This window comes from Salvia splendens, chromosome 5, assembly GCF_004379255.2.
Source record: "Salvia splendens isolate huo1 chromosome 5, SspV2, whole genome shotgun sequence".
NCBI lineage: Eukaryota > Viridiplantae > Streptophyta > Magnoliopsida > Lamiales > Lamiaceae > Salvia > Salvia splendens.
Window position 1 is genome coordinate 15,314,732 of NC_056036.1, and position 72,089 is coordinate 15,386,820.

Here is a 72,089-nt window from a genome sequence, read left to right on the forward strand (position 1 = left end):
GCCACTTCGGGTAGATGCCATCGGCGAGATAGTACCCCATTTTATAAAGCCGGTTGTTGGCGACGAAGTTGATGGCCGGCGTTTTACCATCCAAAACTTTGGTCAAGAGGTCGGACTGGTGGAGCACGTTTACATCGTTGTTTGCCCCGGGAACCTCGAAGTACGCGTGCCAGATCCAAAGGCGGTAGTCGGCAACGGCCTCGAGTATAACGGTTGGGTGGGTGCCTTTGTGGCCGCTCGTGTAGGACCCCTTCCATGCCACCGGGCAATTCTTCCATTGCCAGTGCATGCAATCGACGCTGTCGAGCATCCCGGGGAATCCGTGCACTGTTTCGTGAAGGTCGAGCAGGAACTGACAATCGGTCGTGCTTGGCCTCCGGAGAAATTCGTCGGTGAAGGCTGCCCGGACGCCTTTGCAGAATTTGAGCAAGCACATTCGCCCAGTGCTGTCTCCGATGTGGAGGTATTCGTCGAACATGTCGGCCGTTTGTCCAGTCGCAAGCTGGCGGATTGCTGCAGTACATTTCTGCAGCGTCGTGTGGCTGGGACGGCCGACCGCGTCAAACCCTTCCTGGAAGAACTCTTCCCGGGCTGCCAAAGTATTGGCGATGTGGAGAAATAACGGTTTCCCCATGAGGAAACGGCGACGGAAGTACGTATCTCCCCAAACCGGGTTATCGCAGAAGTAGACGCGTACTAACCTTGCGGCGGCTTCCTCCCGGTTACGATGGATGTACGTACGGGAGCGTCGTTGGGGCGGCGCGGCTTCTTCCGCCTCCCGTCGTCGATCTTCTTCAAGTGATTGTTCCAATATTTAACGCATTTGTTCAAAAGGATCCATTAGTTTGATTAAATTTGGGAGAAGAAAAACAGAGTTGATTTGAGATGAAAATTGGGGTGGAAATAGAGAGGATTTGAGAGGAATAGATGTGTGTTTGTGAGTGAAATGAGTATGAAATAGGAGTATTTATAGAGTAAATAAATTAAAAAAAATAAAAAATAAATAAAAAATGGCAAAAAAAAACGGTAACAATACCGTTGATTTTTTTTTTATTAAATTCGATTTATTTTTTTAAAAAATCGAATTATTGCGTCACCGTGACGACGCCCACTCGCGGGGCAGCGAGTGGGCGTCACGCGTCGAATGGGAGGCCGCCACGTCGCCTTGGCGCGTGGCGGAACGTGTCGTGCCGCGTCTCGCGGGAACGGCACCCGGCACGGCACCGGCACGGAATGGCGATGACACGAGCGGCTGCAACGCGTGCCGCCGCGGTTCCGTTCCTCCGGAACGAAATAAGGCACCGCAACGGCACGCGTTGCGGGTGCTCTCATAGTTCATACGAGTTGCTTGGGCATTATTTTAAATAAAAAATCGAATTTTTGGGATCTCTATTCTAGATTTCTCGTAATATTAGGAGGAAAATATTGTATAGGTCAATACCAATTATTGTACTCGATGAGTTGACTGCATGAGATAATATATCCTCTATATTAGCATAGGTGAAAATATTGAATATCAGCCAAAATGATAAAGCGAATGCCTTGATTATTTGCACTCATATTTTTCTAATAATCTTCAAGAAATATATCGTAATACCCTTACTTTTCAATAAAGTTTAAAAAAAAGAATATTTCTTCTCTTTTGGGGGTAAAGCATAATACCTTCCTTTTTTAGTGCCACTATAAACAACTATCCCAAACAACTAATCCAATCATACGATGATATTCTTGTGAACGTTGTTTCATCTTTAAATCCAAACGTATTGTATTTCTGATTTATGGTTTCTACAATAATATTATTTCGTTTAGTATCACATATATTAGATTAATATCTTAATCATGTTCAATTATGTTCACAAGAACACAACCATGTCCATTGTTGTATCCCGGAATGTAATCAAATGCAAACTCTAAATATTGTACAGACTCCAAATTATGATCTGGACCATTAAAAAATATCAACAGATAACAAAATAGTAGCAACAGAAAATGTCAAATACAATGTCAACGGTTGATGTTGTGTTGATATTGTGTTGACATTTTCCGTTGCTACTATTTTATCATCTATTGATATTTTTAACGGTCCAGATCATATTTTGAAGTCTGTACAATATATGTGAGGATTTATGCATATAGTAGTCAGGCCCAATTCGTAAGCCCAATGTATAGAAATAATAAGATGGCCCAGTTCAAATATCTTGATCTAGCCATTGGAATAGTTAGCTGTTGTAACTGTTTTGCTTTCTTGCTTTTCCTTCTTCTTCACTTTCGGTTAAGCTGAGTAGCAGCAATCTGTGGAAGATATATAGTGTAGGCTTCAAGTTGTAACTCTGATAAGCTTGAATAAGATTTCAATATTCTCTCACAAACTTTTTCTTCTCAAGATTCAATTAGAAGAGTTCAATCGATTCACTCTTAACTCTCTCAATACTCTCTGTTCAGTAACAATTGGCGCCGTCTGTGGGAAGGCGATTTGAGAGAGATCAGTTGCGAGATGGCTGCACGATTGGAGGCTGAAAAATTCACCGGCAAGAACGACTTCGGGTTGTGGCGTTTGAAGATAAAGGCGCTACTGATTCAGCAGGGTCTTTCTGCGGCATTGGAGAAGAAGGCTGCAGATGTGGGGGCTGGAGAAGTGCTGGATGAAAAGGCGAAGGCCAAGTTCGCTGAAATTAACGCTAAGGCACATAACGTGGTTATACTCTGCCTTGGAGATAAGGTATTGAGGGAAGTCTCTAAGGAGACCACATCAGCTGGAATCTTGGAGAAGTTAGAGAGCTTGTATATGACCAAGTCTCTTGCCAATCGCTTGTGTATGAAGCAGAGGCTGTACTCATACAGGTTCTTGGAAGACAGAGGCATCTGTGAGCAATTGGAAGAGTTCAACAAGGCGGTGGATGATTTGGAGAACATTGATGTTCAAATCAATGATGAAGATAAAGCGATCATGCTTCTGAATGCCTTGCCGAGGAGTTATGATCATCTCAGAGATGCAATGGTGTATGGGAGGGAAAAAACTATAACCCTCTCTGAGGTGCAATCTCCTTTGCGGTCTAGAGAACTCCAAGCTGGCTCAACTAAGCCCTCAGAGGCCGTATCTGAGAGTCTTCTTGTGAAAAAGTTCAAAAAACCAAAGTTCACCAAGAAACCAGATGATGGAAAGGCTCCTGCACCAGGTCAGAAAGAAACCAGAGCTTGTTACTGGTGCAAGAAGCCTGGGCATATCAAGAAAGACTGCCATGCTTGGAAAAAGAAGCAATCTGAATCAGGTAAATCTCACCCAACCTCTGATTGTATTGAAGATTGTGATACTCCAGAAATTCTTAATGTGATGGAGAGTGGTTTGAGTGGGGTTTGGATAATGGATTCTGGCTGTAGTTTTCATATGTGCCCAAATAAGTCATGGTTTCATGAGTTGAAGAATGCTGGTGGTTCAGTCTTGTTAGGCAACAATTATGTCTGTAGTAATGGTTGATGACCTAAGGATGTGGCATGAGAGGCTAGGACATCCAGCTGAAGGAAGCATCAAGGAGCTGGTGAAGTCAGGCCTAATTTCTGGAGATGTCAGTTCCAAACTTGATCCATGTGAGCAGTGTGTGCTTGGTAAGGCTAAGAGGACTCCCTTTCCCACTGGTGCTCATTATTCTACTTCCTCTCTTGAGTATGCTCACTCAGATTTGTGGGGCCCAGCTCCAGTGAACACTCTCGGTGGTGGGAGGTACTATATGACCTTGATAGATGATTATAGCAGGAAGGTGTGGATTTACATCTTGAAAGAAAAATCTGAAGCATTCCAGAAGTTCAAGCACTGGTGTAAGGAAGTTGAAGTTGAGAAGGGTAGTAAACTGAGGTGCTTGAGGACTGACAACGGACTGGAGTATCTATCAAGAGAATTTGATGAATATTGCAAGGAAAATGGGATCAAACGGCATAGAACAGTTCCAGGCACTCCACAACAAAATGGAGTTGTAGAACGCATGAATAGGACACTCTTGGAGAGGGTGAGATGCATGTTATTTGGCTCTGGTATGAACAAGAAATTCTGGGGGGAAGCTGTTGCTACTGCTGCCTACTTGATCAATAAATGCCCCTCTACTAGCTTGGGTGGAGATACACCAGATTTTAGGTGGTATGGAGTGCATCCAGATTATTCAAATATCAGAATATTTGGCTGCAAGTGCTTTGCTCATATCAAGCAAGGCAAACTAGATGCTAGAGCCTTGAAGTGTGTCATGCTTGGCTATCAGAGAGGAGTCAAGGGGTATAGATTGTGGCATATTGAAGAGGGAAAGCAGAAGGTTATTGTCAGCAGAGATGTGACATTTGTTGAGCATGTCATGCCCTATCTTGAAAAACTAGATGGGGAAAACAGAAAGGAGTCAGCTCAGGTGGAGGTGGAGTACACTGATGAGTTTCTGGAACCTGTTGATAACTCTAATAACCAATCTGAGCCAATGACAGTGGAGGGTGGTTCTGATGCAGAGGAAGTTGCAGATCAAGAACATGATCTGAGTAATTACCAGCTAACAAGAGATCGAGTCAGAAGAGTACCAAAGCCACCATCCAGATATGCAGAGGCTGATATAATTTCATATGCCTTGTGTACAGCTGAGAAGATGGAGTGTTCTGAACCTGCTTCTTATACTCAAGCTATGGCTAGCAGTGATATAGAGAAATGGATCAAAGTTATGAATGATGAAATAGATTCTCTAATCAGAAATAAGACCTGGATTTTGGTAGAAAGAACTGAGTTCATGAAGCTAGTAAGCTGCAGATGGCTTTACAAGAAGAAGGTGGAGTCAGTGGGCACCGAGAGCATCAGATTTAAGGCTCGACTTGTAGCTAGGGGATTTACTCAGGAGGAAGGAGTAGACTACAATGAAGTATTTGCTCCAGTAGTCAAACACACATCTATAAGAATCCTACTGTCAGTGGTGAATCAGAGGGATTGGGAAATGCAGCAACTTGATGTGAAGACTGCATTTCTGCATGGAGATCTTGAGGAGTCTATATATATGTACCAGCCAGAAGGGTATGTGAAGAAAGGAGATGAGAACAAGGTCTGCTTGTTGAAAAAGAGCCTCTATGGACTCAAGCAAAGCCCAAGACAGTGGAATAAGAAATTTGATGCACACATGTCTGCCAGTGGGTTCACTAAATCAAGATATGATGATTGTGTGTTTATTAAGAAGAAGAGGGGAGTTCCTGTGGTGTATCTACTGATTTATGTAGATGATATTCTGATAGCAGGACCCTCCAAAGAAGAAGTGCAGTTGGTGAAAGATGGCCTGAACAGCAGCTTTGAAATGAAAGATCTTGGAGATGCAAAGAGGATATTAGGCATGGACATATGCAGAAACAGAAAGGAAAGGACTTTGTGGTTATCTCAAGAAGAATATATTAGCAAAGTGTTGAAGAGATTCAATCTGAGCAATGTGAAGCCTACTTCAACACCTATGGCTCAACATTTTAAGCTGTGTAAAGCTCAGGCATCTAGCAATCAACAAGAAGCTAAAGAATTGGAAAGCATCCCTTATGCAAGCATCATTGGAAGCTTGATGTACGCAATGCTATGTACAAGACCAGACATCTCACATGCTGTGAGTGTCACAAGCAGGTACATGTCTGCATTTGGAAAAGAGCATTGGAATGCTCTGAAATGGACACTTAGGTACCTGAAAGGAGCAGGAAAGTTTGGAATTATGTTTAAAAGGTGGGATCAGGCAGAGGGGGAAGCATTGCAAGGTTTTTGTGATGCTGATTATGCAACCAATTTAGACAACAGAAAATCTCAAACCGGGTATGTCTTTACATTGTTTGGTTCAGCAGTTAGTTGGAAGTCTTCTCTACAAAGTGTGGTGGCTCTCTCAACTACGGAGGCTGAATATATAGCATTGACGTCAGCCGTTAAGGAAAGTTTCTGGATCAGATGGATGGCTGCTGAGTTTGAGGTTCATCAAAAAGCAATAACAATGCACTGTGACAGCAGTAGTGCATTGTGTTTAGCTCGTCATCAAGTGTTCCACGAACGCAGCAAACACATAGACGTTCGGTTACACTTTATCAGAGACGAGGTGGAGAAAGGTAATGCAAAGGTTGTGAAGATAAGCACACTACACAACCCGACTAACATGCTTACAAAAGCTATACCAAAGGAGAAGTTGGAGCATTGTAAGGAGTTAATCAATGTCAGTGTTCTTGGCTGAACTACTAAATGCAAGGTGGAGAATTGTGAGGATTTATGCATATAGTAGTCAGGCCCAATTCGTAAGCCCAATGTATAGAAATAATAAGATGGCCCAGTTCAAATATCTTGATCTAGCCATTGGAATAGTTAGCTGTTGTAACTGTTTTGCTTTCTTGCTTTTCCTTCTTCTTCACTTTCGGTTAAGCTGAGTAGCAGCAATCTGTGGAAGATATATAGTGTAGGCTTCAAGTTGTAACTCTGATATGCTTGAATAAGATTTCAATATTCTCTCACAAACTTTTTCTTCTCAAGATTCAATTAGAAGAGTTCAATCGATTCACTCTCAACTCTCTCAATACTCTCTGTTCAGTAACAATATATGAGTTTGCATTTATCACTACCCGTTGTATCCCAACGACTGCATAACAGCACTACCACTACCATTTCCACATGAACACTAGTCTATTTTTTTTAAGGACGGAGGGAGTATTAATTTAATGTGCGGTAATCAATTTATTGATTATTTAGCATAACAATAACAATAATAATAATAATAATAATAATAATAATAATAATAATAATAATAATAATAATAATAATAATAATAATAATTTGTACATTATTTAGGTCGTATTGTCAATTTATTGATTATTTAGCATAACAATAACAATAATAATAATATATGAAGTACCCGACAATTCAATCTCCATCTATCTCTGTGGAATTCATTCATCCGAGGGCAATTCCACTATCACATAAATTTGAGCATCATATATGAAGTACCAGACAATTCAATCTCTTTCTATATATGTGGATTTCATTCATCCGAGGGCAATTCCACTATCACATAAATTTGATTGGAGTTAAGAGTTGAGCATCATATATGAAGTACCAGACAATTCAATCTCTCTCTATCTCTGTGGAATTCATTCATCCGAGGGCAATTCCATTGTCACATAAATTTGAGCATCATGTACGAAGTACCAGACAATTCAATCTCTCTCTATCTCTGTGGAATTCATTCATCCGAGGGCAATTCCATTGTCACATAAATTTGAGCATCATATACGAAGTACCAGACAATTCAATCTCTCTCTATCTCTGTGGAATTCATTCATCCGAGGGCAATTCCACTATCACATAAATTTAATTGGTGTTAAGAGTTGAGAGTTGAGCATCATATATGTAGTACTAGACAATTCAATCTCTCTCTATCTCTGTGGAATTCATTCATCCGAGGGCAATTCCACTATCATATAAATTTAATTGGTGTTAAGAGTTGAGAGTTGAGCATCATATATGTAGTACTAGACAATTCAATCTCTCTCTATCTCTGTGGAATTCATTCATCCGAGGGCAATTCCACTATCACATAAATTTGAGCATCATATATGTAGTACTAGACAATTCAATCTCTCTCTATCTCTGTGGAATTCATTCATCCGAGGACAATTCCACTATCACATAAATTTAATTGGAGATAAGAGTTGAGCACCATATATGGAGTACCGGTCAATTCAATCTCTCTCTATGTCTGTGGAATTCATTCATTCATTCATATCTAGTGGGCAACTCCACCTCTCAAAATATCAAAAGGATCACTCTATAAATAGATATATTCTGTAGCAATTAGCATAGAGATCCATACAGGCAGGGGCAGCCAGAGAAGATATAATACAAGGATGGAATTGGGTGGTGGATTTGTTTTGTGCGTGGTGCTGCTGGCCGCGGTCGTCGGAAGAGCTAACGCCGCCATTTATAATGTCGGAGATAATCTAGGATGGAATGTTCCCAGTAGCGTCGATGAGTACTCCAGTTGGGCTAGTCGCCATGTTTTTACACGTGGAGATGTTCTCAGTAATCTCTCTCTCTCTCTCTACTAAATTATTGTATCAAATCATGTACGAGAACTTAATGACAAACTGCTAAAGTAGGTGGACTCGATTAACTGACTTAAATTTTTTTTATTTTCTTCTAACTAACCGAGAAGAAATAGTTGTGGGAAGACTAACAAATTGGTATGGCAGCGTTCAATTTCGAGACAGAGAAACATGATGTGGCAGAAGTGAGAAAGGAAGAGTACGATGAGTGCAGCTCCAACGACCCCATTGAGAAGTCTAACTCTGCGCCGTGGAACACGACTCTCAACTCCACCGGAGAACACTACTACATTTGTACCGTTGGCAGTGACTGCTCCTCCGGCCAGAAGTTGGCTATCAACGTCGCTGCCCCTTCTCCGACAACTCCTCCTTCCCCCCCTATGCTCCCAACCCCGCGTCTAGGAAACTCCGCTACGCTTCCAACTCTCAGTGCTACCTTGGCGGTGCTAGTCTCAGTTGCCTTTGCGGTCATCATGTAGATTTGTTTGTCGTTTACATGATTTGTTTGGCAGCTGTACAACTGTTAGTTTTGGCATTTATAATGTTGTTATCCATGATTTGTGATACTAGCCCATGTCCACAGGACCACTCTCTTGATTTCATTACTCTTGCATTTGGGAGATATGTTCGTGTATGTCGTTGTGTACTTAATAAAATTCGTTGGCTTTACTGTGTAAACTTGAGGTTTCAACACTTGTCATTCAACTGCCTTTTCTTTTAGTAAATTGTCATCACATACCATCACCATTTTAAGTTGTACTTATTAGTATTTGATTCATGGGCATACTTATTAAAAGGACAAATACACATTAGTATACTACAAAATACTCAGTTCCCCTTTAGGAGTCCCAGTTGTGTTCAACACGAATTTTAAGAAATGTAAAAGAAAGTTGGTGAAAAAAGATAGTGGAATGTGGAAAATGTGAGTAGAAAAAAGTTAGTGGAATGTGAGGCCTAATACCATTTATAGAATATTCCAATCGGGACTCCTAAAGTGGGACACTCAAAAGTGATAAACCGGAACTTCTAAAATGTTACGGAGGGAGTAATACATATGTTAGGAACTCAACATTCCAAAAAATGTTGTAATAGGGGAGAAAGAAGAGATATTTCAGCGCAGCCAGCTGCATTTCATCATTACAAAAAAAAGATGTATATACAGTTTCGGAGTTTTCATAATGATACAAAAAAAAGATGTAGAAACAACAGTAGACACCATGATGAATCAACGCAGGACAATCTTAGCCTCTGACAGACTATTATAATAAGCTACCATATAACTTTGCACGTACATCATGCATTTCAAAACAGCAGTAGACACCATGATGAATCAGCAAATTGGTAGCCTCTGTATGTCTTCCGTGATCAACATACAGGAGAAATAGGGATGCTGGATTTGATTCATTTCCAGTCATGCCATAACCACTTTCACTGCGATCACCCTGTTCAATTTCAATCAATGACAAATTAGGAAAGAATGATGCATGCCAGAACAGTTGGATTAAGACACAATCGCAAACTTATCCAACGATCCCAACATTACGAAGTTAGCTCTGAGAAAGTAGAAGCACAACTCAAAAGCCATAATTTCTTAAACATACTTGTTATTAGAATGCAGATCACAAAGAAATTGTTCAAAATGCAGGAAGTTTGTACAATATTAACCTTAAAATGTGGGACCAACCATAGTGGTAAGTCAATTTGGGAATCAGCTGAAAGTAGAGTTCCAGCAACAATTAATGGCAATCTGGGATGAGATGCCCTGTACTTATCCTGCAATAAAGGACCCAAGTAAGTTATCTAGAACTTCAAACCAACAGAGATAGCTGGACAGGAGCAAGCTAATTTATAAATTTAGATAGAACACAACCCCCACTTTAAGATATATCAACAAAATTTGAAGAACAATGAATAAGTGAACTGAGATTTGCAAGCAAGGAACAAACAAAATACATAAGAGATATAAGAAGTACAGTAAGCTTTTGTTAGACATTCTCACAGGAGATTGCAGGAAACCATAAATCAAAACTACCTTTAACCTCTTTCGCCATTGCATGATTGCATTAGGAAACTACTCTCATCTTGAAAAGTTTGATATACTAAAATGCGGGTTCATTTTTACATATTAGTTTAATAATAAAATGTGAGTGAAATAATGTTAGTGGAATGTGGGGTTTATTATTATTTATGGAATATTCAAACCGGAATTCCTAATGTGGGACGGACTAAAATGATAAACCGGGACTCCTAAAGTGGGACGGAGGAGGGAGCAACAAAATTCTTTAGTTTTGCTGAAATCACTGGAAGCCCACAAATATGACCCAAAAATACAATGAATGCGTTAACAAACCACCCCAACAGGACGCAGTAAAAAAACATGGCAGATCATGTAATATTGTCTGGAGAAGTATATATAAAATAAGAATGTACTCCCTCCGTTCCATGTTAATAGAGTCATTTTTCTATTTTGGGAAGTTCCAAGGTAATTGAGTCATTTCTATTTTTAGCAAAAAGTAATTCTTCTTTTTACTTTATTCTTTCTTCATCTCTCTTACTTTACTCTCTCTTACTTTTTTCATCATCCATTTAACACACTATTCTTAAACTCCGTGCCGAAAAGAAATGCCTCTATTAACAAGGAACGGAGGGAGTATCAATTAGGAGTAAACCATTGATATGACAACATAATATATAGCACAACGACAAAAAATAGGCAGTACGGACAAGATAGTGTTCCCCAGTGCTCTCACTAATTTCAATTGAGGTTTTATAGATTTAATCATCTTTTGTTGTGTGATTGCTGAAGAGTCAAAAACAGAATCGACGCGAGATTCACGAACAAATGTGAGACGATATTATTACGAATACAAAACAAACGAAGGTGATTACAACACACTATCACTTAGCTCGCTACTCAATCGGAGAATACAACTCGATTGTGGATCACTCACCTAGCTAGCTCAAGAATCACAAAGTGTATTCACTTCTCTATCTAGTTTCTTGAATCACACGAATATGGAGAAAAACAAGATGTGAAACTGAAAACTGAAGAAACTTATTGTTGTAACTGAACGAGCTGTTCAAATACAATGGTTGTTAGCCGAGCTTAATCGAGCTCGGTGTTGGAGAAGCTTAATCGAGTTCGGTGTTAGCCGAGCTTAATCGAGTTCGGTGTTAGCCGAGCTTAATCGAGCTCGGTGTTAGCTGATGAAGCGGCGAATTTTCGATGGTAATTAATGCACGTAAAAATAAATTACGACACAGAGGTTTTACGTGGTTCGATTTACTGAGGTAAATCTACGTCCACGGGGAGAAATGGGGGCAGGTTTGTATTGCTTGATCTGCGAATTACAGCTTACAACACTGGCCTGCTTTATGATATTCTCTCTAGAGAGCTTTTTTAGAGTTTAAAAGAAGAAGCAGAAGACCTTATCTATCTGACCTAGGTTCTATTTATACAGTGAACTAAGATCGTGGCATGCAGCATTTATTAGGTAGTGGATGTCGTGGAGATCGTGGCGACCTTGCATGGGTCCACTATCCTGCATGAGTTAATGACTGCTTGACACCACTAAATAGATCGTCGGTGTAGTGGAGGTGGAAATCTTGTATGAGTCCACTATCTCCTAGTTCGGTCGAATACTGAGACCGAACTGCTGAATTATTGCCGAGCAGCTTTTGCCGATCTGAGAGTAGAGCTTGATGCCGACCTGAGAGCAGAGCTTGATGAGTTGGCTTTCACCGAGCTGTAGGCTGGGGCCGAACTCTTTGGTTGTACCGAACTGAACTCTTTAGTCACGCCGGACTGATACTCTTTAGTCATGCCGAACTGATACTCTGTCTTGGGCTTTACTGCTGTTGGGCTTGTTTAGTACGTACTCCATCACTACCCCCCCCGAAAAGCGAAGTGAATCACTTCGGCATTCTGGAAAAAAGTATGGGGTAAGTTGATGTTTGTCCACGGTCTCATGAAGTGAACTCTTCTTTGACCGGACTTGGTTTGTGTCCTAATTTGGCGAGTTTTATCGCTCGGATCGGACTTTCCGTTGTCCTAATTTGGGGATCGGACTTTCCCTTGTCCTAATTTGGGGATCGGACTTTCCCTTGTCCTAATTCGGCGAGTTTTATCGCGTGGATCGGACTTTCCCTAGTCCTAATTCAGGCAAGTTTTATCGCGAGAATTGGACTTTTGTTGCAGTTCGTTTCAGACGAAGTGCTTGTTTAAGCTGAATTGTGGTCTTGTATCCTCTTTAGAAGCTTTGACGCACAATCGTGGGCTTGTTGCAGCTCGTTTCAGACGAACTGCTTGTTTAAGCTGAATTGTGGTCTTGTATCCTCTTTAGAAGCTTTGACGCACAATTGTTTAGCTTGTATATGTTCTAAGAAGGGGATCAGTCTTCGAAGAACAAGATACCTCAGTAACATTTGTAAGAGACGACACGCACAGAGACAGACAAAACACATAAACAAAACGCACAGAGACAAATAAAGACCAAGTAAACCAAATAAAGCACATTGAGCAAACAGGACTCAAGACTGACTGACCGGACTGTCTCTTACAAATGGAACTTTTTGAGGTTGGAAATGTGCCATGTTCGGGGTACCTGTTCTCCTGACATGTGAGCCAATTTGTAAGACCCTTTGCCGAGGACTTCTGATACCCGATACGGACCTTCCCATGTGGGTTCGAGTTTGCCCAGCTTTTCTGCTCGGCTTACTTCGTTGTTTCTCAGGACGAGATCTCCCACTTGAAATTGCAGCTTCTTCACCCTTTGGTTGTAATACCGGGCTACTTGCTCCTTGTACTTGGCTGCTTTTATGCATGCCAATTCTCTTCTTTCTTCGGCAAGATCTAGCTCGGCTCTCAGTCCGTCGTCATTCATTTCTGAGGAGAAATTTAGAGTTCGGGGACTGGGTACGCCGATCTCCACCGGAATTACGGCTTCAGTGCCGTACACCAGACTGTATGGAGTTTCACCATTGGAGGTTGTGGGTGTAGTTCGGTAGGACCATAGGACTTGAGGGAGATTTTCTACCCATTGTCCTTTGGCTTGTTCTAACCGAGCTTTTAACCCTTTCACCAGGATACGATTTGTTACCTCCGTTTGTCCGTTTGCTTGTGGATGAGAGACCGAAGTGAACCGCTGTTGAATATTCAGCTCTTGGCACCAATTCTTGAACGTCTTGTCGGTGAACTGAGTCCCGTTATCCGAGATGAGGATGTGGGGTATGCCAAATCGGCACACTATGTTCTTCCAGACGAAATCCAATGCCTTCGAGCTCGTTATCGTAGCTAATGGTTCAGCTTCTACCCACTTCGTAAAGTAATCCACGGCAACGACTAGGAACTTCATTTGCCGAGGAGCTTGAGGAAGTGGTCCCACTATGTCTATGCCCCATTGCATGAAAGGCCAAGGGCTTTGCATAGTGGATAGATCGGTCTGCGGCATTCTTGGGATATTTGCATGGATTTGGCACTTCGGGCATGTCTTGGCGAGCTGCACTGCTTCTTGTACCAAGGTTGGCCAATAATATCCCCATCTTAGAACTTTTTTAGCTAAAGCTCTAGCTCCGATGTGGCTACCGCACGACCCTTCATGAACTTCTCTGAGGATGTAGTCCGTCTCTTCTGGTCCTACGCACCGCAATAACGGCTGGAGGTAAGACTTTCTAAAGAGGACTCCTTCATGAAGTTCGTACCGAAGTGCTCGGCACGTGATCTTCCGAGCTTCTCTCTTATCTTCGGGCAATTGTCCTTGATCCAGATATTGCAAGATCGGCGTCATCCAGTTCGGCGAGCTGGATATCGAATGTACCTCGGCTTCATCAATGCTTCGATGCATTAATTCTTCCGCCTTTGAGCTCGGATCTGAGGCCAACTTACTTAAGGTATCTGCTCGGCTATTTTCCGCTCTGGGAACGCGGATTATCCGAAAATAGGAGAAACTTCGGCTGATGCTTTGCGCTTTGTCCAAATACTTCTTCATTCTCTCGTCACGGGCTTCACTGGTACCCAACATGTGATTTACTATGACTTGTGAATCACAATGGACTTTGAGAGATTTGACGAGCAGACTTTGCGCTAACTGAAGTCCGGCCAGGAGGGCTTCGTACTCGGCTTCATTATTAGTAGTGGGGAATAGGAACCGAAGTGAGTAGGTTACCTCGTGTCCGTCGGGAGCGACGAGTAAAATACCAGCTCCACTTCCCATCTTGTTTGAAGCTCCATCTACGAATCCGCTCCAGCAGTCTGGCGGCTCTACTTCGGATTCCAAGGGCTGTGCAAGTTCGGCATTGGCAGACTTTTTCTGTTCGGCAATGACAGGGATTGCTTGATCGAACTTGGCCTCTGTAAGAAAATCTGCCAAGGCTTGTCCCTTGATGGCTTTCCGAGGTAGGTACTCGATCGAGTGTTCTCCCAGCTCTATGGCCCATTTGGCGATTCTGCCTGATGCTTCTGGCTTGGTCAAAACTTGCCGAAGAGGCAGATCGGTTAAGACACATACCTTGTGAGCATAGAAGTATGGCCGCAGTCTCCTTGCTGCATTTACTAACGCCAGAGCAATTTTTTCCAGAGGTTGATACCTTGTTTCTGGACCTCTTAATGCTCGGCTTGTAAAGTAGATGGGAAACTGCTTTAGGCCTTCTTCTCGTACAAGCACCGCGCTGATGGTTTGATCTGATGCCGCTAAGTATAAGAATATTACTTCGGCTTCGGTTGGAGCAGAGAGAATAGGAAGCTCGGCTAGATAACTTTTGAGCTCGTCAAAGGCCTTTTTCTGCTCGGCTCCCCACTCGAACTTTGGTGCTTTTTTCAACACTTTGAAGAACGGCAGTTGCTTTTCGGCTGCTTGGGAAAGGAATCGATTCAGTGCGGCTAGACATCCGGTTAGCCTTTGCACGTCATGTATGGACTTCGGCATTGCCATGTTTTGAATGACTTGGACTTTTGAAGGGTTTGCCTTGAGTCCGTCCTTTGAAACCCAACAACCCAGAAATTTTCCTGAATCTACCAAAAAGGTACATTTTTGGGGGTTGAGTTTGAGGTTGGCTTTCCGGAGCACGTCGAGAGTGGATTTGAGGTTGTCTTCGTACTCCGAAGTGCTTTTGCTTTTGACAACTATGTCGTCGACATACACTTCAACCTGTTTCCCGATTAGGTGCCGAAAAAGCTTGTCTACCATCCTTTGATAAGTGGCTCCGGCATTCTTTAAACCGAATGGCATCTTTTTATAAGCGAAAATGCCGAAATCGGTGATGAAAGCTGTTTTCGGAGCATCACTCTCATCCATCAACACTTGGTGATATCCTTTGTATAAATCAAGAAAACAGAAAATTTCGAAGCCGATCAAAGCTTCTACTTTTTTATCTATATTCGGAAGGGGATAGCAATCTTTTGGACAGTGCTTGTTTAGATCGGTAAAATCTATGCACATCCGCCATCCTCCTCCTTTTTTCTTGATCATCACAGGATTGGCCACCCAAGAAGGATATTTCACCTCGAATAGTACATCCGCTTTTAGTAATTGGCGGACTTCGTCATGGATGACTTGGCTTCTTTCTGCCGCAAAGAGTCTTTGCTTCTGTTTTACTGGCCGGATTGAAGGATCAATATTTAACCGATGAGTGATTACCTCGGGGGGCACTCCGGTCATGTCCAACGGAGACCATGCAAAGACATCTTTGTACTCCTTGAGGAGCTGAATGGTCTTTTCCCGGAGTAGAGGCGTTCCTGCGAAGCCGACGTTGACCGTTCTGGATGGATCATCTTCGTATAACTGAACGGTCATTGAGTTCGGCTCTGAAGTGACTTCGGTCATCTCGCTTGCCTCCGACTCCGGTTGCTGTGATTGCTATGCTTGATGGTGCCGAACTGATTGTTCGGCACTTTTTAGCGCAATCTGCAGACATTCTTTTGCTCTCTTTTGATCACCTCGGATGACCGCTATCCCATTTTTAGTGGGAATCTTGATGGTGAGGTGATAAGTAGAGCAAACGGCCCGAACTGTGTTGAGCCAGTCCCTCCCCAGGATGATGTTGTACGGAGACCGAGCTTTCACCACAAAGAACTCGATCATCGTATTGGAGCTTGTAGGCGCTTTTCCCACCGTGATCGGAAGGCTGATAATACCTTCAGGGCGGGTGTCCTCCTGGGCGAAACTTTTCAGAGGAAGTGGAGCCGGACTGAGCCGAGCTGGATCCACTTCCATTTTATCGAAACATTCTTTAAAAAGAATGCTGACTGACGCTCCTGTATCCACAAATACTCTGTGGACCAGTTTGTTTGCCACCCCGGCTTGGATGACAATAGCGTCTTGGTGAGGAGAGATGGCTGGGACGGGATCGGCATCTGAAAATGTAATCACTTCGTCTTTCTTCAGCCTTTTATGTGTTGGTTCCTCTTGATTGGAACCTCTGCGTTCTGCTTTTAGGGACGACTTAGTCTTCCCGGCTGGGAGAGCATCAATAGTCAGGATTACTCCATCGTATTGCGGCTCGTCGTCGTCTTCGGGATCCTCATGTCTTTTCGGATCCTGAGGATTGCAGTTCGCACTTCTCTGCCTTTTGTTCTTTTTCGGCTGCTTGCTTTGGTATTTTTTTAACGTTCCTGTTTTCACAAGAACGTCAATACCTGCAGCCAAATCTCGGCACTCCTCGGTATCGTGACCGTGGGTTTGATGGAAGGAGCAATATTGATCCTGAAGTCGCCGTGCGGCTGATTTCGTCATCCGCTTTGGTTTTTCGAACATATCGGAATGTAGTTCGAAAATTTCCGCTCTTGACTTGTTTAATGGTACGAACTGAGCGGGCGGCTTCTCAGGATGGAGACGTGGTCCCAATCTGCCTTGTACTGGTGCCCTTTGAATTCTTTCAAAAGGAGTTCGGCGAGGAAGCACCTGGTCGCTTTGATCGGGCTTCCTTTTGTCTCCTTGGGATGAGCTGTCTAACGACCGTTTTCGACGGTCTGCCTCATCCGCACGAGAAAACTGGTCCGCAATGTCCCACATTTCTTGAGCTGTTTGCGGACCGCACTCCACAAGCTTTCTGTAGAGAGCTCCGGGCAGGATTCCATTTTGGAATGCCGAGATGACAAGTAGATCATTGAGATTATCTACTTGTAGGCATTCCTTATGGAATCTCGTCAGGAAATCGCTGATCTTTTCGTCGCGACCTTGACGTATAGAAAGCAGCTGAGCCGAAGTGATTCGGGCTTCCGCTTTCTGAAAGAACCTCCTGTGGAAAGCATCCATGAGATCTCGGTAGGATCTGATGCTGCCTTGAGGAAGGCTGTCGAACCACCTTCTGGCGTTCCCGATGAGCAACTCGGGGAACAGCTTGCACATGTGGACCTCATTGAGACCCTGGTTCGCCATATTATATTGATAGCGTCCCAAGAAGTCATGAGGATCCTCTAGCCCGTCATAAGTCATTGACGGTGTCCGGTAGTTCCGCGGCAAAGGAGTCCGGGTGATGTCGTCCGAGAATGGAGTCTTTAATGCTCCGTACATGGCGAACCCGACATCTCTTCGGTACGGAGGAGATGGAGTTCTCCTGTGGTTCCGGTACCGAGGAGGAACATGTCGGGGTTGAGGATTCTTTCTCCTGGAAGACACGTCACTACTGCGGTAGTGACTTTCATGTCTGGATGAGGAGGGAGAATCCGCCGTTGTCTTCTCCGACTGTTGGCTCTTCTGCAGGAAGGTTAAGAACTCCTCCTGCTTCTCGGCCAAGAACAGCTTGACAGCCTCGTTCAAATCAGGCTGCTGGGAAGACTCGGTGTGTGGACCTTTTGAGCGGCTTGCTCCTTCTCCGTGAGAACTGGAAGTAGATTTTTCACGAGGCTGCTTTCCAGGCCTATGGGCTGCTGGATTAGCTTCCTCATGGTTATCACGGACGGAGGCACGGGTGTTATGTGATCTGGTATGCATTTTTTTTTTTTTTTTTTTTTTTTTTGGTAGAAGAGGATCAAAAACTCGCTTTATCACAAATTTGGTTCTTCTTTTCCCACAGACGGCGCCAGTGATGAAGCGGCGAATTTTCGATGGTAATTAATGCACGTAAAAATAAATTACGACACAGAGGTTTTACGTGGTTCGATTTACTGAGGTAAATCTACGTCCACGGGGAGAAATGGGGGCAGGTTTGTATTGCTTGATCTGCGAATTACAGCTTACAACACTGGCCTGCTTTATGATATTCTCTCTAGAGAGCTTTTTTAGAGTTTAAAAGAAGAAGCAGAAGACCTTATCTATCTGACCTAGGTTCTATTTATACAGTGAACTAAGATCGTGGCATGCAGCATTTATTAGGTAGTGGATGTCGTGGAGATCGTGGCGACCTTGCATGGGTCCACTATCCTGCATGAGTTAATGACTGCTTGACACCACTAAATAGATCGTCGGTGTAGTGGAGGTGGAAATCTTGTATGAGTCCACTATCTCCTAGTTCGGTCGAATACTGAGACCGAACTGCTGAATTATTGCCGAGCAGCTTTTGCCGATCTGAGAGTAGAGCTTGATGCCGACCTGAGAGCAGAGCTTGATGAGTTGGCTTTCACCGAGCTGTAGGCTGGGGCCGAACTCTTTGGTTGTACCGAACTGAACTCTTTAGTCACGCCGGACTGATACTCTTTAGTCATGCCGAACTGATACTCTGTCTTGGGCTTTACTGCTGTTGGGCTTGTTTAGTACGTACTCCATCATTAGCCGAGCTTAATCGAGCTCGGCCCTCAATAATGACTTGGGCCGATGGTTGGTCCAGCCACACCAAAACCCAACAAATCTCCACCTTGGCTGCATCCACCATCCGGCCAGCCAAAACTCCACCTTCACCAAAATTCCCTCATCTTCTTGCAGTCAAGTTAACCAAGTCTAAACAATGCTCGAACTTAGCACTTGGTAGGGGTTTAGTCATCATGTCAGCTGCATTTTCAGAGGTGTGGACCTTCTTGACTGCCACCACGCCTTTGCTTATCTCATCTCTTACAAAATGAAGTTTGATGTCGATGTGCTTACTTCTCTCATGGAAAGTCTGGTGCTTGGCCAAGCTAATGGCGCTGTTGCTGTCACACAAGATAGTTACAGCCTCTTGCACCACACCAAAATCCCCCAATATTCCCTTTAGCCATTTAGCTTCTTTAACCGCTTCTGCTAAGGATATATACTCTGCCTCCGTTGTAGAGAGCGCAACCACAGATTGGAGATTAGACTTCCAACTGATTGCTGTACCAAAGAGCTTGAAGATATAGGCAGATTGGGATTTTCTGCTATCAATATTTGCAGCATAGTCTGCATCACAGTAGCCTATGAGCTCATCCTCACCGTCTGTTGTGCAGAACAACAATCCCAAATCTTGCGTGCCCACCAAATACTTCATTATCCACTTCAAGGCTTGCCAATGTGTGCTACCCGGGTCTGCCATGTATCTGCTGGTCAGGCTTATGGCGTGTGACAGATCAGGCCGAGTACACAACATCATGTACATAATACTCCCAACAATACTTGCATAAGGCACCTTAGACATCAACTTCCTTTCCTGATCATTAGCTGGTTTCTGACTGACAGAGAGCTTGAAGTGTGGACTTGTTGGAGTTGATACCTTTCTAGAGTCAATCATCTGAAATTTGATTAACATCTTCTTGATGTAGCTATGCTGCATCAACCATAACTTCCTAGCAGCTCTCTCTCTTATGATATCCATGCCAAGAATTCTCTTTGCATTTCCCAAGTCCTTCATTTCAAAAGCTTCCTCCAAATCACCATGCAAAAAAGCTGTTTCTACATCAAGTTGTTGCAATTCCCAATCTCTCCGAGCCACAATTGCCAAGAGTATCCTTATTGAGCTGTGTTTCACCACAGGAGAGAAGACCTCGGTGTAATCTATCCCCTCCTCCTGTGTGAAACCCCTTGCAACCAAGCGAGCCTTGTATCTGATACTATCATTCTCAGAGGCCTCCACCTTTTTCTTGTAAATCCATTTGCAAGAGATAGGTCTTTGTTGAATCTGTGATCTGAGAACTAGGATCCAAGTTTTGTTTTTGATGAGAGAGTCTATCTCATCCTTCATAGCCATTTTCCATTTCTCTTTGTCTTTGCTGCCAATAGCTTCCTTATAGGTGCTTGGTTCTGAGATCTCCAACTCCTCTGCAACACACAAGGCATAGTATACAAAATCTGCATCTCTGAACCTTGCTGGTGGTCTGATTTCCCTTCTGGTTCTGTCTCTGGCCAGAGCATATTGCTGAACTTGTGGCTCTGGATCAGAGACATCTGGAGTATTATCAGTAGGCTGCTCATTCTCCTCATCTGAGGACATCATTGGCCCTTGGAAATCAGCAGCATCTGAGGCTCTATGTTCTGGTTCAAGTTGATCAAAACTGACCCCAGCAGGTTCTGGAGTTGTCTCTGTCTGCAGAGTAGGCTTGAATGGCATAGTTGACTCATCAAAAATGACATCTCGACTGATGATGACCTTTTGATTTCCTTCTTCTGTGCACCAAAGTCTATATGCCTTAGCACCATCTTGGTAGCCAAGGAAAATGCATTTTAGTGCTCTAGGTTCTAGCTTTCCTTGCCTTGTGTGAGCAAAGGCTCTACAACCAAAAATCCTAAGCTTCTCATAACCTCCTAGGCTTCCATACCATCTGCCATCTGGAGTATCAAAACCAATGGCTGAGCATGGACATTTATTGATCAATTTGGCTGCTGTGGAGACAGCTTCTGCCCAGAATTTCTTAGGCACTCCAGATTCAAAAATCATGCATCTTACTCTCTCAAGGAGAGTCCTATTCATTCTCTCCGCGGTTCCATTTTGTTGTGGATTCCCCGGAGCTGTCCTATGCCTCTTCACTCCCCTTTGCACACAGAAGTTATCAAATTCCCTTGATAGGAACTCAAGCCCGTTGTCTGTCCTCAGACACTTCAAGCCATACCCTTTCTCAACTTCAACTGCCTTGTACCATACACTGAACTTGCTGAATGTGTCTGATTTCTCCTTGAGGATCCATACCCAAACCTTCCTGCTATAGTCATCTACTACACTCAAGAAGTACCTTCCACCACCTATGGAATTAACCGGGCTAGGACCCCATAGATCACTGTGACAATAATCCAGAGGTCTTGTGGAGTTGTGCTTTCCTGAGCCAAAAGGCAATTTCTTTCCTTTTCCCAGCAAGCAAGACTCACACATTTTTACACTCTCCCTATCATCACATGCAAAAACGCCCTTCTTGATCAATTCTTTAAGCCCTTTATCACCCACATGGCCTAATCTCTTGTGCCACAACACCAGATTCTGTTCCTCAGCAACATAGGAATCTCCCACAATGACCTCAGCCTCCAGATAATATAATCTATTTATCCTAGAGGCTGACATAACAATAGCACCACCATTCATAATCCTCATACTCCCACCAGAAAATACACAAGAAAATCCTTTCATTTCAAGCACACCAACAGATACAAGGTTCCTCTTAATAGTAGGTATATACCTTACTTCAGTCAGCAATTTAATAGAACCATCATGCACCTTAAAACGAATATTACCAATGCCTTTAACAACACACACCTGGTTGTTGCCGAGCAAGACTGATCCCTGTGCTTCAGTCAGGTTCTCAAACCATTTCTTGTGGCTGCATATGTGGAAAGAGCACCCGGAGTCCACGATCCAAGAGTCTGCAATGGGCTTCTCAGTCACATTCATGACCTGAGCCGGCTCCAAATCTGCTGCACAGTCAGCAGTGTTCTGATCAGAGTCGCCATTAGCTTGCTTCTTCTTTAAGGCCCAGCAATTTTTCTTGATGTGCCCAGGTTTCTTGCAATAGTTGCAAGACCTGGACTCCTTCTGATCCCACTCCCTTTGGCCTTTTCCTTTCCATTTTTCAGAACCCTGCCTCTTCCATTTTTCAGGTTTCTTGATATTGGCTTTCACGTTCAAGCTTTCCCCAGCCTGATCACGCAGTCTTGTTGAAGAACTCTGAAAATCCTTCAATTTCAGGGCCGAATACACCTCTTCATGGGTGATCTTGGAGTCTCTTCCAAGGAGTATAGCGTCCTTGAATTGTTCGAAGCTCTTCGGTAATGAATTGAGAAGCATAAGTGCTTTATCTTCATCCTTGATCTGCTCATCGATGTTCTCCAGATCATCCACGCATTTACCAAAATCTTCGAGCTGCTCCAAGATGCTCTTCGCCTCTGATATCTGGAAGGTGAAAAGCTTCTGTTTCAGATGAAGGCGATTTGCAAGAGACTTCGTCATATAGATGGACTCAAGCTTCCTCCACACTGCCGCAGCGGTCTCCTCCTTCGAAACCTCCCTCAGGACTCGATCGCTGAGACTCAGGATCAGAGTGCTATACGCCTTTTGTTGAAGTTCTTGAGCCTTTGGATCGACCTTTTCATCCGCACCCTTGGCGGTGTCGGCCTCCCTATTTTTGACGATTTCCCAAAGCCCTTGTTGCATCATCACGGCCTTCATCTTCAATCTCCATAGACCGAAGTCATTCTTGCCCGTAAACTTCTCCAATTCGAATTTCGCCGTAGACATCGCGCCGATTTCTTTCCTTTTCCCACAGACGGCGCCAATTTGAAGAGTCAAAAACAGAATCGACGCGAGATTCACGAACAAATGTGAGACGATATTATTACGAATACAAAACAAACGAAGGTGATTACAACACACTATCACTTAGCTCGCTACTCAATCGGAGAATACAACTCGATTGTGGATCACTCACCTAGCTAGCTCAAGAATCACAAAGTGTATTCACTTCTCTATCTAGTTTCTTGAATCACACGAATATGGAGAAAAACAAGATGTGAAACTGAAAACTGAAGAAACTTATTGTTGTAACTGAACGAGCTGTTCAAATACAACGGTTGTTAGCCGAGCTTAATCGAGCTCGGTGTTGGAGAAGCTTAATCGAGTTCGGTGTTAGCCGAGCTTAATCGAGTTCGGTGTTAGCCGAGCTTAATCGAGCTCGGTGTTAGCCGAGCTTAATCGAGCTCGGCCCTCAATAATGACTTGGGCCGATGGTTGGTCCAGCCACACCAAAACCCAACAATTGCAATTTGCAACAAGCTCTCCTTCCTTTGTTGAGATCTGAAAAATGGCTTACAATCTTCAACCACTCATCACCATTCTTGAAGGAATCCTTGATCCTCACCAACCACGATGGATTGTTGATGAAAACAACCCACAACTCCAATCCCTCTTCGATAAAGTTACTTTTCTTCAAAAGCTCCTTGATAGTAAGTCTTCATTCCCCAAACTAGACAGCAAAATCAGAGAAGTAGTACATGAAGCTGAAGACATCCTTGAATCCCACATGGTTGATTGTATGCTCTCTGGATCAGATTGTGTGAGGTTCACTCTTTCCACACCAGATCTGCAGCAAGTAAGACGAGATCTTGATTCTCTGATGGAGCAAGCAGAGAAGCTGTTGGAGATGGGGGATGAGAAGATGCTGCGAGAGCTTGATTCTGCTATGGAACAACTGAAGCTTGTGGATAAGAAGATGCCGTCTAGTAGTTCATCCAGTTCCAAGAGTGCTGTGGTGGTGGGAATTGATGAAGATCTGATGCAACTCAAAGATCGGCTGATCGGTCAGCAGCAGAAGAAGCTGGAGATCGTCCCCATCGTTGGTTTGGTTTGAGTAGGTAAAACCACTCTTGCTCGAAAGCTTTATGAAGATCTTTTGATTGTTGATCACTTTGCATATCGTGCTTGGGCCACTATCTCACAAGATTACAATACGCGGCAAATTCTCAAAAGCCTTCTTCGTTGCATAACTGGAAAAGAATGTGATAATCATACTGATGAGTTAAAAGATATGTTGTATAAGAGCCTGTTCGGTAGAAAATACTTGATTGTGTTAGATGATATATGGAGTACGAGATTCTGGGATGAGATGAAGATGTACTTCCCAGGCAACAACAATGGAAGTCGCATTGTGATTACCACTAGGGAATCCAATGTGGCGAACCATGCTGACTCTTCGAGATCGCAGCATCAAGTGCAACTGCTTAGCGAGTCTGAAAGTTGGAATCTACTTCACCAACTTGTGTTTGGAGAAGAGGAGTGCCCTCTTGTTTTACAAGAGATTGGTCGAAAGATCGCCAAGGATTGCGGTGGGCTTCCTCTAGCCATCAGTGTGATTGGAGGGTTACTATCTAAGATGGAAAGATCAGAAAATGTTTGGAGGAAAATTGGGGACAATGTTGTAGCAGCAATTTCTGGATCAGACGAGCGATGCTATAGTATATTGTCTTTAAGTTATAACCACTTGCCAAATCACTTGAAGCCATGTTTCTTATACATGGGAGCTTTCCCTGAAGACTATGTGATTAGTGGACCCAGACTCGTACAATTGTGGGTTGCAGAAGGATTTGTAAAATCGAACGGGGAAAGATGTTTGGAGGAAGAGGCTGAGGATTGGCTAAAGTCTCTAGTAGAGAGAAATCTATTTATGGTTAACGACTATATAAGTATGGACAACCAAAGAGATACAACATGCATGATATGTTGAGGGATCTATGCATTCAGAAATGTGATGAAGACAAGTTTATGAATGGTCCCAACAAGTTCATATTCTCTAATCGCGCCGCATGATTTTTCATGCATCAGACGAAATAGAAGATGTTAATGATTCAACACTAACTCGATCAGTTATATGCATTGATTTTTGGAGTGATGAGTTTCCATCTGATGCATTTTTTGCGGCAAGATTGCTAAGGGTGTTGGACTTAAGGGATATGCGTTTCTCTACTTTCCCAGCCGAAATATTTGAATTTGTCAACCTACGCTTCTTAGGTGTCTACTGCTATTCAAATCTACCGAGAGGAATATCAAGATTGTGGAATTTGCAAACCTTGATTGCTCCTAATTCCAAGTTTGATGAGCCAGCTGAGCTATGGAAGCTCTCTGAGTTAAGACATCTCAAAGTGAATGGAATTGAGTTGTTAAAAGATGAGGCAATGAACTTATAGTGTACTGAAGAAGCTGCAAAGTATTGTTTCAGTGAAAGTACCTAAAGATGAGGCAACAAGTTGGGATGGTTTCCTCAAAAGCGTTCCAAATATCAAAAAGTTGTTAATTGATGATAGGCTCCGAACTACATCCACGGCAATTGATCTTAGCCATCTTCACAAGCTCGAAGTATTAAAATTCTGGCGTATGAGAACTATATATCCTCTCCAAACGGTTTTGGTCATTGTTTCACAGTTATATTTCCTTGTAATATTAGAAAACTATATCTGGATGGATGTGAAATGATTTTGGGAGCGTGGAGGACTCTGTGTGCACTACATAAGCCGGAAGTTCTCATGATATATAACTGCAGTTTTGGTGAGACACTGTGTGATGCAGAGTGGGAGTTAGCAGATAGAGATGTGTTCCCCTCACTACAGTTTCTACATCTTAAACTTTTGAGTCTTGTGCGTTGGAAAGCCGATGAGACCAATTTCCCTAGACTCCGCCACCTCCGTCTATATTAGGCCATCCACAACGCTGTTCCTATACCGTTCCTTAAACCACTATTTGAGGGCCTCACTGTACTTATTTACTCCATTCCTTAACTAAGGAACGGAACCTGCAACCCTCCGTTTCTTATCGGTTCCTTAACCGTTCCTTAAATTACTATTTATTCAATTTCATTTTTTTTTTATTTCCAACCCAATTCAATTTAAATAAACACGCTTTAATAAAAAACAAACACACTTTATTAAAAATCACACAACATTAAAAAAAATTAAAACTTAAACTTAAAAAAATAAAAAACACACACACTTCAACGTGGGAAAATAAAAAAAAACTACTCCGCCGGCGAATCATCCTCCGGAGGCGGTCGAGGTTTAGGGGGAGTCGGAAGGCCAAGTTGTGCTGCCATAGCAACAATTCCGTTCCACCAGGCCGTGAATTGGGCATACGAGAAGTGGGAAGGGTCCGCCATTGTGGCGGTTATGTACGCCACCATAAGTGTGTCCGAGCCTCCCCGCGAGCCCGATCCCGAGGCCGACTGGCTTGATTCGCCTCAGCCCTTCCTCGCTCTAGCCGCCTTCGCCGGGCGTTGGATCCCCCATATTCGTCGGGCATTGGATCCCCCGTACCCCCAAACACCTGCGGTTCACCCTCGCTGGCCTCACCGGTGTCACCAGACGAGTAGTTGCCGGTCGCCGTGTGCTTCGTGCGCTTTGAGGTTGATATGAGAATGATGTTGGTTGTGTGTGAAATGAGAATGAAGTAGGAGTATTTATAGAATAAGAAAATAAAAATAAAAAAAAATAAAAAAAGTTAAAAAACGGTAATATTACCGTTATAAAAAAAATTTTAAAAAATCAATTTTTTTTTAAAAAATAATTATTGCGTCAGCAGGTGACGTGTCCCACTCGCGGGCCGGCGAGTGGGACTCACGCACGCCGCGGAGAGCGCCACGTCGCCGAAGCGCGTGGCGGCACAGACCGTGCCGCGTTTCGTTCCGTCGGCACCCGGCACGGAATGGGAACGGAACCGGGACGAAACCATGCGCCGCAACGCGTTCCGCGACGAAACCGTTCCGGCGGAACGGCACGCGGAACGCCGGCGGCCCGCGTTGCGGGTGCTCTTACTGCGACGATCTAGAGGAAATCCCAAGCGGCATTGGAGAAATCCCAACACTCCAATTACAATTCTGCAGCGAATCTGCAGTGGCCTCAGCAGAAAGGATTGTAGAGGAGCAATCTGAAAATGGAAACAACGACCTCAAACTTCGCATCAAAAAGAGGTCTGATTTCAAAAGGTACTTAACCATTTCTTTAACTTGAAGAAAATTTTGAATGCTTAGTTGTATCACTTGTATGCAGCACTGTGATTTTGCTCGCGCATTCATGCATACAATTTTCTATCGGAGATTAATTTCATATAAAAATGTATACACAAGCTTTAAATGAGGATTTAATATTAGTTATTAAGTAGTACATTGTAGTTTGATAGTGTATTTCACTGAATTTGTCTTACAAAGATCAAGTGGATACTACTATTATATCTGATAATATTTTAATTATTAATTTATAGTTTCATGGGAACCTTAAATACATATACACTAAGATTTCCAAAAAGTATTAGAATCTTATTATTTAATACGAGAACACTTAATTAACTCTAATAAGCATATTAATTAAATGCTCTACTTTTTATTTAAAATAGAAATAATTGTAAGTATTTTGGGGTGAACTGAAATAGAAAAGTGTGAGTAGCATTAAACAAAGGGAGTAGTTTGTGATCATATAATGGTTTAATCGATTGTGTTTGCCCTATAAATTAGTTTCCCATCAATATGTTGATAACAGTGCCCGGATAATGCTCATAATTTGTGGTGTTAATGCTAATGCTAATGTCAATTATCTGTGATGGTAATGCCATGTTGATGCTATTTCTAATGTTAATACTAATGCTCTATTAGGGTTAATGCCAATACTAATGCTAATGATGTGTGATGTTAATGCCCTGTTAATGCTAATGATAATGTTAAAACTGATATTAATGCTGATAATAACAATTTTTGCTCTTAATGTCATGTTAATGCTTATTCCAATGTTAATGCTTTGTTAATGTTAGAGCATCCACTACAGGGGCCCGCCGCCCCGGAAGCGGCTAAGCCGCGCCTGACTATAGTGGGCGGGGCGTCCGCCCCGTAGCGGACAAAAAAAGTGGGGCAGAACATGCTTCCGCGACAACGCGGCGAGGACACACCGGTGCGCGTCCGGCGCGCCTGCCTATTGCACGTCCGCGGTGGCGCGGCGGTCGCAGGATTTCTTTTTTTCATTTTTTTATTTTTTGAAGTGAAGAAGAAGATGGGTTGAAGAAGAAGAAGATGGGTTGATGAAGGAGATGGATTTTTTATTTTATTTTTTAAAATGTGGCTAAAAAAGTGTCTACTATTGCTGCGGAAACTTTTTTTGTCGCCGCGGACAAATAAGAAATATAATTAAATATATAATACAAAAAATATATTAAATTTAGTAAATCATAAAATACAATTAATATATCACAAAATATTAAACCATATAGATAATTAGTTCTATATAAATATAAATATATTAAAATTTAGTAAATATAATTAAATATATAAATTATAGTGTAGATAAAAATCAAATATTTCAGGTATTGAAATAGATAAAGCTCATATTAATTCAAAAAAATTTATGTGGTAAAAGAATATTATAATTAAATACGAATCATTACAGATAAGAATATTCATTAATACCAATAGGATATAAAAATTAAATAGTATATACTATAAAAATATTTATTCATAGTAAATAATGAACCTTATATGGAAATAATAATATTAGTAACAAGTAAAGTATTATTAAAATTTAGAGAATGATAATTATATATATTATAATTAACAATTATATTAAATAATATAAAATTAAAAAGAATTACTCCATTTGTCCTCCAAAATTTGTCACCATTTGCTCCGGCACGAGTTTTAAGAAATGTAATAGAAAGTGGGTTGAAAAAGTTAGTGGTAGGTGGAACCTACTTTTATATATGAAATAAAATCTTATACATATGAAATTATTGAACAGTAAAGTATGGAGCATTCCTGTAAAATGAGCTTTGTCTTTAAATTCCTAATCAATCAAAGTCATTAATGAATCTATAAATATACTTTCATTTTCTACTCAATTTTGCCATCACTCTCCTTTTACCTCTCTCTGCAAAGTTATCGCAAAATCAGCTAAATGTAAGAGCATCTCCAATGCCGGCGTCAAAATCGCGACGCCGATTTTTCGCCGACGCCGGTTCTGACGCCGAACCATTGGAACCGGCGTCGGCGAAATCGGCGTCAAAATCGGCGTGGCCATGCCGATTCGCGCGATGACGCCGGTTCCGACGCCGATCCTCACGGCGCCATTGTGGGTCCCGGATCGGCGTCAAACCGGCGTCAGATTTTATTTTTTATTTTATTTTTCTTTTGAAAACACTATATATACGCGCTTTGAACGTCATTTTCATTCGCACCACTTGTTTTAACGAGTACTCTCTCTCTACTTTACTTTCTGTACAAGATCAATTTAAGAAATGAGTAATGCCGGTGGTAGTGGTGGGGATGCGGATGAGTACGAGCGTATGATGAACGAAGAGCTAGATGCCTATACGAGCCGTGAGGTTGATCGATGGATGCAGAGTTATATGCAGCCGGCGGCACCTCGCCCACGACCAGTTGTCCACCGTCGACAAGTGGTTGATCGTGATCATGAAGCTGCACATCAACGCCTATTCACAGATTACTTCGCAGAGGAGCCGCGTTTTAACGCCAACCATTTCAGGCGTCGTTTTAGGATGAGGCGGGACTTGTTTATGCGTATTGTTAACACTTTGGAGCAGCGATATCTGTATTTCCGCTTCAGGCACGATGCGGCTGACAGACCCGGCCACACCCCTATTCAACAGTGCACTGCGGCAATCAGACAGTTGGCCTACGGCACCGCGGCAGACATGTGGGACGAATACCTCCACATCGGTGAGACGACTGCCATCGAATGTATGAAGTATTTCTGTCAGGGCGTGATCGAAGTATTCGGTGATCAGTATCTCCGAAAGCCTACCCCCGAAGATTGCCGGAATCTGCTGCGGATGCACGGGGATCAGCATGGGTTCCCGGGAATGTTAGGCAGCATAGATTGTATGCATTGGGAGTGGAAGAACTGTCCCGCTGCCTGGAAGGGGTTTTACACGACCGGCTACAAGGGAAAAAATCCCACGATGATCCTCGAGGCCGTAGCTGATTACCGGTTGTGGATTCGGCATGCGTATTTTGGGATAGCCGGTTCGAACAACGACCTAAACGTCCTCAACTCGTCGCCCCTTTTCAACGAGCAGTGCCAGGGCGTCGGTCCGGCCATCAGTTTTGTCGCCAACGGCAACCAGCATGATATGGGCTACTACTTGGCGGATGGGATATACCCTAGGTGGCCCGTCTTAGTGAAGACGATCCGGTGCGCATCAGATGCAAAGAAGGCCTACTTTGCGACGCGGCAGGAGTCGGCGCGAAAGGACGTGGAGCGCGCATTTAGTGTGCTTCAGGCTCGATGGGCTGCAGTTAAGGGACCAACGCGTTTGTGGAATGTCGACTGCATTGCTGATATAATGTACGCCTGTATTATCATGCACAACATGATTGTCGAAGATGAAGGTGTACAACTGACTGATTGGGCCAACGACGATAATGAGGCCGGTCCAAGCCACGGCGTCGCCACCGCCAACGTACGAGGTGGGGTACCTCACGATGAAGAAGCCCTCCTCCAAGCACATGCCGACATGCGTCAGACGGAGGCTCATATTCGACTCCAAAAGGATTTAGTTGAAAAGTTGTAGGCGCGGAGGATTGCAAGGCGTTAGTTTTTATGTAAATTTATGTAATTTTTTTAAATGTATTTTTTTTAAATTATTGTACTTTTTGAAATTTTAATAGTATTATTCAATTTAAATGTATTTGTCTAGTAAATTAAATTTCGTATGTTGATACAAGTGTAAATTAAATTATATAATTGTTATTAGTGATGTGGATAGGTAGTGTGAAGGCTATGTGAGGGCTATTTGATGTCCAGTTGATGTGGCAAGCTGATGTGGCAGGAGAATTGTAGTGTTGATGATGTGGCAGTGTGAAGGCTATGTGAGGGCTATTTGACGTCCAGTCTTACTGGAGATGCTCTAATAATTATGTGACATAAAAATGGACAGACAACCAAAAACGACACTCACAAAAGTCAAGTTTCAGTCAATCAATCCGTAACAGCTAAATTGTTCAGTTGTCAACCCACCACGATTTGATAGAATTCGAACCAAAGGTATTCCGGTCCAGTCCATGCGTAGATTAGAGTGTTCACTGTAAGGCGCCAGACGCCCAACTCTAATAATCCCATCCCTTTTTTGTCCACGGCCCCAGTTTTTTTTCCACTACCAAAAAAAAGGTTTCCGTCACTATAGACGGACACTTCCAATGGCCCCGAAATTTTATAACCAATTTTCATTTTAATTTTTTCGTTTAGTTTCAATCAATTATAATTAAATCATCGGAATGTAAATAATTAGAAAACGATATAATTGTGACTGAATATTCATTGTATTGGAAACAGTAAAATTATACAACGAACATTTAAAACAACATACAAATAAAAACGCCGCCACCGTCTAGTCGGTGGCGGAGTCGGATTCCTCATCTTCTTCTCCGCCTCCCTCGCTGGAGCCAGCCGCCCCTGCCCCTGGAGCCTCATTAGCCAAGCCTAGACGGCCCTGGATCCGACTTATGAGTTTCAAGTATATATCCTTGATGAACGGGTCGGTTGTGGCCTCGTATTTGCTGCAGACGTCCTGCAGTTGTTGCATTAACTGCACATTGAGGTTCTCCCTTAAGGCATCGTGGGGACCAGGGACCCTGGGCTGCGGTATAGGGGCGGGATGCGCGATCCAGACGCAGCCGACGATAGGCGGGAGGAGCTTCCCGCCACTCTGGCACTGCGGATAGAGGCATGTTGTCCCGGAGGGCATGCGCGTCTAGAGTGTGTAGCGGAGGGCTCTTCGGCTTGCTCGTCGTCCTGGTCGAATGAGTGCGAGCCACTGATGTTGTCCCTGGCTATGTTGTGTCTAGTACGCTTCGGCCCAGGAGCTCCAGCCCGCTCTTGCGCACAGATGGCCTTGAATTTCGGGCAATACTCGAGAACTAGATACTCCTCCCACATTGTGAACTTCGGCTAGCCCTCCGTGTTGTATTGTCCCATAGACAGTGCCTTCATGTCGGCTTCGCTTCGGCCATTCTCAGCATTGAGCAGGTTGTTCTGGTATATGCCCGCGAACCGCTTGGTGGCTGGCAGAATCCTAGACCACTTTTTGCGGAGCTGTTCTCCATCACGCGGTCTGGCGCTTCCAAAAGCTCTGCTCGGTCTGATCGGTGCCCACTATGGGGGTCCGATGTGACGGCATCACACGCCCTCACCACAGCAACGGACTCCGCTTTGGTATAGTGCGTGCCTCGTGTGTGTGGCTTCCGGCGCCGCTGCCTCCTTGCCCTCGCCACCGCCACTGCCGACGCCACTGCTCGAGCCGCCACCGCCGCTGCCCCGAGCCGCCTCTGCTGCCACCGCGACTGCCTCTTCCGCCGCCGCCACCGCCACTGCTTCCACCTGCCGAGTCTCTTCGGAAAGGGCGTTTCCACGCGTGTTGCCGGCGTATCCGGTACGCCGGAACTGAGCAGACCCATCATGGTATCCAGTGCATTTTGATTTGCTTCGGTGAAAGAAGATTAGTTGGATTGGAAAAGGGTCTCCGGACGCGGCTGGTTAAACGCGTCGAGGTTGGGTCTGTAATCTCCAAACGCCGAGTGACTCAGATTCCGCTGAAAAGGTTGGGGCGTGGGAGAAGACCTCCACGGCTGAGATGGAGGAGGAATTGGACTCAATGCCCACGGCGGGGGAGATTGACTCCAACTCCACGGCTGGGACGGAGAGCCGCCATATCCATACGACTGAGAAGGATAGCCACCATATCTCGCCGGCTGAGAAAGATTGCCGCCATATCCCGATTCGTGCGAGCCGGGTGATTCGTCGTCTCCACCGTGCATTTTTAGAGAGTGAAAGTGTATATAGTGAATGAATGGAGAGTGCGTGAAAAGGTGTAAAATGGGTGGTGGAGGAGTGGTATTTATAGGGTTAATTTCGAAGAAAAAAAAATTCGAAGGGGGCGGCCGGCGCGCCTATAGGCGCGGCGATCGGGGACCGACGCATCCTCGCCCATTTCTCGCCGAAACCTCATCCGGCCCGGCAAAATTTGTCCACCTAGGGGCGGACGTCCTCCACACTATAATCCGGCGGGGCGGCGGTGGGAAGGGGACGGCCGGCGCGCCACCCCCATAGTGGACACTCTTAGTTACGCAATCGTAATCGGTGACATTAACTAACCGATCCATATGCTTGACTTGCATAGGCATCTTGTTAAGCACACTATACCGCCGTGCGTTTTTTAGAAGAACGCGTCGTTTCCGCCTACTTTTACAGTTCAAAAATCGGTGGACTAAGGTCGTGGTTTCTAAACGAACAACTTCAGTATGTTCTCTACCGTCATGTAGACCCGGTGGCACTAAGATTGGGATTTTCTCATCTAAACGAACAACAAATTCACCAAATAACAGAGCACGCATGACTCATATAATTAAGATACAGAGTGAGGTCAAATAAACCTTCAAAAATCCAAGACAACATATGTTTCAAAGACACATACCTTCTTCAAATGGATCTACACCGACTCGCCGTGTAATGACGTCAGGGGCTGCCTACTGCTACAACCAAAAGGGATCTGAAATTGAAATCAGATTCCCATAAGTTACAACACACAAATATAGCTATGGTTTACAGACAAAGGTAGCAAAATGACAGTACCGACAACTAACTCCGACGTCGAGAATACAGACGCCGTCAGTGTGGAAGCTCTTGAATCGAAGAGTAGAGAAAGAGAACAATGAGATGTGGAATGAGAGAGAGACAGAGAGAAGAGAGAAAATCGAGAAAGTTGCAAATGGGAAGGTACTCCGGGGGGAGGGGGAATTCAAAATTTTCAAGGACAGCTTGGTCATTTCCACTCCAAATCTTTAACACTGTAGCTGACAAGATTTCTTATATCAACCTCCTTCCGTGTTTTAATTTCGACCAAAAGCTGCATCAACAGTGCGGGCCGGTGCATTTCTCGAGGGCCGACCATATATATGTAATGACCATCGAACCACCATAAATGCACGGATTTGACCCCAATCATGTCCAAAAAAGAGTCACCAAACACGCCCTAAATATAGTTAAAGTTAAAAGAAAATAAAGTTAATATACATATGATTCTTTTTTATATTAGTCTCTCAGTTACTTTACTTTCTCTCAATTTTAACTATTTTTACCATCTTCGTAAAATAACGGTTGAAAAAAAACGTCTCACTTAGAGTGTGTTTGGTTGGTTTGTTAGTCTTCCTAACTGGGTCATATATGTATATATCTGTTGTTTGGTTGGACTGTTTTAATATGGACTGAGTTTTTGGCGCCAAAGCCCGGCAAAAAATGCCCATTTATTGAGTTACCCAATCTTCCCATCTCACCTCATTTTACGTTTCTGACTAGTTGAGTAATGAATTATTGAGTGGAAATTTTCCTAATAACCCTAGGGTTTAGGTATTTTCCCTTCAATTCACAACTACGAAATCTTCCAAGATCTCTTCCTTCTTCAGTCGGCGACGATATACACGGTGACCCAAGGAGAAAGCTCACTAAATCCGGCAAGGGCGGCCATATCCAACGACAATGACGAGGTTAGGTTTTTCTAAATTAGCTTCCTACATATTCGCGTTTTTCCCCTTTTCCGAATATGTATGTGAGGGGAAATGCACCCAAAATTGAATTATGAGATTCAGCAATGGATTACTCGCATAATCCATACAAAATTCACCCAAAAATTGGATTTCATTCCACTTCCAGAAAATATGACGTAATTGGATTTGTTAATATGGATGTTTTATGTTCCAATTTTTGTAGGTTTCATATTTTATATGTGCAAAATCCATCTACTAATCAGTAATTGAAGTTTTTGTGAAATTTTGGTGAACCCTAGTTACATGAATTTAAACTATGTTCTGTGTTCAACTCTGTATGATGTGTATGTTTCCAATTTTTATTGGTTTCATAGTTTATGTGGGCAACCTCATGAAGATGGATTCAATGTTAAACAAATTATATTGATTGAAATTTTCAGTATTTTTTTGTGAATTGTCGTGAATTAACGAAAAAGTAGCTATTGAAATCTTGAATTATTAGTCCAGTCTAATTTTGTTTATGGCACTCTGATTTCTTCCCCAATTATGATAACCAAATTGTTTGAACAGTTTTGTTTGAGTATGGTGGTATGAATAATTATCTTGTTCCATTATGTCTAAACTAATGCTATATTGTTCCATTTTCTTGCTCTACGATGGTTCGAACTTCTAAAAAGGACAAAAATGTGGTGCATATGATGGAGGAGATTATAAGGAATTATCTTGTTGTTCGACTATGTATCATTCACCTCATACTCAGACGATTGGGCCAACACAAAAAGAGGAAGAGAATTCAAATTGTACTACCGTATAGGATCGTCGGCAGCTTAATTTACAAGCTGCGGCGGCTTGTAAAACAAAATAGGGTGAAACTTTCTAATTATGATGTATTAGGTCATTGGAGGTTATTATTGTAAATACAAAAAAAATTAGTGGGTAAAAATGTCATTTCTCTGTCTCACTTTGTAGTATATGGATACCAAACAACATATACCAAATATCAAGAAATGATAAATTTGAACCAAACAAGAGATGTAGTTTTTGTAACATAAGAAAAAGGTTTTCATTTCTTGCTCAACATAATTTCTTAAGAAATGCAAAATATGAACCAAGCACTTGTGAGATAAAGAGAGTATCATTTTTTCTTTATCAATACTAGAGAACTTCTTCCATCTCACCATAAGTGAGGCATGTTCTTTTTTGGATCGTTCCACTACAAATGCAACATTTTCTTTTACGGTGAAAAAATAATATTCTATCTCTCTTTTACGGTGAAAGAGAGATAAAGAGAGTATCATTTTTTCTTTATCAATACTAGAGAACTTCTTCCATCTCACCATAAGTGAGGCATGTTCTTTTTTGGATCGTTCCACTACAAATGCAACATTTTCTTTTACGGTGAAAAAATAATATTCTACAAATGCAACATTTTCTATCTCTCTTTATCAATACTAGAGAACTTCTTCCATCTCACCATAAGTGAGGCATGTTCTTTTTTGGATCGTTCCACTACAAATGCAACATTTTCTTTTACGGTGAAAAAATAATATTCTATCTCTCTTACTTTATCATCTATCCTACTTTTTCTTTCTACTAGTACCATTTTCTAACTTTCTGTCTTCATTTAATCACTAAATAACACTACCAAAAAACATGTGCGTAAAAGAAATGTGTACATGTGATACGACGGAGGAGGAAGTATTACTTACTTCATTCATAACTATTATATTAATTTTATATTTTAATTTTGATACATCTAATAAAATTATCTTACATTTATTTATAGAATTTTCTTATAATTTTTATCATTTATCTCGCACCTTATTCATTTTTACTAGTTACGTTTTAAAATTCATATCATCGATCATAGGAACTATTTTTCATTGACAATTGAGTATTTTATTTAAAAACAAAAACTCCACTTTTACTAAAAACAAATTAAAAGCTAAGCAGTGCCAAAACATAGGTTGAAGGTGGCAATAAATTTTGACTCATCATCTTATGGGATATTGGTCTCAAAATTCATAAACTTGAATTTTCTGATATTTCTCATTAAGTTTAAAATTGGTTGATCTATAAAATCATAAATTTAGTGGAGGAATTCAAAATTTCCAACCTGACCAGATCCTTTTTCCATGAGGAATTAATCCTACTTGGTTAGTCGTAAAATCTACTTGTAAAGTGCTGATAATGTTCTTTTGGATTCTATTTTCATCCAAATTTCTCCAAATCCGACCTATTTTCTTTCATCTCGTCTCATCTTGAACGACTCTCACTTCTCAGACGAGAAGCAATTCTCTCATCCCCCCACGTCGATCACCCACCGCTCTCTCTCCCTCCCTCCCTCCTCATGCCATTGGCAGTTGTACTCTTCATCCACGCTCAAAGTTCCCTAGCTAGTTTCACCATTCAAATGCTCCATTTCTTTATTCAACCCACAACCACTCACCTCCTCTTATTCCTTCCTCCAATGGAGGCACCAAGAAAGCTAGAAGATAAATTTTCATTTTTGATAATAAAAAAAAGGTGTGTTGCACTTGGTACCATTCTTATTTTACATAATCCCGGAACTCCTATAACGTTGACGTTATTCAATTTGAGCAACGGATCATACATCTTCGTAATGAAAGTAGAACTTGAGTTGGCCTTTTAAGAGGAAATAGAAAAAAAGTATGAAGATTTCCTATGTTTCTAACTTTGTTTTGTAGGTCAACCAACAACTGGATAATGAGAGAGAGCCCAAATAAAAACCAAGGCCACCTTGCATGGAGGAACCTTGATCGGCTGAAAATGTAACTCCTACTTTCTGATCAATTGCGACCCATATCTCCTATAACAGGGTCCAAATTTCCTCTAATGACTCTACCCTCTATTTCAGGGTGCTTGCTAATTGATGGAGGTCGTAGACCTGTATCCTATCTCCACCACTAGAGTACGTTACAATCAGACTCTTCCACAAGTCTTTGGTTGTTGCGGTTGAGATACTCATCATACGAGTTATGCTTCAATGTTTTGAACCAACCACGCAAAGACACAATGATCTGTCTGTTGCCACCATGCAAAGGTCTGATCTGTCCTTGATGGGGGAGATGGTCCCCGGTGATGTGGGAGATCCATTCCCTTGCTGATGATGGCTTTCTCCATCAGTACAACCCACAACGAGTAATTCTCGCCGTTCAACTTGAACCCGAGATCTAATAACTTGGTATCGACTATGATACTTGGTGGAGACAGTGAACTTGGGTTTGCCATGGCCAAACTATTGCGCATGAAATTTGCAAATTGCCTCGCAAACTCTTTCGATTATACAAGTAACAAGTGGTTTGGGTTCTTCGGATTTTGACATGTTTTTTGTTGGTCGTTTTCACAAGTTTTGGCTTCAAAAGAGTCGGGAAAGGTATAGATGGACAGAAAGGTTATTTACTTTACAGTTTTATTCTCATTATATAGTAATCCTCTTTAATTGAGGTATTTTGTAATGATGTACAAGGTAATTATTCAAACTAGAGTAAGTCAATAACTCTATTCTAAGACACTGATAATACATATCCTTAATTGATTCATTGTAGTAATATTTTTCCTTCTAACATATTGTATCAGTTAAGATTTTTGTTGTTTTGTGCTTCATTATATGGCTGATAGCTAGTATAAGCATTGGTGCATGTTTTGTGCCCAGACTTTATGGGCAAATAGTAGAAAATCAGAACAATGCAAGAAGAGATTGACCAACTCAAGGAGTACAAGAAGGAGTTGGGTATGTGTTATCATCTTCATTTAGATGTAGTGTGTTATACATTTTTTATGTGAGTCATCTCATGTCAGAGCAACTTTCATTTATCTTGTCTGTCCTTTATTGTGATTCGTCGTTACTGCTTTGTGTACTTTTGTTCGTGTCTTGGCCAGAATGCACCTTGTCCTTTTGTATGTTGTTAATGTTGTTATGTTAGGTAACTTAGGTTGTTTATGAGACTCTATTGTTTGTGATACTATGCTCAACACTTTTATTGGTTGGAAGCATTTTTCCCTTTTTACAATTTATTCACTTATAATTAACTTATAACTGGTCAAAGCTGTAGAAGAGTGATTGACAATCAACTAACTTAACAATCTGGCATTAAATTATCTATGTGCAAACTTGTTGACTTAATTAATTAATCGATTATTATATAGACAATATTATGTAAATTAAACATACTACCACAATTTTAATAAGAATCCTACAAGCACAAAATTATTTCAAAAGTAATTAGAAGGCCTACCAACTTAAAAACTATTTTTCCAAACACTGTTTTGGCATGCAAAGGATTTTAGTGGACCTAGTTAACTTATTGCACCAAAGTATTGCAGTCCACTTTAATGTTTAAAGGTGGGACTCTAAAAACTTAGTGGGAACAAATGGTATAACTCCTTTCCAACAAGGCATTAATCAAGTCGCAAATAAAAGAATAGGATCATTTAATCCTTTTATATGCCAAAAAAACATGGAGTGGCCAAGTATATAGTTTGTACTATAATAATATCACACATATTCCCGTGGAGAATGAAGATGTATGCATGGTGTGGCTAAATAAAAATGGCAAATATTATGAACAAATGTGTTATTGCATTCTCATTAGAGTCCACCTAATATAATATACAATATCAATATTTCTCATGCTTAATTATATGTATTAATATTGTTTATAGTAAAATATGCAATTATTCATACTTACTTAACCCCCAAAACGAATATTTTTTAAGGCTAGGAGGGTGGTTGCCATCATTCTTCTCTTGACTATCTTTATATGGGTTTTGACCACACAATTATGTTGACTAGATTTGTTACCTAATACTACTAGTTATAATAGTAACATTTAATATCAAAACTCCTTGGTAAAAAAGATGAAAATAAATTATTTTTATTGAAAAACACATGAATAACAAGTTTTTGGATTAATTTCCAGACTGAGGCTCTCAACTCCAGTTCCAAGTAAGTTTCCCAATCTCTAAACATTAAGAGAATGAGGTGTTTTTATCCAATTGAATTAAATAATTGCAAGACGATAAATATAGCTATATTTTGAAATTCAAAGACAATTCATAGGCCAGGAAGTCAGTAACCGACAATTTCAATCACAATACTTTTGTTGGTTACAATATTTAAATAAATAATATAAAGTCATAAACTGATGAAATGGTTTCAGTTTGATTTAATGAGAAGATTGCGTTATTTATGGTAAATTTAATATTCAGCCATCCAATGAGGCAAGGTTGGGGAATTAGTAATGATGGAACATGAGATGAATTCAAATGAAAGAGGAATTGGTGATTATTATGCTGGTGAGACATAACCAAGCCCATAATATCACAGTGGATCAAGCAAGGTTGTTTTCCCCTTTTTTTTGTTTTTTTTTCAATTAATCAATTATCTATGTATATCCCTAAATTTCTCTACCTACCGCTTCCAGAAGTTTAAAATATAGTGCCAAAAAGAAGAAAATAAAATTCAAAAACTTAAGGTTCTTTTTTTTGCTAAAAATCCTGCTAGTTGCTATTTAAATGTTTTTGTTTATACTTTAATTTTTGTTTCTGTAGCATGTTTTTTAGATATTTATTAGCATGTGTATAATGCATTTTCGTTAGCGATAATTCCAATTTACATATCCTATTTGGACCTTATTTAATGACTTAATTTTCAGGTTTGTAGTTCATCCTCCCATCAATTTAAGTTTCACTCAATTTAAAATTTAAATATTGGACAAATTTCTTAATCTCATATAGTACAAATTTACGTAAAAAAAACAGTACTAATAAATCGAAGGATTATGCATCTTAAATCATGTGACCAAATAGTAAAATACAATCAAATTAGTTGTCAAATCGTTAAGTTGATGCCTCTTTCCGTAATTCTTCAATCTTAATTATCTGAGAGTGAAAGCAAAGCTCAAAAAGGTGGTGGCAAAAAAGCTCTTTTTGTACACAAATGTGATGATGGTGGTGATGATGATGATGATTATGCCTTCAATTTTCCACAGTAACAACATTAACAAACAATTCTCCCTCTCTTACTCCTTTTGCCCTTTACCCCTCTCCTCAACTCAAGCATGGTAAATAAGTGATCGCCTTGTTCCAATGCGTAGTTCAGAGCCCATGAACTGAAACAAAATCTAATCTTTTTTTCTGGGTTTTGAAAATCATGGACAACAACAACAACTGCGGCTGCTGGTCTATTCTCAGAAGCAGTGTGAGAGGCTGCAAAAGCTCCGATTCGAGAAACTCTACTACTTCCATCCCTAGAAGCAGCCTTGTCTATGATGCTGGTATACTCATTTTTCATCATATTCTATCCAATCTTGCTAGATTTATGTGTTTTTTTAAATAAATTTATGTTTTTTTCATCATATATTCATATTCTTGTATGTCTTATCTAATCTTGTCCATATATAGATTTATCTAATGTTTTTAAAATTGGGCATTTCAACTTGGTTTAATCTCCTGCATTTTTGCTCTACTAATACAGCAACAGAGACTCGTTATTTGAATGCCAGCAACCGGGAAATGTGTGTGCCTGATGAGGCTAGAAACTCGGTATCCGAAGAAGATCCCAATTCGGATGCAGTTGCACTAGAAAAGAAACCTCCACGCCAACTGCTTCAGTTTAGTTTTCAGGAGCTGAAAGCAGCCACCGGTAGTTTTAGGCCAGATAGCATTCTTGGGGAGGGTGGTTTTGGATATGTGTTCAAGGGGTGGATAGAGGAGAATGGGACGGCACCAGCAAAGCCTGGCTCAGGGACCACAGTGGCTGTCAAGAGCTTGAAGCCTGATGGCCTTCAAGGCCATAGAGAATGGGTGGTGAGCTGATTGTTGGCTTGAATTATGCAATGATTGACATATATATGTGAATGTAGCTCATGGCATTCTTTTTAGTGCAGGCTGAGGTTGATTTTCTAGGGCAACTTCATCATCCTAACCTCGTTAAGCTCATTGGATATTGTATTGAAGATGATCAAAGGCTACTTGTTTATGAATTCATGACCCGTGGAAGCCTTGAAAACCATCTTTTTAGAAGTAAGTATTGCATATATTTCCCTAGGTTTTATAATAGGATAATGTGCACTAATGTGATATCTTCTAGCCTTCCTGTTTTCTTGAGTCTGTTAAATTACTGTGGTAAGAATGCTTTATGGCTTTCCTTGTACAAGTTTCCAGAGGTATACTTGCTAGTTCTGTGACCATTTGGTGCAAATTGAGTTTCAAAATGATGTTTACTCTTTGAAACGCTCGATTATATTGCTGTTTGTTGAGTGGAGGATATACTGATATGGTGAATACCCATTGAAGGGACCATACCTCTTCCGTGGTCCAACAGGATCAAGATTGCACTTGGAGCAGCCAAAGGGCTAGCTTTCCTCCACACTGGGCCTGAACCTGTTATTTATCGTGATTTCAAGACGTCAAACATCTTGCTTGACTCGGTATGTGAGTGGAATTGATCAGTAGGAACTTGATAGATGGCCTCGTCATGGTCCAAACAATCTTGATGTAACATTTCCCATTTCCCTCAGGAATACAATGCTAAGCTCTCAGATTTCGGTTTGGCAAAAGCCGGTCCTCAGGGAGACAAAACGCACGTTTCTACTAGGGTGGTCGGAACCTATGGCTACGCTGCTCCAGAATATGTAATGACAGGTACATATTGTTCATGATTTTTGTGTCATTTGAGTGACCATTTATCTCTAGTCTTTGTTCATTCTTGGCTCATTCTTTGCTGTGTCAGGACACTTGACCTCAAAGAGCGACGTTTATAGTTTTGGAGTCGTGCTCCTGGAAATCTTGACTGGCCGGCGATCTATGGACAAGAAACGGCCAAGTGGAGAACAGAATCTCGTGACATGGGCGCGGCTTTATCTGTCCGAGAAGAGGAAGGTGTATCAAGTAGTGGATCCTCGCCTCGAGCTCAACTATTCAATCAAAGGTGTGCACAAGGTAGCTCAATTAGCTCACAGCTGCCTAAGCAAGGACACCAAGTCTCGGCCTTCAATGGAGGAAGTCGTCAAGGTCCTCACCCCGTTGCAACACCTCAACGATCTCGCCATACTAAACTACCACACGCGCTTCTCTCAGGCTGGGAGACGCCGCTTCCCTCCATCAGGGAAGCGCGACAGGAAGACAGACACTGGCCATCAACCCAACCTTAACCAACCAAAGGCCACTGTAAGAGATTCCAACCGAACATCTGCTCAGCATTATTGTAAATAAGGATCCTAGTTTTTTTGCTTGTGTGTAATTTTTATGTCATAACAACCATTAGTACTTGTCTTGTGTATGCTGTAAGTTTTCTTAATACTCAAATGTTTGTAGTAGCAGAGGAATATTGATCCCTGATTTGAATATTTTATGAGGTTTTAGTGTGATGGTGCTGGTTTGCAGAAGCTACATACATCTCTTGAAATAGATTGACATTTTTAAAAAAAAATCAGATTAAAATAGAGCATCTTGTGCAGAAACACCATAGCCTTTTCTACCATGCCTAGTTGAGTCCTCTTCCATGGTTGTGATTCACAGCTTGAATTTTAAGTGGAATATAAATGAGACATATTCCTTGTGCTAAAGATTCTTATCAGTGTCAAATTCAAGCTGGAATCTGGAGTGACCTAAAAATATTCTGTAAATTATTATGAAAAAAAGTTAGAAACTTTAGTAGTGACATATCCACAGCAGACAATTCTGTGATCAAAAGTGAGGGAATCGGTATGATTTTTGTCCCACTAATAAGTGAATATATATATATGTAACAGAAGCTGCATGATTTAGTCCCCACTTTTTTAAAGTTTGGTTTCACATGCATCATGTAATTGCAATACCAATACACCACATCATTAATACTATTAACTAATCCTATTTTATTACATACCATGCTATGCTTTTATATTTCTATCAAATTTAACTTTCTACTCGAGTTTATTTGATTTTTCTTAACTTATATTGCTTTAAAAAGTAATTGTAAAAGAACAAGATCCACATTTTTACTTAAGTTTACTCACCCCACTTGATCAGCTCGAGGAATGATCTAAATTCATTTCATTACCAAATCGAATTTACTCCATTAGTCTAGAATAATCTCAAATATTGACTGTCATAAAGGAGTTCTAGAAGAGTATCGGTTGAAAAGCCATCTTGGAAAAGTAATTTTCTTTAAGCTGCAATTAATCACTTAGGGGTCATATGATATTTTTATTGTATTAAATGTGGAATATACATTATATTTGAAGGGTTCGGTCATCTAAAGCATATACGTCTAGATACAATATAAAATATCGGTGCTGCGAGTTTTGGTTCCAAGTCATTTTTCTTTATGTAATTGTAATACGCTTGCTTCTAATTATGACTAGCTTATAATTTTTTTTTGAATAGAGGTACTAATTTAAATGGTAGCCGCATCAAATTTGCCCTAAATAATAGTACTCCCTCCAACTCGTTTTGAGCACTCATTTTGAAAAATTAATACTAATAAGTAGTTAAAATAGTGAGAAAGTAGATAATAATGTAGATAAGACTTTCTCTATATTAACTATTTATTTTCATTTTTTTCAAAATAAGTGCTCAAATTGAAATTTCTCTACTATAGTGGTACAAAGGGACGGAGGGAGTAGTAGTTTTAGTTTCTCTCATTCCATAAGAACTCGATAAACGTACTGAAATGGACTGATTTTCCTGTTCTGATCTATGATGCTGACTGAATATCACGCAAACAATAGAGAATTCATTCATCTGATTTTCATTTCAATTCATCCAACCCAAAATATTTTGCAATTTGCAGAACATAATGTACAAGAAGAGCAAAACGTAGATTTATAGAATTGCGCAGAACAGAGGAGAAAGAAGGTAGTAAGATATAAAATTACATATATTGCCATGTTTACCGACACTTTTCGCATCAAAGAGGAAAGTGAAGCTCATACTTCTCTTACCACACAAACACACAGTCACACACACACAAACAATCAAGAAACACTCAACTTTCAGATATTTCTTCAGCATGAGCGGCTGGAGGAGTACTGCTCTGCGATGCCTTATCCACCACTGAACCTCCTTCACTTGGTGCAGCTTCCGAGAGCACCGATGCCTTAGACGTTAGAGAGGGGGAACTGGTACCTGAGAGACGATCATCGGCCTGCTTTGGCCGATTCAAGGCATTGCAATGTGGGCAGTAGTAAGTGATGTATGGGAACTCCTCTTTTCTCACCAGCCCTACAAATACAAGGATATATAGCATATTAACCTCCTTGTACCACATGGATTCAGTTCATATAGATAGGTGAACGAAGATTCTATCTACCGTTGTGCATATGGCAGTTTCCACATATTAGAGCATAGGATTGGGTAGCATCCTCTCCAACAAGCAATGCAGCAACTCGAGCAATCCAACCTCCATCGTGTGCATTCGGGCCTGATTGAGGATGATGCTCGACAACCGTTGGGTGTTGATGAGACATGCCTACATCATCAACCCCAGATGGGCTAAGCATAGCTTCTTCAGGATGTTCAGTAAATCCACTTTCCGTGCTATAGGTTCTCGAGTGGGACTGCCTTCTATTCCGTAGTCCAGTAGTAGCTGCAACTTCCACATCGTTGCTCTTTCCGGCAGTGGCAACGTGGCTTTGATCATCTCCCAGATATACTTTCAGGCCGGAATCTGCACCCAACTTGGACGCCAGTACAGTTGCAGCTGCTGCTTTGGCTGCTGGATCAGGGTCATACCTCTGCACTGAAGACTCCATGTAAGAATCTAATAAATCTTATTGATATTGGAGTTATCAATGTTATCAAATAGCAGATATGGCGGTGCCATGGCGCTATGGCATGGCGTTCGGTGATGGAAATGCCATAGTACCATGGCGCTGCCATAGCACCGCCATATCTGCCATTTGACAACATTGCGTGTGTACTGCATTTAGGAATGGGGCATTATGCAAGAAACATGGAGATTAGAGTTGTATTTTATGCTTTTTTATTGTTTTAATAGTTTTAGATGTTATATTTTTATTATTTTCTAATTTTTGAATTATATATAAATATATAAGTATTATTTTATTTATTTAATTATTGACCGCCATATCCGCCATACTAATACGCCATATCCCTGTGGCGGTTTTTAGGCGAACCGCCATAAGCCGCCATACGAGATTGATAACATTGGGAGTTATACAATATACTCACTAGGACGTAAACTTTGAGTGAAAACTTAGATAAAAATGATATAGACTAATCTACCACTTAATGGAACTTGTATGATTATCTAATCCTTCAAATACTCGAATCATATATTTCTTTTTTATAATTTCAAATTTATTATTAAAAGAAATACAAATGACTCACACACTTCGTAACTCTCGAGGTGACTTAAACCTACAAGTATTGTCAATCTATGTTTTGGTCTAAATGAAAGTAGACATCCTTGTTCCTCCCATCATCCCACGAGCTTTGTCAAGTAAAAAATAACCACAGCCATTTGTTATTGGCTTTTGCAGTGTTATTAAGTAAAAAAAATGACTTGCAAACATTGCAGCCATACGATATCTACAAAGAGCAGTGCCTAATACTAGGACAGTTTATAGTGAAGGGAGGTCAAAATAATTTTTGGTTAAAGATGAGGTCCACCTTGTCAGTTGTCATTAAATGAAAATAGAAGGTTTTTTCATACCATGATCATAATATAATCTGACACAAGAAAAAGGGCATTTAGACTAATGACAGAGCCAGTCCCCAATAATAAGGTGGGCAAGATTTATATTTAATTTTTTTGCATAAACAAGTTTTATTGCTACACAACAAGTACAAAGTTCCAAACAAGCCCATTCAAGGAAACTTAGCCAAAGTCGATTGGGGGGGGGGGAGGATTATACTTTTTCCATTTTTGGTCCGTCCACCAAAATTAGTCCACTTCTTTTTTTGAAATTTTTTTCACACATTACGCTACAATGAAGTGGGTCCCACTATACACTAAGACTACTTCAACTATTTTTTCTCTTTCTCTCTCATATTTTACCATTTTCACATTTAAACCCATGTCGTCCCCAAAGTCTCTATTTTTAGGGGACGAAGGGAGTGGATATTTAGGGATACATAGAGTATAACTGAACAAAACTGAGGTGGGGCAATACCCCCACCACTCATCAACGTGGCCCTGCCACTGCTTCAGACCATGCCTATTATGACCTTCTATTATGGATAGCAAGTTCTATTTAAAGACTTTGCCTCTAGCTCATATTTTCAGGAAAAAGGAGGTGATTGCAGATGTGTAAAACAAGATATGAAATCATCAATTTAAACAAGAAAGCTAGCTAGCTTCACTCATTACCTGTATTAGCTGTTGAGTTGTGTAGTAATTTGTTTTTTCTTTCAGTTCATTGATTTTCTCCTGTCTCTCGGCCAGGAGGTGTTCCAAAGTTTTGCGGTCCTTGGTATCACCTGTAAATAAGATTCCCAGAAATGTAATAGTAATATTAATGCCAATAGCAGGGAGCCTCTAATCAAGGCCACATTTGGATTACTAACTACGGAGTACCAACAGCTCTACCATAACACAGAAACAACTTTTCCCATGATGTTTTGTCTGATCATAATCTCAAATCCATCAATTCGAAAGTTCTGAAAACAACTAGATCTATGATTATTTTGACACCAAAATGCAGATAAGATAAATTGTGATTCATTTGAGAATTTTATGCAGCTTGATTGACAACTTAATGCCCTTAGAAAGAAGAACAACCTTATGGCTCAAAGTTATGGCCTCCTCGTCAGAATAAACTTCACAAAAGCCTATTTTTTTTGGAAGCTGCTCTCATATACAAGAAGTTATAACAAAAGTAAGCAATTTCATGAAACTGTATCAACAATCCTGGTAAATATAAGTTGACTTTTTTTTAATTAAATAATAAATCCTAGCATAAAAACAAGCAAATAGCATAAGCCAAAAGTGAAATCAAATATCCTTAATCTATCCCAGCCACAATGCAGGTTTGTTTGTATAGGCAACAAGTTTCATATTTTGATAGATACTATAACCTTGCGGTTAGTCATTACAAAGAGCACTGAAAAATGCTTACGCATCTTTGTGTAGCTTCTAAATGCTGAGTAGATAATGAAAAATAATACTGGCAGCAGAAATATAGGTAAAACCCTCAATGCCCTTATATGCCAATTCAAGTCTAACGATCTTGTGGTCATTATAGCATAACCTACTGCAATTGCCTGGAAATAGAGAAAGGGGGTAAATATCAATTATGTGGATCACCCATCTTCAGGAGCAAGGGGAAGATAATGGCAACAGCACATTCATTATAAACAGAAGCATTCAGGATAGTAGTGCATTTTTCTAGCAGCAAAATAGTCAAGATTAGTAGTAATCACTGTTCACTCTCTCTCTCTCTCTCTCCCTCTCCCCCGCACACATATTTTGTATATTGTCTTTGATTTAACACGTCATAATTCATGCTTTGTTTACCTTATAAGCATATAATTTGATAATCAGAAGCAGTCCATTGGAATTAAAGGGGTACTTGATCTTCAGAGTTAACAGACACACGATCACTCTAATTTTCAAACTAATGGAGTTATGGAGCAATAGAGTGCAGAAAAAGTATTTCTACCACAAATTCAAAACCTGAGATTTAAATGAATACATCCTGGTTAGTTGAAATCAACCGCAGTTAAAAAAACCAAAAATACATATTATTGAGACTCTAACGATGATACAGAAGATCATATTCTTGCATGAACGCAACTGCTGGCAAGTGGAAACCCATTTTGCAAGACAAGCATCTAGACTAGGGCACTCAGAACCTGGTTTGCAGGTAAACCAGGGCATCATCATAGACATAGACTATATGGAAGAGTAGATCTTCTGGGTACAGAGGGTGATAATTAAAAAAACAGACAACCATTTACAGACATTAGCAGCATATGGATCAGAGACATTACTCGTTGAATATTACAAAAAGTAATAATCAGGATTAGGAATGTAACAATCTAAAATAGTTTTTCTAACATCTGATATCAGGTGATGTGATATGGAATTCTTTCCCTAAAATTAGTCATAAAAGGTAGGGCTTACCTCTGAAACAATTGACAGTATAATAAATTGCCTAGTTGTTCTCCGAGAACTTTGCGAACGCCTTGTAATTCTGGAAAGAACAGTAGCCTCTTCCTTTGATATATGTTGCAATCTCTTTTCAAAGTCATCACTACCTAGTCTAAATACCGCTCCCCATAATCTAGATAGGACTCCTTTCTTTTTCTTGGTCTTCTTAATCTCAGTATCAGTAGATGTCACAGGCTCCACTGGATCATTCTTGGATTCTTCAGCCATCTTCTGCATATCACATGCCAGGTTAGAACGTTTCTCACATATTCCAAATTAGCAAGACAATTGTTTCAAGTTTCTTCAACATGATTGAACCAAAACCATTACTGCATCTTTTGATCCTCTACCCAAGATATTCCAAGTCTTATTCAGCTAAAAGGAATCAGTTTTTCACTAGTATTGTGGCTAAAGAAGTTGGAAGTAATAATCAAATACTATGTCACTAGTTAATTTGACATCTTCAGTCAAACCAAGTCAAAATGATACTATGTTTCATCACAAAAGGGAGATGGCAACAACACAAACCCAAACCAAATAAATAATAATGAAAATTGAAATAAATGAATTCAGTGCCGCAATCAAAGGAAAGGAAAAACAAATGTGATGAGAAGGAAATAACAACAAAATCGGGAATCACACAGCAAAAAAGTCAAATCTGACAGAATCCAAGATCATAAAAAATATACTAAACCAACAAATAAACTTTGCTCCAGAACATGATCAATGTCGAGAAAAAAACATTTCATTTACAGAAACTCCAATATGATAAGGAAGGATCGATAATTTGAACAGAAACAGAGATAAACCCCAAGCGGCGAAATTGAAGGGGTTGATTTGATATTTTACCTCCGATGGAATTCGGCGCGGTGAAACGCGGCGCTGAAAACAGAGAACGCGATTGGGAGGGATGCGAGAGGGGATTGAATTCAGACGAAATTCCTTATCCAAATGGAAAATGATGAGAAATTGGAAATGGAGAGCTTTGGAAACAGTTGATCGTGTTCCCTAATGAAGAAGAAAAGGATCTTGTTTCCTTGAAAGTCATCTACATCCCACGTGCAAATCACGTATTCTCTTATTATTTCAATTTACAACCCCCAATTCTTTTAATACCAATTTCCACCCCTCCCAATTTGTAAAAACATACCTCTTCCGTCCAAGATTTTATTTTCAGATTATCATTTAGTATCTCAATAAAAACAAATAAAATATTTAATAGGAGTATTTATTAGAATTTTATTCTTTTTGCAATTCTTTAAATACATTTTTTTAAAATTTTGTTGTTTAAAACAAACTATTTAAATACGATGAAGATATATGTAATTATTTAGTCTCTTTGTCCCACAATAAGACTTATATTTTGTCATTTCCGTTCGTCCTACAATAAGAGTTTTATTTCACTTTTACCATAAATGGGAAGTAGGCACATTTCCACTAACTATTCCACTCACATGTTATTGTAAAACTAATATATATATATATATATATATATATATATAGGGTAGTGATCAATGTATAACTAATCTTAAGTGTATAACTAGAGAACAAATCTCAGCCACACATCTTAATGGAACAAATATTATTTATTTTAATTATAGAAAATATGCTGAGGGTAATTTTGGAAATTACTTTCTGAATTAAAACATGCGATCAAATTACGCGAAATCTTCCAAATCTGCGATCCTTTCTTCTTCCAAATCGTAATTCTGAGCTGGGGGTGGCGCCGGAGAGGATACTGGCGGCGGTGGGGGAGCTGGCAAAGGCGATCGGGGCGGAGGGGCTGTTGGCGGATTCAATCGTCGCGCCAATGCTGAAAAAAACCCCAAATCAAAACCTACCTCTACGTCGGACTCACCGGAATCAGCGTCGGCGGGTAAGGAGACGCAACGATGAGCTGCCGTAGAAGAGAAGCGGAGTTTCGGAACAAGAGCGGGGCGCGGTGGCTGTAGGCTCTAAGATTCGTCTTCGATATAGTTAGTTTCCGTCTACGTTTAATGTTACTGATGTATCTTGTGATTTTACTTCACTCTTGTTTACAAAACATCACTCTTGTTCTGATTTTACTTCACTCTTGTTCACAAAACACATCACTCTTGTTCTGATTTCACTTCACTCTTGTTCACAAAACACATCACTCTTGTTCTGATTTCACTTCACTCTTGTTCACAAAACACATCACTCTTGTTCTGATTTCACTTCACTCTTGTTCTGATTTTACTTCACTCTTGTTCACAAAACACATCACTCTTGTTCTGATTTCACTTCACTCTTGTTCACAAAACACATCACTCTTGTTCTGATTTCACTTCACTCTTGTTCACAAAACACATCACTCTTGTTCTGATTTCACTTCACTCTTGTTCTGATTTTACTTCACTCTTGTTCACAAAACACATCACTCTTGTTCTGATTTCACTTCACTCTTGTTCACAAAACACATCACTCTTGTTCTGATTTCACTTCACTCTTGTTCACAAAACACATCACTCTTGTTCTGATTTCACTTCACTCTTGTTCACAAACACACATCACTCTTGTTCTGATTTCACTTCACTCTTGTTCTGATTTTACTTCACTCTTGTTCACAAAACACATCACTCTTGTTCTGATATCACTTCACTCTTGTTCACAAAACACATCACTCTTGTTCTGATTTCACTTCACTCTTGTTCACAAAACACATCACTCTTGTTCTGATTTCACTTCACTCTTGTTCTGATTTTACTTCACTCTTGTTCACAAAACACATCACTCTTGTTCTGATTTTACTTCACTCTTGTTTACAAAACACATCACTCTTAGCATGATTTTACTTCACTCTTCACTCTTAGCATGATTATTTTTGGGACAATTCAACATTGATATTATAATTAGATCAGAGCAAGAAGAAACAGAAAGGGGCTACATCTGAAATGCATAGCTAAAATCTCACAAAATTCAAATACTACACTACATCCCATCATAAAAATTGCAACGATAGCTTATCACCTAATGTTAATTCCCTAATTAAAGGAAATCAAAACTAAGAAAAACAGAAGATAAATTGGGAAATGCAGGCTAAATCATATCATAGATCTGTGTGTTCCCGCTCGGGGTCAGATGCCACGATCATGTGCGACAAGATGTCGTAGAGCGGCCCGCCCTTGGCCATCGCCTCCTTCTTCTCCTTGATCACCGCGATGAGCTCCTTCCGGAGCGCCGCCGCCGCCTTGTTGACGGTGGCGGTGTTGTTGGCCGCTGGAAGAGTGATGATTGGAGACACCGATGCAGATTCCTTCGTCGGGGAAAGAGAGTCACTTGAATCGCGAAAATATTGATAATTTCCAATCGAATTCCTCTTCAATCGGACGAATCGGCGGTAGGAGAGCTGAGAACTATTTTGCAGAAGAAGGAAGAGGAGGAGAAGAGAAGAATGCGGTTTCTTTTTCAAATGCCAATGATGTAATCTAATTTTGGATGTGCAATGACCATTATACCCCCGCCTTATTATTGTGGAGTAAATTTGTGATTGAGGGAACTAATATCTCATTAAATTCAAAAATTAATACTAGCCCTTGATTTTTTTGATCTTGTGGCTATTATTTGTTCTCTAGTTATATGGTTAAGAGGTGTTTGCCATAGATCATGACCATATATATATATATATATATATATATAGGGAGATGATCAAAATAAGTATGTGTTTAAATCCAGAAATGCAGACCAAATCTTGGCCCTAGGATTAGATGATCTAATGGTCAATAATTAACCAAAAACACGGAAGGTCATAATTAAGCAATTTTAGGTCATATTATAATATTTGGGTTTAATGTCATGCTAAGATCGTTTTAGGTCATGCTTTGTTAGCATGACCTAAAAATTACCTAATTATGACCTAAAAGTGACCTAATTATGATATTGTTCTGCGTTTCTGTATTTAAATCTAGTTTTGCATAGATCAAAACCCTATATATATATATATATATATATATATATATAGGGAGATGATCAAAATAAGTATGTGTTTAAATCCAGAAATGCAGACCAAATCTTGGCCCTAGGATTAGATGATCTAATGGTCAATAATTAACCAAAAACACGGAAGGTCATAATTAAGTAATTTTAGGTCATATTATAATATTTGGGTTTAATGTCATGCTAAGATCGTTTTAGGTCATGCTTTGTTAGCATGACCTAAAAATTACCTAATTATGACCTAAAAGTGACCTAATTATGATATTGTTCTGCGTTTCTGTATTTAAATCTAGTTTTGCATAGATCAAAACCCTATATATATATATATATATATGGATGTATTCATTTCCTTTTTTATCTTTTGTTCTATTGTTCTTTTTAATCTCAGCCCCACGATTTTGTCATCCGACGGTTAGATTGATGCCACGTGTCATTTAATAATGCAGATTTTTAGTTGAATAATGCACACCGACTAATAATGCACCATTGTAGTGTAATAATGCAGATTTTCAGTTGAATAATGCACACCGACTAATAATGCACCATTATAATGTAATAATGCAGATCATCACAACCATCCAATTCAAGGATCCTAGGGCTATGATTAAAAAGAAGCTTGGACTGAAAAGATGCGAAGGACCTTAACACACACACACACACATATATATATAGGGGTGCGTTAAAATGGTAACCATATTTATGGTGATAACCTAATAACCTATCATTTTATTAGTCAAAAATATCATTTTTAATAAAAATGATATTTATACACTATAAAATGATATTTTTTTCAGCATGCATAGAATGATACTTTTAATCCATAAAATGATATTCTATTTTATAAAATGATATATTTCGTCCATAGAATGATAGGTTATTAGGTTAAAACCATAAATATGGGTTATCATATGATCGCATCCCTACATATATAAGGATGTGATCATATGATAACTCATATTTATGGTGATAACCTAATAACCTATCATTCTATGGACGAAATATATCATTTTATAAAATAGAATATCATTTTATGCATGCTGAAAAAATATAATTTTATAGTGTATAAATATCATTTTTAGTAAAAATGATATTTTTGATCCATAAAATGATAGGTTATTAGGTTATCACCATAAATATGGTTATCATTTTAACGCACCCCTATATATATATATATATATATATATATATATATAGTAGTGATATAGGGCAAGTGCTCGTTAAGCACATAACTAGAGAGCAAATCACAGCCACAAGATCAAGAAAATCAAGGGCTAGTATTAATACATGCGATTTTCGAATTTAAAGGAGAAATTAGTTCCATCTATCACTAATTTACTTCACAATAACAAGGCGGGGGTATAATGGTCATTGCACATAAAAAATTAGGTTACGTAAATTTTCTTCATCCATGGCGGAAAGAAGAGAGCAAGAGAAGTCGCTCGCCCCGGCCATCCCCACCAACTCCAAGCTTAGCCCTTTTTCCACTGGAGTTCATATCACACCGCCGCCACCGGTGCCTCAAATGTTGCGGCTGCTCCGCCGCGCTTCTCTTAATCCTAGCCGTCACAACACTCATCCCCATGCTCACGATCTTCCACGTGAAACATCCATCGCTCGAGATCTTCTCGGTCAAAATCGACGGCCTCAATTCGATATCCAACAACAACCCGACGCTGGTGGCCGGCGTCTCGATCAAGAACCCCAATGCGGCGTCGTTCAAGTTCCACGAGGCGGCCACAGAGGTGTACTACGACGGCGCGCTCGTGGGAGAGGGTAGGGCGGCGCCGGGGGAGGCAGGGCACAGAGGGTGGATGTTTTGGTTGGTTTGGTGGCTGAGAGATTGGTGGGAGTGTCGAGATTTGAGAGTGATTATGGGAGAGAGATTTCTACTGTTTTTTATTTTAATCTACTATTTCTGTGGTTATAGTAATGTTTCTTTGATTTTTTGTTATAGTGATGTATTTTGTTAACACAAGTGAAGTAAAAACATGGTTATAGTGATGTGTTCCAGGGTTAGAGTGATGTTTCTGTGATATTTTGCTATAGTGATGTATTTTGTTAACATCAGTGAAGTAAAAACATGGTTATAGTGATGTGTTCCAGGGTTAGAGTGATGTTTCTTTGAGTTTTTTGCTATAGTGATGTATTTTGTTAACATCAGTGAAGTAAAAACATGGTTATAGTGATGTGTTCCAGGGTTAGAGTGATGTTTCTTTGATTTTTTGCTATAGTGATGTATTTTGTTAACAACAGTGAAGTAAAAACATGGTTATAGTGATGTGTTCCAGGGTTAGAGTGATGTTTCTGTGATTTTTTGTTAAAGTGATGTATTTTGTTAAGATTAGTGAAGTAAAAACATGGTTAGAGTGATGTGTTCTAGGGTTGGAGTGATGTTTTTTGATTTTTTGCTATAGTGATGTATTTTGTTAACATCAGTGAAGTAAAAACATGGTTATAGTGATGTGTTCCAGGGTTAGAGTGATGTTTCTTTGAGTTTTTGCTATAGTGATGTATTTTGTTAACATCAGTGAAGTAAAAACATGGTTATAGTGATGTGTTTTAGGGTTATGAATTGAAAGGTATCGAAATCCATTTGCCTTTGCTAAATAATTAAGCTAGTTTTTGTCCGATTCCTCTGAATTTGTCCAATTTTTTTTAGTTTCATCTTCATAATCTTGCGAATCTGCAATTCACAAGTGCTTAACAACGGCTAACGCCAATTCGCCAAAAAAATTTTCGTGCTGACCTCAAATATGTGGTTTTTATGCCGATTTTTCTCGATTTTGCAGTATTGTAAAATATTGAAATGCGTATACTTCATTCGTAGATCTAGTTGAGGTGAGTAGAAAATAATCTGAAGCCATTTTATGTTCGAGGTGAGTATTTCTCTGTATTTTTCTGTGCTGTTCATCGCCGTCCCCCGTCGCTGCGCCCATCGACTCAGGCAGTGCCCGCCCTCATCGACGCCGTCGTCGGCCTGGCGACTAATCCTAAGTTCACTTACGCACTCTTGAATCCAACCAATCTTCCCGATAATTGAATCGAGACTATGGACATTCTTAAGCAGGAATTGCTGAAGAAACGACAGAGTCTGGAACAGGACGTCGGCAGATAAAGTTTTTCAAGCATTCCAAAATCGAGCAGGAATGACTCCAGCGGTTGCGCGAGGAGGAGAAGCGGGAATCCGAAGCCAAAGCCCTCCTCAAGAAGCAGCTGCAGCAAGATCACCAGAGTAAGGATACGAAATCTTCCTCATCAGACCCAAATTCGAACACCGACATCTCCAAATCCAAGCCCGAATCCTCTTCGTCCAAATCCCTAGTCGAGGAGCAGAACATCGACAATCTCAATCTGGAAGGAAATGAATCTGGAAGGAAATGAATCGCTTATGAGCTTATGAATTTCATAATGAGGTTTCCAAAAATACCCTTGGCATATTTTACATTATTAAAATAAATAATATTTGTTGCATTTATTTGTGTGGCTGAGATTTATTCTCTAGTTATACACTTAAAATTAGTTATACCTTGATCAGTTCTATATATATATATATATATATATATATATATATATATATATATATATATATATATGTGTGTGATCAAATACAAACTCTCTCTAATACAAACTATACAAACTGATGTCAACGGAGTGTACAAATTATGTCAACGAGGGCTGATGTCAACGGAGTGTACAAATTCTGTCAAGGGGGCTGATGTCAACAGGGTGTACAAATTATGTCAACGGGGGTGTACAAATTCTGATTGTTCGATGTCAACGGAGTGTACTGATTTGTAGGAAATGTTGACATTAGAAAAATCTCTTATATTAACCGTTGATTAATTGTATTAAGTGAGTAGGATTAAAGTTTCTATAGTTTCTATTATAGAGGGTTTGTAGTTTATCACACCCCTATATATATATATATATATGGATGTATTAATTTCCTTTTTGTATCTTTTGTTCTATTGTTCTTTTTAATCTCAGCCCTACGATTTTGTCATCCGACAGTTAGATTGATGACACGTGTCATTTAATAATGCAGATGTTAAGTTGAATAATGCACACCGACTAATAATGCACCATTATAGTGTAATAATGCAGATTTTCAGTTGAATAATGCACACCGACTAATAATGCACCATTATAGTGAATAATGCAGATTATCACAACCATCCAATTCAAGGATCCAAAGATTGTGATTAAAAAGAAGCTTGGACTGAAAAGCTGCGAAGGACCTTAACACACATTTTTCTTTACATTTCTTAAAATTCGTGTCCAAACCAAATAGGACTCTTATTATTAGACGGGGAAGTACGCCCCAATTTTTCATTCAAAGTTCAAATAAGTTAAATTCAAATGCATATGCGTATCTAGTTGAAGATAAGTGGGAAATCAATAAATCAGAGTTGTTGTAGCTGCTTCCACATTAATACTCGGCAAGTAGGCTATTTAACAAAACATTTACTCCTCTTTGACTTTGATAAAAGGAGGATAATATTATAGGTACACTAATTAATTTGAAAACCATTAATTTTCAATAATTATGCTGCACGAATTTCTTTGTTAGCTCAACTTACAATTAAAGCATGGAGTACATTGTTTACTAAATCGAAAAGTAAAATGATTAGAATTTTAAGCTATTCTTTGGTATCATTAAATGAAATGAAAGAATAGAACGTGATCTCTAGTAAACTATAAAAATGGTTCCTGAACTATGAATTTATTTTAAAATCGGTCTTTTTAGCATTTTTCCACTCAAAAAATGTCCTTTTGGGCTGCTAGGCAATTTCATCTTTAATAATTTTCACTTTTTCAATTTGATATTATTTCAATGATGTACTGGTGAGGCTTGTTTCATGCATGTGTTCTGTGGTAAAACTACATCAAATTCTGTAACTAACGTCCAATTTTGAGCCAGATGTGTGTGAAAATCCGCATTATTCAGTGAACGAACAGATTAGTTGGGTTCCTGCTTTCGGTTCCTGCTTTATGTCACTTGTCTTAGTTCAAAATGTTATGTTTCGTGTTGATTTGGTCAGATCTGAGTTTTGCATTTATGTTTTGTCTGGCTGTGAAGAAAATCATGTTTAGGATGTTTAGATCTCGTATTTTATGTTTTATTTATGCATGATTATGGGTTAGTTTCTTGTGCACGTAGTCGTAGTTTAGATTTTAGGAATAGAATTAAGTTTACAAGCAAGTTGTTATGATGTTTCGTCTTTCGTAGCTTTTCAGATCTGCTTTTTACTCTGCTTTTTTCATGTTGATTCGGTGAAGAAGATGAAGTTGTTAAAAAGTTTTAACTTTATCTTACACTTTGCAGGGGACTAACAGTCCCCCGTTTATTCTGTTTGCCTATTTCAGGAAAGTTTAGCTGAGTTGATCAAGTAGATCTAGTTAAGCTTATCAAATTGATCAGTTTAGTTAGTTTATTTTTCTCAAGTCAAGTAGTAAACTTAACCCACCCCCTAGAAAGCGTGGCCGTAGCCATTCCCAAATCGTGTCCAGCAAACAAATGTCAAACACATCATCTCTGTGGGATCGATCCTTACTTCCCTATATTAGTTAATAGTATTGTGGGTTAAGGTTTTGAAAACACACTTTGAACTCTTTCATTCATCTCACTCAAGTCGAATCTAAGTCAAGTTGATCAGTCTGAGTTTCCACTGGATAATTTTATAAAATTAAAATTTATATTTTTAAATATCAATAAATTATTTTAAATAAAATTATTAATTTATGTATTCTTTCTCGACTCACAACTATATATATACAAATAAAACTATGCAGCCAGCTTGCACAAAACTTTTTTATAATATAATACATAAATTAATAATTTTAATTAAAAATAATTTATTGGTATTTAAAAATCATAATTATTAATTTAAGAAACAAAATGAAGGATGACAAATGAAAGAAGAAGATAATTTTGAAATAATATCAGATTTAGTACATTGAAATAATAGTATCAAGTTGAAAAAGTGAAAATTGTGTAAAGATGAAATTACCTAGCCCCCAAAAGGGCATTTTCGGGTGAAAAAAGGGGTAAAAAAATCGATTTTGAAATAAACCCTTGGTTTAGGAAGTACTGGAGATACTTTTAAAGTTCAGGGACCATTGGTGAAATAAACCTTTAGAAACCATTTTTGTAGTTTACTCTTTCTTTTATTCCTTTGTTTGGTATGATGGAATGAACAAGAAAATGTGATGAAATTACAAAAAATTGTCATTTCATTTATATTTCATTACATTTCTACCTTCTTTCTATTTCATTACATCCTTCCCTAAGCCCTTACAAAGAGTAAACTACACAAAATAACTCTAACTTTTACACTTATTGCACCAGTGACCCCTAATAAAAAAATAGCATCAGAGGGACCTAACAAAATATATAATCACAAGCGAGGTTTTTTTAGTAATTTTTCGAACGAAAATGCCCAAATGACTTGAAAGCAATTTAGTCTGATGACCGCCAAACCTGCACACCTACTCTGCATACCTGCGGAGTTTTGTCAAATCATACGGGATTATATTTGGTGCAGATTTCCTACGATGAGTTTTTGTGAATTAAAATTTATTCTCATTTCCCCAGCCTCCGGCGGCGTGCCATCTTTTCCTCCCGGACCTCCCCTCAACGACTTGCCATTTTTTCCTTAGAGCAGCTTTTGTTCTTCTAATTGAGCTCAAGCAAAAGTAGATGAAAAGTTAATTTAGAATTTGGAGAAGAGAGAACGTGATGATGTAGAGAGAAGTGGTGAGTGAAGTTTGAGTGGCATCGGGTTTGATGAAATTTAATTCTATATACCTAATTTTTAGAAATAATAAAGAGAAAAGGTCAAAAGTGATCCTAAACGTATAACTGAAATATGAATTTGGTCCAAAACATTCACTTTTTTAAAATCGGATCCTAAACAAATGAAATTAGCGTCGGATTGGTCCTTTTTTTACAGTTCCGTCAAAACTGACGGTCAATGCCCGATTAGTGATATTTTGACTAATTAGTAGTATATTAATGTATAATTAATTATAAAAAATTATTAAAAAAGAGAAATAAGAATTTGTCTCTCTTCTTCTCTCCCCTCTCCATCCTCCTTTACCAAATCAGACTTTCTCTTTCTTTTGTGCCTCTAGCTCGGGCTTGGATCCCCTGCTGTGCTGCCCTCCACAGCAGGGGCTGCTGTTCCATACAACATAATATTATATAATAAATAAAAATAATATTTTAATTTTATAATTCTTGAATTAAATATTATGCTGTATGGAACAGCAGCCCCTGCTGTGGAGGGCAGCACAGCAGGGGATCCAAGCCCCTCTAGCTCCTTCAACCAGCCGGTGTTTCTGACACCCTCCTGGATAAAATCAGCTATACTGCTAGATATCAGTAACTAATATCCCTAAGTTGTTGTCTGCTCATCTTTCTTTTCACATTTGTTGGTTCAATTTCTTGACTTACATTCTACTTTGCAGCATAGTTAAAGTAGTATTGGAAAGATCCCTCACAATCTTCTTGAATCAGTAATTGAGTCGATTGCATCCAAGATCTTGAAGGAGCATCCTAGATTTCTGCTAGAAAAGCCGCATGTGGCTGTGGTCGGCCCTGTCGACTATTTGGGCGTCGAGATTATCAGACGCCGAAACAGAGCTGTGAAGAACTAGAACCCTTGTCATTGCTACTGTCAATTGCAATTTGTAATCTTTTCTTATGTATTTTGTTTTTATTTGCTGCATTTTCTTTTCTAAATTTAATGTTTTCTGTTTTCATACATATCAAATCTTATCCTACACTGTCCAAAGGGGCTTAAATTTTTAAATGTTTTGACCTTAATAATAAGTAAACCATAGTTTTACAATGCATTCAACTCTACTGAGCCTTATCTTAGCCGTGAGCCAGCCAATTTCACGATCTTCTGCGCCACCCCCGGAGGGGGCGAAAGCAGTCTTCGGGTTCATTACAGCTTGGAAACGCTCCCAACCAGAGTCACAAGAACTTTCACCAGCCGATTTTCTTTCTTCTTTGTCGGCCTCAACTTCAACCAAGGAAGGAGAGGAGAGAGATGGGAGAGAAGAAGAGATAGAAATTTTAATTTTGCAATTTCTTTTATTCTTTTTAATTTTTTATTTGTTTTAATAATTAATTATTCACTAATTTAGTCAAAATATCACTAATCGGGCGTTGACCGCCAGTTTTGACGGAACCGTAAAAAAAAGGACCAATCCAACGGCAATTTCGTTTGTTTAGGACCCGATTTTCAAAAAATGAATGTTTTGACTAAATTCGTATTTCAGCCATATGTTTAGGACCATTTTTGACATTTACTCTATAATAAATAATTAGGGACTTGATTCGATAAATGGAAACTCATTCCATATAAATGGCATTAATTAAAATCAAGCCTTAAATAAAAGGTTTTCTCTTACAAATTTTCTTAATATTATAAATTTCTAATATGTCTTATTTGGAATATTTTAATTCACAACCCTAATAAAAAAAATAATTAGGGACTTGATTCGATAAATGGAAACTCATTCCATATAAATGGCATTAATTAAAATCGAGCCTTAAATAAAAGGTTTTCTCTTACAAATTTTCTTAGTATTATAAATTTCTAATATGTCTTATTTGGAATATTTTAATTCACAACCCCAATAAAAAAAACCAAAATTTGCAGAATTCCGCAAATTTTGGTAAATCGAATGGAGTAATGTCACAAAGCAGCTCTCACCGACGCCTGGCTCACCCCACTGTCACCCCCACCACCTCATCGTGCACCGTTCACGCCTCCTACAACATCGAACTCACCTCCAATCCCACCTTTCACCAAACCCAACTCCTCAACCTCATTGCAGCTGTCGGTTCCACCCCCAAACGCAGGTCAAGTGCCTCCACCGCCTGTGATCCATCGCTTCAGCAGCAAATCAATCAGAATTGCATATAGAAATCTGGCGCCACCACCTTTCCTTGCCGTGCTCGTCGACGGAGTGTCGGTAAAAAGCTCAAAGGAGGCTTTGAGCATTCACTACAGCCTCCAACTTTGAGAATCCATCCTTAATCCCCCAACTTCTAGACCAGAGCTAAATCCTCCATAGCTTTGAAGCTCTTGTTTTCCCCTCCTCAGCAAACTTCCAATACAACTTCCCCATTAATTTAATTCAAATAAAATAAAAAGAAAAATAAATTAAATCATCCTCAAGCTCCAAGATTGTGAAATAAGTGAAATAGAGAGGAAAGAACATTTTTAAATCATATCATTTGTTGATGTGACGGTCACACATGCATGCTGCAGGACGACGACGTCATCATTGTAGGTAATTTGATAAGAATGGCCTTTAAGGGTCTGAGGGTGTTATCATCCGAAAAAACCTCGTTTGTGATTGTACGGTTTGTTAAGTTCCTCTGATGCTAATTTTTTTTTTATTATGGGTCACTGGTGTAATAAGTGCAAAAGTTAGGATTATTTGGTGCAATTCACTCAAAATGAAATACTACTAGGTAGGGATGTCAATATAGCCCGCAACCCGTGGGCTGGCCCCGAATAACCCGCCAAATTTATAGGGTTAGGGCTGGAAATTTCTAGCCCGATAAAATTAAAACCCGATTAGCCCGCACCCGATTAACTCGCGATCCGTTAGGGCTAGACCCGAAAACCCGATGGGCTGGCCCGAAAACCCGATAAAATTTCTATTATTCTATTGTTTACTCCTAATTCGACACTTCATTGATTAATTTTATAATATAGATAACTACAAACATAACTTCCAATTTTATATTAAATATACAAATTATATATTAAATTTTTATTAATATAATAATTGATAAATAAATTAAAAACTTCAAATTCACTTAAAAATATTTAAATTTCTAAAACATGCATTAAAATTTCACGAAATATCGCAAATATTAGTATTTGATCATGTTTATGATTGAGTTTGACCATATATCTCAAATTTATCTTAATTAAAAACTTTACATTTTATGAATATAACTAATTTTCATCATTATTTATTGGATTGATCGCATGTTAATCTTATCGGTAGCAACCCGATTAACCCGCTGGGCTAGCCCGAAACCCGAGCTTTTAGGGTTAGGGTTGAACGTTTACAACCCGAAAGAATTCACAACCCGATTAGCCCGCACCCGATTGACCCGCAACCCGAGTAGAACCGGCCCGAAACCCGATGGGCCGGCCCGATTGACATCCCTACTACTAGGATAACGCATTAAAGATGTCTAGCAGATAAATATAAATGCCTTAATACTAGTATTACACTATTACCTCTACAACAAAATGGCTGCTTCCCTAAGCCCTCTCTAACATAGAACTCTACTTCTAACAACACACTACCAATCAATTCAAATTCTAGAGAGATATCACAACCACCAAATTAAGCCACAGCAGCAAAAAAAAAAAAGAAAAAGTAAAAGAATCGAACCAAAATCGCACTAAATATAATTTACACATCCTTCTCTGTAAAGGGTTGTCTAGCTACCTGCTAACTCAAGAGTCAGGTGTAGGATGGAAGGATCTAATAACCATCAAGAAGAGACATTTAACGGAAAGTTGCTGGGGAGAAACCTAATGGCAGTGTGATGTTTCAACTTGGCAAGAGCATTTTGTGAGTTGCCGCATTTCAGATCCACATAAATCGCGGTGAGAATAGCCTGGGGACTGTTAGGTATATCTTCAGTACAAAGTGGTGTGCAAGGTCAAAATCTCCCAGCATTTGCAGCGAAATTCACAGCAATAGTTCCAAGTGGTGTCCACAATGGCTCATCGGGCGTTGACATACCTCACCCCCATTTGTATCCTCACTATCATTCAATTTATATGCTGCCCACTTTTCACAGTCCCCTCGGCTATATGGGAGTTCGATGTTACATGGAACCTCATGCCTTAAAGCAAAATGTCTCCATCTACCCTTTCCAATAACATTAACTTTGATATCAGATCTGTCAACTGCACATAATTTAGACTTTATCAGTCCTTTCTCTAAGGCCATCAGACAGCACTCAGAAATTCGCAGCCACAGCAGAGGTCCGTTGTAAAAGATTTTGCTGGTCTTTTGAAAACAGTGAGCAGCATGGAGAAGTCTACCACAAGCCAAGGAATGCATACCACAGTTGTATAATATCAGATGGGATCTATCCTGTGACAAATTTAGGAGTTTTATGGGTTCTTCCTTCTGTACTAGTGAACTATTCTTCAGGGCTTTGGAAAAGAATACACCTGATGTATGATGCTTCCCCAATTGGTAATAGATGCACCCAAGATTGTTGTAATACATTGTGACATCCCTAACCCGAAACATGCATTATTTTGCATATTATCATATTATATTATCATTTCATATTAAATTATCATTTTTACTACATAGATATTAAGTGTGTGTCATAGATGATATATTTAGTGTTACGATCAATCAGTATAGTCGAATAAATAGAGAGTTTCGATTCACGAGAATTTTATTTAATAGATAAATGAATATTTTATATAATTATAAATTATGTTGGTATATATATTAAATATATAATATATATGTGGGTGTGTATGTATGTGTTGTAACGTGTGCATGTGTGAATGGGATTATATAGTACTATTGCATGATATTTTTTTTTTTTTGTACTTATCTTCACTTCACAATTAGAGATGTAGGACATGCCACTTGGTTTAATTACTTTCCATTTGTTTGGTTGAGTCGGCAAAGTAGCCGACGTACATATTTATGTACAAATATATATACTATATAGTTTATCAGTTTTGGAAGAAAAAAAAAAGAGAGGAAAGGGTTTGAGAAAGATTAGAGGAAAAACAAAAGTAATGAGAAAAGTTTCGGATCGAGAGTCATAAATCAAGGGTTGGAATCAGGAGCTCAATAAGTTTACCTATCGTGATAAGGTGTGTATAAATTACACTTTTAATTTTACATGTGTTATGTGGTTGATTGTTATATGTTGAATTGAAGTGAATTATTGTATTATATGGTGTGAAATTGATATGATCATGAATTATTTGATTTTGATGGTCGAATATGATATGAATATTTGATTGCTGAATTGGACATGTTTGTTTAGATATATTGGATAATTTGATGGAATATGATATGAATATGTTATGGGTGCAAAGGAAATGTTTATGATACCGATTATGTGAACCATTGGATTAAAGAGGATCTGTGACAGTTTTGCCCTGGATCTGAAATCACAGTGGGACCTTCGGGTCAATCATATTGGGACCTTCGGGTCAATCATATTGGGACCTTCGGGTCAAACATATTGGGGACCTTCGGGTCAAATTACAGTGGGACCTTCGAGTCAAATCATATTGGGACCTACGGGTCAATCATATTGGAAATCCCGGGCAGATACCAGGCTTGACTGTTACAGAATAATAAACTGAATAGAGTGGCATATGCATATGAATAGGAGATGGTTTGTTTTTAGATTATGTTATATATTGTTTCTGATTATATGTATTGACAAAAGAATATGCTTGTTGTTGTATCATGTGAGATTAAAGGTGGAAATTTATACATACTGAGTTGTGGCTCATATAAACCACTAAATTTTTCAGGAATAAGATAGCAGTAAAGTTTTGACTAACGTGGGTCATTGGAACTCCACGTGTTATCAGGTTCGGCGGCTGACGCATATTGGCAACCTTCTCCTCCTCATCATTTTGCATGTAGATAATGTATAGTATATAGAGTGGTGAGAGGGTTCCACTTCTGTGTAGAATGTTTTGAAATATGTACTTGATAAATATTGAATTTTAAAATTATATAATATGTGTGTTCTATGAATTAGACACGTGTATTGATTGCTTTTATGATAAAGATTTATTCATAGTAAGTGCATACGTCAGAAGGGTTGGGGTGTGACAGTTTAGGTGGTATCAGAGCAGGGATTAGGATCCCGCTGGGACATTGCACCCATGCATTGCATATGATACGTAGTGGTTATAAGTTGCATTTGCATTTGAATTATCAGGAACATGGACATTCCTGAACATATGTAATCGAGGAGAGAAGGGTCAGCCGCCCCGCATAATTCATTTACTGCAGAAGCATCTCATACACCTGTTGCATCATCTGGGGGTAGCCAACCAATACATAGGCAGGTTGAACAAGAAGTACAGGGGCTAGAAATGAGACCAATGGGTAGAAATTTTAAAGAACTACGAAAGATGGGAGCCGTTGACTTTGTTGGGACTACTGATCCTGCCGAGGCTGAGATATGGTTGAAGAGGACAGAGCGGGTGTTTAATCAGATGGGTTGTATTGCAGAAGAACGTTTTGATTACGCAGTGTCTCTTCTTCAGGGCGATGCTTACTATTGGTGGGAGACTGTCCCACGAGCTATAATACATCCTCCAGTACTCAGTTGGGATGACTTCTTGAGAGAGTTCAGTGATAAGTATATGCCACCAGTGTATCGCGATGAGAAGCAAAGAGAGTTTTTGTCCCTTAAACAAGGATCTATGTCAGTTGCAGATTATGAAGTGAAGTTTACTCAGCTTTCTCGTTATGCATCGGCATTGCTACCTACAGAACAAGATAAGTGTAGACGTTTTGAAGAAGGATTGATATATGAGATAAGAAGCAAAATCACACCTTCAGACCTTCGTACTTATAATGATCTACGCGCAGCAGCTATACGAGCAGAGAGACTAGTGAAAGAAAGACATGTGTATATTCAAAGACAAAAGAGGGGACCACAAGAGTATAGGGGTGAATCAAGCTTGAGCATTTCAAAAAGGCCTAGTTCTTTTTCTTCGGCATCGAGTTTCAGTAGAGGAGGTCCATTGGGTCAAAGAGGCGGACGTGCACCACCTTTCAGTTATGAGTGGGGACGAGGATCTGGTATGACAGCACGTGCACGACCTTTATGCGTGCACTGTGGACGACCACATATAGGGGAATGTCGAACAATTACAGGAGGTTGTTTTCACTGCGGACAACAAGGACACTATTATAGGGAATGCCCACTTCGGTCTAACATGATATCAAGTGGAGGAGCAATGACGGAACCAACAGTACAGAATGTGCGACCCACAGCATCGAGTGCAAGCATTAATCGAGGTCGCGGAAGAGGACAAGCTATGAGTGCACCTATGGGACGAGGGCGAGGACAGTCAGAGGCACATGGATCTACACCCCAGGGACATGCTCGTGTGTTTGCTATGACACAGGATGAGGCATCTAGAGCACCAGAGGTCATTACTGGTACACTTTATTTAGTTGATACTATGATATATACCTTGATAGATCCAGGATCTACTCATTCATTTATATCACCTGTCATCACATCACATATGCATAAAGAACCTGAACCTCTAGATCACAGACTAGGTGTACACACACCCTTGGGTGAAGTTATTTCAGTATATACGGTATATCGAGATTGTGCGGTGAGAATCAATTCAGTAGAACTATTGGCAGATTTGATTCCCTTGTTCATACATGAGTTTGATGCTATCTTGGGTATGGATTGGTTGTCACGTCACCGGGCTAAGATAGACTGTTATGCTAAAGAAGTGGTAATAGAGTCACCAGGACGAGATCGAGTGATATTCTACGGTAATCGACAGATTGTTCCCTCCTGTCTAATATCCGCTACAACGGCTTTTCAACTGATTCAAAGTGGATGTGAAGCATATCTTGCCCATGTTGTAGATTGTGCTACGGTTAATGATCAAGTTAAAGAAATTTCCGTTGTTAAAGAATTTCCTGACGTCTTTCCTGAAGATTTACCTGGACTGCCACCTGATCGAGAAACAGAGTTCACTATTGAGTTGTTACCGGGTACTGCACCTATTTCAATTCCTCCTTATCGAATATCGCCGATGGAGTTACAAGAGTTGAAGAAACAGTTACAAGAGTTGTTGGATAAGGGATTTATACGGCCCAGTGTTTCACCTTGGGGAGCGCCAGTGTTGTTTGTGAAAAAGAAAGACGGTACATTGCGACTTTGTATAGACTATCGAAAACTGAATCAAGCGACGGTGAAGAATAAATATCCATTGCCGAGAATAGAAGACTTGTTTGATCAACTTCAGGGTGCACAAGTGTTTTCAAAAATAGATCTCCGATCAGGGTACCATCAGTTGAAGATTGCTAAAGATGATATTCCGAAAACAGCCTTTCGAACTCGATACGGCCATTATGAGTTTTTGGTTATGCCTTTTGGATTGACGAATGCACCTGCAGCTTTTATGGCACTGATGAATAAAGTATTTCAACCATTTCTGGATCAGTTTGTGATTGTTTTTATCGATGACATATTGGTCTACTCGCGAAGTACAGAGGATCATGTTAATCACTTACAGTCAGTATTACAAGTTCTACGAGATAAACAGCTTTATGCAAAGTTGAGTAAATGTGAATTTTGGTTAGATCATGTGGTATTTTTGGGACACGTGGTGTCAGGTCGAGGAATAGAAGTGGATCCACAGAAAATTGAAGCAATTGTCAACTGGAAAGTGCCAACTAGAATCACAGAGGTTCGAAGCTTCCTGGGTATGGCTGGATACTATAGACGTTTTGTGGAAGGATTCTCGATTATTGCGGGATCAATGACAAAATTGTTACGGAAGAATGCCCCTTTCATATGGAGTGAAGAATGTCAGAAGAGTTTTGATGAGTTGAAGCATCGATTGACTACAGCACCCATATTGACTATTCCGACAGGTATAGGAGGATTCGTTGTGTACAGTGATGCTTCTAGGCAGGGACTTGGTTGTGTTTTGATGCAAAATGGAAAGGTTGTTGCTTATGCGTCACGACAGCTAAGAGTACATGAAGTTTCATATCCTGTTCATGATCTGGAATTGGCAGCTGTTGTTTTTGCTTTAAAGATTTGGCGTCATCATTTATATGGAGAAACTTTTCGAATCTTGACCGATCACAAGAGTTTAAAATATTTAATGAGTCAGAAAGAGTTGAATATGAGACAAAGACGGTGGATGGAGTTGCTTAAAGATTATGATTGTACCATTGAATACCATCCGGGAAAGGCAAACGTCGTTGCAGACGCGTTAAGTCGGAAGTCAAGTAGTATGGTAGCACACATGCAGATGACCCCATTATCAGAGTTGATTGCTCTTCGAAGTTTGAATGTAAGATTACATCTAGATACGAGTGAAGGGTTAATAGCGACTCTTGAAATTCGACCAGTGTTGAGACAACGAATTCAAGATGCTCAAATGAAAGATGAAAAGTTTGTAGAGTTGATTAATGAGGTACGAAAAGGTAAAGAAACACCGTTCATTCTACAAAATGATACATTGATGTTTGGCACTAGATTGTGTGTACCAGATGTTGATAATCTGCGGAGAGAGATTCTAGATGAAGCACATAATGCTCCTTATGCAATGCATCTAGGAACAACAAAAATGTATCACACTATGAGGCAACATTATTGGTGGCCAAAGATGAAGAAAGAAGTGGCAGAATTTGTTTCAAAGTGTTTGACGTGTCAACAGGTAAAAGCAGAACATCAAGCACCTGCCGGTTTATTGAAACCTTTATCTATTCCAGTTTGGAAATGGGAGCGTATCACGATGGATTTTGTAACGGGTTTACCGAGGACACAGAAAGGGAATGATGCTAGTTGGATTATTGTAGACAGATTAACTAAATCTGCACATTTCTTGCCTATCCGATGGGGTTGTTCGTTAGACCAGTTGGCTGAAATGTACGTGAGGGAAGTAGTACGCTTGCATGGTATTCCGATATCCATTGTATCAGACAGAGATCCGCGATTCACATCCCGATTTTGGGAAAGTTTTCAGACAGCCATGGGAACCCGGCTACATTTTAGTACTGCTTTTCATCCCCAGACAGATGGTCAGTCAGAAAGAACTATTCAGACGTTAGAACAAATGCTTCGTGCTTGTGTTATTGATTTTCAGGGTTCATGGGATAAGTATATTCCGCTGATGGAGTTTGCTTACAACAACCAATATCACAGCAGTATTGGAATGGCACCGTATGAAGCATTGTATGGCAGAAAATGCAGGAGTCCGGTATATTGGGACAAAGAAGGCTTGGAGATTCTAGAAGGACCAAAAATTATTCAGGAAACTGTTTCTAAGATTGATATCATTAAAAGCAGATTGAAGGCGACACAAGACAGACAGAAGAGTTATTATGATCAGCATCGGAAAGAGATGGAATATGAGGTTGGAGATAAAGTTTTCTTGCGAGTCTCACCTTGGAAAGGAGTAATGCGATTTGGACATAAAGGTAAGCTGAGTCCTAGTTATATTGGGCCATATGATATTGTCGAAAGAGTTGGACCGTTAGCCTACAGGTTAGCATTACCTCCTGAGTTAGAGCAGATTCATAATGTTTTCCACGTCAGTATGCTTCGACGTTATCGATCTGATCCTTCCCATGTTCTGAAAGATCCTGATATACAGATTTCTGAGAATCTGAGTTACATAGAGGAACCAGTAAATATTGTAGACCGACAGGTTAAACAATTGCGAAGAAAAGAAATCCCGATGGTTAAAGTTAGTTGGCGGAATCACGGGGTCGAAGAGGCTACTTGGGAAACAGAGGAAAAGATGAGAAAGAACTATCCACATCTGTTTACGGGTTAGCAATTTTATTACGCACAACAAATTAGAAAGAAATGAATTTTGCGGACAAAATTCTTAAAGATGGGAAGAGTTGTGACATCCCTAACCCGAAACATGCATTATTTTACATATTATCATATTATATTGTCATTTCATATTAAATTATCATTTTTACTACATAGATATTAAGTGTGTGTCATAGATGATATATTTAGTGTTACGATCAATCAGTATAGTCGAATAAATAGAGAGTTTCGATTCACGAGAATTTTATTTAATAGATAAATGAATATTTTATATAATTATAAATTATGTTGGTATATATATTAAATATATAATATATATGTGGGTGTGTATGTATGTGTTGTAACGTGTGCATGTGTGAATGGGATTATATAGTACTATTGCATGATATATTTTTTTTTTTGTACTTATCTTCACTTCACAATTAGAGATGTAGGACATGCCACTTGGTTTAATTACTTTCCATTTGTTTGGTTGAGTCGGCAAAGTAGCCGACGTACATATTTATGTACAAATATATATACTATATAGTTTATCAGTTTTGGAAGAAAAAAAAAAGAGAGGAAAGGGTTTGAGAAAGATTAGAGGAAAAACAAAAGTAATGAGAAAAGTTTCGGATCGAGAGTCATAAATCTGGTTGGAATCAGGAGCTCAATAAGTTTACCTATCGTGATAAGGTGTGTATAAATTACACTTTTAATTTTACATGTGTTATGTGGTTGATTGTTATATGTTGAATTGAAGTGAATTATTGTATTATATGGTGTGAAATTGATATGATCATGAATTATTTGATTTTGATGGTCGAATATGATATGAATATTTGATTGCTGAATTGGACATGTTTGTTTAGATATAATGGATAATTTGATGGAATATGATATGGATATGTTATGGGTGCAAAGGATATGTTTATGATACCGATTATGTGAACCATTGGATTAAAGAGGATCTGTGACAGTTTTGCCCTGGATCTGAAATCACAGTGGGACCTTCGGGTCAATCATATTGGGACCTTCGGGTCAATCATATTGGGACCTTCGGGTCAAACATATTGGGGACCTTCGGGTCAAATTACAGTGGGACCTTCGAGTCAAATCATATTGGGACCTACGGGTCAATCATATTGGAAATCCCGGGCAGATACCAGGCTTGACTGTTACAGAATAATAAACTGAATAGAGTGGCATATGCATATGAATAGGAGATGGTTTGTTTTTAGATTATGTTATATATTGTTTCTGATTATATGTATTGACAAAAGAATATGCTTGTTGTTGTATCATGTGAGATTAAAGGTGGAAATTTATACATACTGAGTTGTGGCCCATATAAACCACTAAATTTTTCAGGAATAAGATAGCAGTAAAGTTTTGACTAACGTGGGTCATTGGAACTCCACGTGTTATCAGGTTCGGCGGCTGACGCATATTGGCAACCTTCTCCTCCTCATCATTTTGCATGTAGATAATGTATAGTATATAGAGTGGTGAGAGGGTTCCACTTCTGTGTAGAATGTTTTGAAATATGTACTTGATAAATATTGAATTTTAAAATTATATAATATGTGTGTTCTATGAATTAGACACGTGTATTGATTGCTTTTATGATAAAGATTTATTCATAGTAAGTGCATACGTCAGAAGGGTTGGGGTGTGACATACATGCTTGATATTCCTGTCTCTGTCCGGTTGCTAGATGCCATCCAAAGCTTGATTGCCTCGGCAGGCATATTCAAGCTGTGATTTCAAATAAAGAGCCACGGATAATCTTTTCCGTGGGCTAAGTTCATGGCCATCTTCAATTCACGCTTAGCTGTTTTGTGGTTCCTTATGAGAAGCAAGAGTTGAACCTTTGGCTTCTAAAGGATCGTTAGAAGATGCAATACCAGAAAGTCTTTGATGGCCTTGTCCACTTATTTCCAGGAAAGATAGTAACTGCAATGACTCATCTTCAAGTGCTTCTTCAGAATAAAGAATTATCCAGCATATTTGCATTAACAACTGAATCA

General features: G+C 39.6%; 4 protein-coding genes and 1 long non-coding RNA gene across 6 annotated transcripts; 4 read left to right on the forward strand and 1 right to left on the reverse strand.

Moving 5' to 3' along the window:
• The first annotated feature begins 7,751 nt into the window (after positions 1–7,751).
• On the forward strand, positions 7,752–8,745 carry LOC121802272 (umecyanin-like). The gene is made up of 2 exons (XM_042201900.1): positions 7,752–8,044; positions 8,215–8,745. The coding sequence occupies exons 1-2, from the start codon at positions 7,870–7,872 to the stop codon at positions 8,544–8,546; spliced, it is 507 nt and encodes a 168-aa protein (XP_042057834.1). The 5' UTR covers positions 7,752–7,869; the 3' UTR covers positions 8,547–8,745.
• A 14,428-nt stretch (positions 8,746–23,173) lies between these two features.
• LOC121803884 (putative late blight resistance protein homolog R1A-10) lies at positions 23,174–25,052 on the forward strand. The gene is made up of 3 exons (XM_042203463.1): positions 23,174–23,708; positions 23,757–24,551; positions 24,733–25,052. Exons 1-3 carry the CDS (start codon positions 23,174–23,176, stop codon positions 25,050–25,052), a joined length of 1,650 nt encoding a protein of 549 aa, XP_042059397.1.
• A 9,081-nt stretch (positions 25,053–34,133) lies between these two features.
• On the forward strand, positions 34,134–35,364 carry LOC121805840. The gene is made up of 2 exons (XR_006051542.1): positions 34,134–34,393; positions 35,071–35,364. It is a non-coding gene; the product is annotated as an uncharacterized LOC121805840 (long non-coding RNA).
• Positions 35,365–40,274: 4,910 nt separating this feature from the next.
• LOC121804606 (serine/threonine-protein kinase PBL35-like) lies at positions 40,275–42,780 on the forward strand. Its single transcript, XM_042204212.1, has 6 exons — positions 40,275–40,692; positions 40,893–41,224; positions 41,305–41,440; positions 41,714–41,847; positions 41,938–42,061; positions 42,150–42,780. The coding sequence occupies exons 1-6, from the start codon at positions 40,569–40,571 to the stop codon at positions 42,629–42,631; spliced, it is 1,332 nt and encodes a 443-aa protein (XP_042060146.1). The 5' UTR covers positions 40,275–40,568; the 3' UTR covers positions 42,632–42,780.
• Positions 42,781–44,201: 1,421 nt separating this feature from the next.
• On the reverse strand, positions 44,202–49,540 carry LOC121805057 (uncharacterized protein At2g24330-like). Of its 2 annotated transcripts, none has more exons than XM_042204805.1 (6): positions 49,365–49,540; positions 48,489–48,743; positions 47,482–47,626; positions 46,734–46,843; positions 44,712–45,135; positions 44,202–44,623 (listed from the first exon to the last, which is right to left on the reverse strand). In XM_042204805.1, exons 2-6 carry the CDS (start codon positions 48,741–48,743, stop codon positions 44,388–44,390), a joined length of 1,170 nt encoding a protein of 389 aa, XP_042060739.1. In that variant the 5' UTR covers positions 49,365–49,540; the 3' UTR covers positions 44,202–44,387. The 2 variants fall into 2 exon arrangements, with proteins under 2 accessions (XP_042060739.1, XP_042060738.1); XM_042204804.1 differs by having other exon boundaries at positions 48,489–48,746; positions 49,365–49,539.
• Positions 49,541–72,089: the final 22,549 nt, after the last annotated feature.

Bases quoted from the DNA above. Each gene is read 5' to 3' on its own strand.
- LOC121803884 (XM_042203463.1), top strand. From the start codon at position 23,174: ATGGCTTACAATCTTCAACCACTCATCACCATTCTTGAAGGAATCCTT. The intron at 23,709-23,756 runs GTTTGGTTTGAG...AGCTTTATGAAG, and splicing joins GGAGATCGTCCCCATCGTTG to ATCTTTTGATTGTTGATCAC. The intron at 24,552-24,732 runs GTATGGACAACC...TAACTCGATCAG, and splicing joins TATGGTTAACGACTATATAA to TTATATGCATTGATTTTTGG.
- LOC121802272 (XM_042201900.1), top strand. From the start codon at position 7,870: ATGGAATTGGGTGGTGGATTTGTTTTGTGCGTGGTGCTGCTGGCCGCG. The intron at 8,045-8,214 runs GTAATCTCTCTC...TTGGTATGGCAG, and splicing joins TACACGTGGAGATGTTCTCA to CGTTCAATTTCGAGACAGAG.
- LOC121804606 (XM_042204212.1), top strand. From the start codon at position 40,569: ATGGACAACAACAACAACTGCGGCTGCTGGTCTATTCTCAGAAGCAGT. The intron at 41,441-41,713 runs GTAAGTATTGCA...TACCCATTGAAG, and splicing joins TGAAAACCATCTTTTTAGAA to GGACCATACCTCTTCCGTGG. The intron at 41,848-41,937 runs GTATGTGAGTGG...CATTTCCCTCAG, and splicing joins CAAACATCTTGCTTGACTCG to GAATACAATGCTAAGCTCTC.
- LOC121805057 (XM_042204805.1), bottom strand. From the start codon at position 48,743: ATGGCTGAAGAATCCAAGAATGATCCAGTGGAGCCTGTGACATCTACT. The intron at 46,844-47,481 runs GTAAGCATTTTT...TCTTATTTACAG, and splicing joins TAGAAGCTACACAAAGATGC to GTGATACCAAGGACCGCAAA. The intron at 45,136-46,733 runs GTAATGAGTGAA...TCTTCAGTGCAG, and splicing joins CAACTCAACAGCTAATACAG to AGGTATGACCCTGATCCAGC.